A 72,089-nucleotide genomic window follows, 5' to 3' on the forward strand; every position below is an offset into this window, starting at 1 on the left:
GGAACACCATGAAGTCTTACGATCTCCCTGATGTATGTTCTGGTTAGTTTCTCCATCTTGTCAGTTTCTTTGATCGGTAGGAAGTGTGCGGACTTTGTTAACCGGTCTACGATCACGCAAATGGTATCGAGACCACCCGTTGTCTTGGGCAATTTGGTTATGAAGTCCATTGTGATCCGCTCCCACTTCCATTCAGGTATCTCCGGTTGCTGAAGTAAACCTGATGGTTTCTGGTATTCGACCTTAACCTTGGCGCAAGTAAGGCATTTACTCACGAAGGTAGCAATCTCTGCTTTCATGTTAGGCCACCAGTATAACTTTTTAAGATCCAGATACATCTTATCTGAACCTGGGTGGACGAAATATCGAGTGATGTGCGCTTTCGACATGACCAAGTCTCTGAGACCACCGTGTTTCGGTGTCCAGATCCGATCCCTGAGATATAAGGCTCCACCACCCTTGACCACCAAGTTCTTATCCATCCCTCTCAGGGATTCACCCGCCACATTTTCAGGTTTCAAAGCTTCGAGCTGAGCCTCCTTAATTTGTGTGGACAAGTGTGAATGGATAGTCATAGTCAATGATTTGACTCTACGACCAGAGTATTCTTTCCGACTCAGGGCGTCAGCTACTACGTTGGCTTTACCGGGATGATAACGAATTTCGCATTCGTAATCACTGAGTAGCTCAACCCACCGTCGTTGTCTCATGTTGAGCTCCTTCTGGTCGAATATGTGTTGTAGGCTTTTGTGGTCTGTAAAGATAGTGCTTTTTGTACCATACAGGTAGTGTCTCCAGATCTTCAGAGCAAACACTACTGCTCTTAACTCAAGATCATGTGTGGTGTAGTTGACCTCATGTATCTTCAGCTGCCTTGACGCATAGGCGATGACCTTACCTCGTTGCATCAGAACACAACCGAGCCCTTGATTAGACGCATCGTAATAGACTACAAAGTCTTCTATCCCTTCAGGGAGGGACAGTATCGGTGCGGTACATAAGGATCGCTTTAGCTTTTGGAATGCTTTTTCTTGCTTCTCTTCCCAGTCAAAGGCCACGCCCTTCTAAGTCAGTGTTGTAAGAGGTTTCGCAATCCGAGAGAACTTTTGAATGAACCTGCGATAGTAGCCAGCGAGGCCTAGAAATTGACGAATTTCTGTAGGCGTCTTCAGTGCTGACCAGTTCTCAATGGCTTTGATTTTGGAAGGGTCCACGTGTATTCCCTCCTCGCTAACCACGTGCCCTAAGAATTCGACTCTTCGGATCCAAAATTCGCATTTCGAGAACTTCGCATAAAGCTTCTCTGATATCAGCGTTTCTAAGACCTGACGCAGATGTTGACTATGCTCTTCTTTACTACGAGAGTAGATAAGTATGTCATCGATGAAGACGATGACGAACAGATCCAAGTAAGGACAGCACACCCGATTCATTAAGTCCATGAATACTGCGGGCGCATTGGTCAATCCGAACGGCATCACTACAAACTCGTAGTGTCCATAACGAGTTCGGAAGGCTGTCTTCGGAACATCCTCCCCAAGCACTCGTAACTGGTGATACCCGAACCTCAGGTCTATCTTTGAAAAGAAGTTCGCCCCTTGAAGTTGGTCAAACAAATCGTCAATGCGAGGCAGAGGGTAACGATTTTTGACGGTTATTTTGTTAAGTTCTCTGTAGTCGATGCACATACGGAACGATCCGTCTTTCTTCTTGACGAACAAGACCGGTGCTCCCCAGGGTGAGAAGCTTGGTCTAATAAAGCCCTTACTGAGCAGTTCGTTAAGTTGACTGGATAGTTCCTGCATCTCGGCTGGTGCTAGACGATAAGGCGATTTGGCTACGGGGGTAGCCCCTGGAACTAAGTCAATTCTGAACTCGACTTGACGTTGCGGAGGTAATCATGGGAGTTCTTCTGGAAAGATGTCGGGAAAATCGCATACCACAGGGATGTTCTTTATGTCTTTCGACTCTTGACTCACATCGACAACATGAGCAAGGAATGCGCAGCATTCCTTTCGTAAGAATTTCTGGGCTTGAATGCTCGAGATGATACGAAGGTTCGTGTCGGGTTTGTCGCCGTAGATAACTAGAGTTTCGCTAGAAGGCAGATTAAGGCGGACAACCTTTTCGTAACACATGATGTCGGCACGATGAGAACTCAACCAATCCATGCCGATTATGACGTCAAAACTTTTAATTGAGACCGGCATGAGGTCGATTGGAAATGAATGACTATCTAGTGTTAGTGTACATCCTATGTATATGCAGCTAGTGCTCTCTGTCTTTCCGTTAGCCATTTCTACAGTGAACGGTTCTTTAAGTGCATGTGATTTATGCTTATGCAAGTGAGCAAATTTCTGGTTCACGAAACTCCTCTCCGCTCCACTATCAAATAGTATGCATGCATAAGAGTTATCGAAGAGAAATGTACCAGTGACCACCGTAGGGTCGGCAACCACTTCCTCGTGGCCTATAGCCAAAACTCTTCCCACTCCGCCGGCATTCCCTGCCTTGGGGCAGTTCCTCTTGTAGTGGCCCACCTCGCCACAACCGTAGCAAGCCTGGACCACACCAGCGTCGGGGACTTGGGTAATTGGCTTTGTCGGAGCCTTGCAGAAACGGGCAGTGTGCCCTTTCCCGTTTCAATTAGAACACTGCATTTCCCGACAGGGTCCATTGTGGTGGAAGCTGCATTTGTTGCACTTCGGCAAGTTTCCAGAGTACTGTTTTACCGGAGCAGCAGTGGCAGGTGCTATCGCAGCATGAACTGCTACGACCTGCTGCTTTTTGGCAGCTTTCTACTTCTTCTTCTCATCCCAAAATTTCCGCTTGTTGTCAACGGCTTTGGAGGGTTCTGAGATGGCTAGGGTTGTTGTTGATGGGGTTCGGACCCCATGGTCAATGAGCCTTTGTGCCAATCGCTTGGCACTATCGAAGGTAGTGGGGTTGGAAGCTAGGATGTTCCCCTGAAATTGAGGCACCAGCCCCCAGATATACCTCTCCACCTTCTTTGCCTCAGAAGGGACCATTCCCGGACATAGCGCTACCAGATCGCTGAATCTGGCAGTGTAGGAGACTATGTCGGAGCCCTTCATGGTTAGGCTCCAGAGCTCCTGCTCTAACTTCTGAACTTCGCCCCTCGGGCAATATTCCTCGCTCATAAGCTCCTTAAGAGCTTCCCAGCCGATGACATTTGCCACTATAAGAGATAGTGACTTGACATGGCTGTTCCACCACGTCAGTGCTCGGTCCGCGAAGGTGCAAGCGGAAAATTTTACCTTGCTCCCTTCTCGTCAGTGCTCAGTCCGGACAGGAGCAGATCTCAAAGATCGACTCCGTCTTCTCGAACCATTGCGAGAGGGCAATGATTCCGCCAGTTCCATTGAAGGCCCTGGGTTTGCAGCTGGTGAAGTCTTTGTACGAGCACTCTCTAGAGCACACTGGAGCTTCGGAAACAGAGGGAGGCACATTAGTTCCACTCCCGCTAGTACCGGTAGTGGTGAATTGTGCCAGAGCTGTCGTAACAGCCGCATTCACAGCAACTTGGATAGCTGCTGGGTTGTATTGAGGAGGAGGAGGTGGTGTTTGATTATGAGCAGTGCGTCTCGTTACTCGACGTGGAGGCATCTTGTAGCTATAAGATCACAGAGATGAAGGTATTGGTAAGAATTCAATAGTGAGTATGATGAGAGTGAATCATGAACTAACTCTCCATAGTCCAACAACACAATGAGAGTATGATTGAATGTAGATGTAGTACTAGAAAGATGAAAGCATTTGGATAATAATTTCCGTGAGATTAAATATCTGCCAATAATACTGGTATTACAGATGTAATAAGTTCGGGAAAATGACCTAAGAGTAGGTCTTACATCAAACCAAGATAGGAAAATTTTGACAGAACTAAGATCTAACAAGACTTAACAAGTTCAAAGTCTTAACATAGATAGGAAACTAAAACTAGAGTTTTTACATAGGCCTAAGTTATATCCAAAAGAAAATGGATGAGCAGAGCATCCCCTACTGACGGCGGGAACCCCTTGGGCGAACCCTTAAATCATCCATCAGACGCTCCAACTCCAGAAGGCGTCACTCGTACACTCGCTGGCGCACGCGATGCTCTATGACCTCGGCCCTAGTCTTAGCTAGTGCTTGAAGTAGAGACTCCCGGTCTCTTTCGGATCTTTCACTAGCATCCTCCAGACGACGAATGCGAACAGTGTTGACCCCTGTATTGGCATCAAGTTCCATAATTCTTTGGAGGGTTGTCCTTCCCTGAATTTCGTTACGAGCAACTCTGCGGACCAGGATAGGAAGGACCCTGTCCGCTGAGCCTCCTTCGCTCACATTGTAGAAACTTCGGTCTCCATTGAACGGGATGGGTTGGCCCTGTTCCTGACTCCAGATCTCCAGACTCTCCACCCACAGAGGCGTCGGGCCTTGAAAAGCCGGACGTGGGTTTGGATTTGGGATTTGAGCCGCAGGGGGTTGATCATTGACTTCGGGCTCGGAGTCAGAATCCTCCGGGAAGTTCTCAGCAAAGTCATCATCCAAAGGAATTGGATGATTCTCTTCTGGCTCATCATCGATCCATCCTCTGTCATTTTGGTTGGGGAAGTATGGGTCTCTGGGGATATGAAATCCAACCATGTTATCTGTGCGAGAATGGGGGTAAAAAAATAATTAATAGACGTACTAATTAAGATAATTATAAGATGATCCTTACCAGTTACTCCAATACTTGCGTAGTGCATACCAGTCGTATGTAACCAAAACAGGATAGACCTTCAAATAGGTGGCCCTAACTCTAAATCCACAACCAAACAAGGAACAGGAAGTAAAGCAAAAGATCACAGATTCTAAGTCTATAACACCCTAGTCACATATAACTTTAGCGTATCCACTCAACAACTATTGACATACTAATAAAGACCTTTTTAGTTTGCACATAAGTAATTATAGTAACACAAAATACTCCTATAGTATTTTAAGTTTATGTTCTTGTTCTAATGTTTTCATTGTAGTAGTGTTGGTAAGTTTTTAGACTTGCTGCTCATCACAACCATTCCTAGGCACATGCAATCACTTATCGGAAAGATATAGTTGATCAGGCTATATCACTCCCAGATCTGATTATATGTCCCCAAGCCTATTTGTGATGTCCAACAATCGTAATACTTTTGTTCTGTCCTAGTGACACTGATTTTAGTATGAATGCAGGTATGTATACTTAGGTTAAATATTTTATTATTTAAAAGTATAAACTCTTGGTCAGAGTATTTTAATCCCGTTGTGTTTATAGTAGTATATCTTTTATGGGTTGATATACTCAATTCACTATAAATAGAGCTCTGATACCAATCTGTCACACCCCAAAACCTGAACGGCGGAAACGTTCGGGGGCGGAGGACGTCATGTACAGTATCACAACAATGCATAATAGTAAACAAGCAACAACATCATTCATTGCATTAATAGTAATAATTTTAATACAAGTGTGTTCTGAAGTTTATAAGACACCAAAATGTATAATCAAAATAAAAGATGAGTCTTAAATGTTCTCCATCTTCTCAAAACCTGGTCATCGGTACCTATCTACTGGCGACCTGAGAATACAAGTTATTTTGAAAGCGTAGATAAGCATTAAAGCTGGTGAGTTCATAAGTATTTTAGTGTCATTGTTTGTATAAGTTTGAAGAATTTACTTGTAAATGTTTGATGTAAAAGTTTGTAAGTATTTGATGTAAATGTTTGAAACCTTCCTAGAAAATCCTATATTTTCTACTAAAACAGTCTTCTACCAAGACCCAACTGTTCTCTATGTTTGTTCTTTTTTAAAAGTATGATTTTTCCCAAAGTATGACTATCATTACCAAAATAAAGTTTCTCATTACCGTTTATGTGAGAAGATCACAATGTGAATGAATTGGGAAAAATAAAGATGTACTGTAGTTTTATCTAGGTAACTACTAATGTACTAACTACCTTTAAACTTGTTAGTTAATTAAGGTAAAATGTGATATGATTGTAACCATACTCGATTGACCAGTATAATACGACGTTCTACACGTCGAAATGATATGACATTCGTCACCCGCAGACCTGCAGGTCCCATTGTAGCTAGCAACAAGGTGTAGGAGGGTCAGTCCCGTATAGATCTATACACAAATTCACGCTCTCCCTCCAGGAGACTCTGGGTACAAAACGTGACACAACAGTATATGCCGAGCCATGAAGTAGTATCTCACATTAATGTAATAGTATTCTTGTATTTGTATAGTATGTACTATTGTAGTGTATGTTATATCTGTCAGTATGTAGTATGTTCTCTAGTGTATAGTGTGTAGTATGTATTGTTTCTCGTTATAGTGTTCTCTGTCTGTTTCTCTTTATAGTGAGTATTGTTTCTCATTGTAGTATTCTCTATCTGTTTCTCTTTATAGTGAGTATTTTTTCTCGTTATAGTATGTATTGACTCCTGTATGAACTGACTCTTTGTATGTTTCGTTGTTCTAGTAATAGTATTAGTGACTTCCTAAACTATACCTATTATAGTTTACTAGCAATGTTGTTTGTATGTATGAACATGTTTGTACACCTTTACTACCCAAAGGTATTGAACTGAATGAAGGACTTTTATACCTATATACATACACATAATATATAACTAAGATTCAAACGACCTTCGGACAAACAAACGATACCCTAAGTCCACAACCAAACAAGGAACAGGAAGTAAGGCGAGCTATCAGTCCTAAGTCCTCTCAATCCTACTTATATAATTATATATATATCTATATAAGTGTTAGAAGTACCAAGGGTTGCATATAATGGGTGTATGGCCACAACTTGGAGTGTACGGCCAGAATGGTATGTTTCATGTGTGTGTACGGCCAGAGTGTACGGCCCAAGTGGGTGTGCAGTCGCACACTCATGGTGAAACATGCCATTGAGTGATTTAAAGTCTTAATAAGCATCTAGGAAGTGTGCTTTGACCAATGCTTAGCCTTAATAGAAGTTTGTTGCCATTTTGGGGCTTAAATAGGGTGTGTACGGCCACACAAGGAGTGTACGACCGTACACCCTTGATGATCATGCAAAAATGGTCAAAAGTGTATTCCAAGTCTCTATCTTGCATCCCCTAAGTGTTCTTGATCATGTGCTAGCATAAAACATGAGTTTGAATCCCAAAAGCACTAAACAAAGGGAGTGTACGGCCATATGAGTGTGTGCGGCCGCGCACTCCTGGAAGATCGAGTTCTGGACATTTTCCAAAGCTCAAATATAGCTAATAACATGCAGGAGTAGGGTACTTACGATGTAGAAGCCTTTAGGGGTGTTTGGAGCCCAAGAACTTAGTAGGTGTTCTTGGTGTTCTTGGAGAACACTTGAAGATCTAAACAAAAGGTGTAATTTCATGGATGAAATGATAGATCCTTACTAGATAGTGTAATGAATCATCAATATAAAGGAAGAAACACTTACAAATTTAAGATCTAGAAGAAAAATCGGATGATACTTGAGAGAAAAGTCGATTTCTTGGCTTAGGAGTGTGAAAAGAGGTAAATGGAGGCTAAGACTCTCATTTATACATGAGAGTGTACGGTTGGGATGGGTGTACGGCCGTACACCCATGTGTGCGGCCGCACAAACATCCTCAAGGGGTGTTTGGCTCATTTGAAAGGTGTTGAAATCAACTACACTCATCCCTAGCCTCATACCTTGGTTATACTAGACTTTGAACACTCAATTTGACTCTAAACGATGCTAGAAGATTGCAAAAACGAGTCTGACCTTGATTGATTTGTATATGTGTACAAGATAGAAATTTTGGGTTGTCACATACGCCATTTAAGATAAGTGATCATATAATCCTATGTTCTATATATCAGCCGGACAAATATATGAAACAATGTCTTACTTATTGTCCAGCAGTTTGTTTCCCGATTTCCGATTTGTTTGACATAGAACTTCATTGAACACATCAACTTAGTTCTGACCGGGCCCGGTACATGGGTCAAAACAAAATCATCGAGGGGCCCAAATATCGGTTCTAATCCAAGAAGGAACAGATTAACTTCGACTCATATGCTTGTTCTACTACTTGTTGAATCACACACAAAAGCACGTTTTATGACATCGAGTTACCAATGCGTTTTCGTACGATCAATGCATAACCAACTCACAGGAAACAAGTCATATCTCTAGGTTTGAAGACATATATGATATTACCGTCTTGCGATCACTCGAGATAAATTCCATGAAGTGATACCAGCGAGCGTGGGTTGAATCCAATACTCAGAACTTATGGGCACTCATGAGTGTTGTAGCCATGTCCAACATCTTAGACCTCTACAACCAACTCATGACAGTCTTGATTCATACCTACTTCCAACATATGACCGACTGTGGATACTTTGACTAATATGTAAAACACAACATAAATATTCTGGAAGTCAAAACATGCAAAAGAAATAATAGTAAACGATTGACAAAAGATAGCAACACTTTACTCATAAATAAACACAACTTTTATTCATCATCAAATGTCAATTACACTTTACAAATTTCAAAGCTATCTAACTACTAAAACTAATATCATCCTTCAGCCCTATGTGCCTTGCATGATGGAGATGCTTAGCCCTACTCAGTCTCTTCGTGAGGGGATCTGCTGGGTTCTCATCCGATGATACCCTCTTTGCCACGAGGAGTCCTTCTTCTATTCGATGTCTGATGAAATGGTATTTTCTGTCAATGTGTCTGGATCTCCCGTGATCCCTTGGTTCCTTCGCTAAGGCAACTGCACTTTCACTATCACAGAAAATTTCCATAGGCTCCTTTATAGTTGGTACAACTCCAAGGTCTCCAATGAAGTTCTTCAGCCATATTGCCTCCTTTGCTGCCTCGCTTGCCGCTATATACTCTGATTTGCAAGTTGAATAAGCCACTGTCTCCTGCTTGGAACTCTTCCAAGTAATTGCTCCTCCGTTACAGGTAAAGACCCAGCCTGACTGAGAGAAAAAATTATCCCTATCAGTCTGGAAGCTAGCATCACTATACCCTCCAACTCTCAAGTCATCACTCCCACCAAGGGTAAGGACCCAGTCCTTAGGCCTCCGCAGGTACTTGAGAATGTTCTTTACCGCAGTCCAGTGAGCCTTGTCAGGGTTCCCCTGATATCTGCTGACCATGCTCAAGGCAAAGGCCACATTAGGACGAGTACAAGTCATGGCATACATGATCGAGCCTACAGCAGAAGCATAAGGTACTCGACTCATTTCTGCTCTCTCATCCATGGTACTCGGGCTATGAGTCGTACTCAATCTGGCATTATTCTGGATGGGTAAATCTCCTTTCTTGGAATCTTGCATGCTGAACCTCTTCAGCACCTTATCCAAGTAGGTACTCTGACTAAGTCCAATTAGTCTTTTACTCCATTCTCTCAGAATCCTTATCCCTAGGATATAGGCAGCTTCTCCAAGGTCCTTCATAGCGAAACACTTCCCAAGCCAGGACTTCATTTCCTATGAGTAGTATGTCATTTCCTATGAGTAGTATGTCATCCACATATAGTACCAAAAAGCTAACTATACTCCCACTAGCCTTGACATATACACAAGATTCTTCTTCACTCCTCGAAAAGACAAACTCTTTGACTTTCTCACCGAAGCAAAGATTCCATCTGCGAGGTGCTTGTTTCAATCCATAGATGGATTTCTCAAGCTTACACACTCTATTAGGGTATTCTGTACTAACAAAACCCTCTAGCTGACACATGTAAACATCCTCAGCCAACTTTCCATTAAGGAAAGCGGTTTTGACATCCATTTGCCATATTTCATAATCATGAAATGCAACAATGGCTAACAGGACCCTAATAGACTTAATGTTTTCTACTGGTGAAAAGGTCTCATCATAATCAACTCCTGGAGTTTGAGAAAAGCCCTTTGCAACCAGTCGCGCCTTAAATGTGTGTACATTACCATCCATGTCGGTCTTCTTCTTGAAGATCCAGTTGCACCCAACTGTCTTACGACCTGGTACATTGTCAACCAAGTCCCAAACCTGGTTGTCATACATGGACTGTATCTCGCTGTCCATTGCCTCTTTCCATTTAGCAGACTCGGGGCCTGCCATGGCTTCCGCATAGCTGTTAGGTTCATCCAGACTTACCAGTGTCTCATCACTGATAAGTGTATCACCTCCGCAGTAATATGGAAACCATAGTAATGCTCAGGTGCATTCCTAACTCTCGTGGAACGCCTCAGAGGTACAGACTCGTCAATTGGATCAACAGGAGTTTCCTCCTCAAGTTGACTGTTAGCGTTTGAGGTTCCTTCACCACTTGAATCTTGAATTTCTTCAAGGTCAATTTGCCTCCCACTGTTTCCTTGGCTTATGAACTCTCTCTCTAGAAAGACACCCCTCCTTGCTACAAAGACCACATTCTCACTAGGTCTTTAGAAGAGGTAACCAAAGGATTTATGTGGGTAGCCGATGAAAATAGACCTCTCACTTCAAGGTTCGAGCTTGTCGTGAGTCTCGCGTCTCACGAAAGCTTCACAACCCCAAATCTTGATGTGGGCTAGATTAGGAACTTTTCCAGTCCACATCTCGTGGGGTGTTTTGGCAACCTTCTTTGTAGGGACCAGATTAAGGATATGAGCGACAGTCTCTAAGGCATACCCCCAGAATGGGATTGGTAGGAACCTCGACTCATCATGGAACGAACCATGTCCAACAAGGTTCAATTACGCCTCTCAGCTACACCATTCAACTGTGCTGTCTTGGGAGGTATCAATTGTGAGACAATCCCACATTCCCTAAGATAGTCGAGGAACTTTGTACTAAGATACTCACCACCTCGATCGGATCGAAGCATCTTAATGTTCCTGCCCAATTGATTCTCGACTTCCTGTTTAAACTCTTTAAACCTTTCGAAAGTCTGTGACTTATCCTTAATTAAGTAGACATATCCATATCTACTATAATCATCTGTAAAAGTCACATAATAACGATTAGCATCCCTTGTGGCAGTTTTGAAGGGTCCACACACGTCTGTGTGCACTAGATCCAACAAACCTTCACCCCTAGCACAAGAACCTGTGAAGGGTGACTTTGTCATTTTTCCAAGTAAGCATGATTCACAACTATCATCTGACTTTAGGTCAAATGACTCCAAGACTCCATCCTTTTGGAGTTGGCCTATGCGTTTCTTGCTTACATGTCCAAGACGACAATGCCATAATGATGCTTTATCCAAGTTATTATCATTAGTAGAATCAATACACAACACATTATTTCCTAAGTTATCTACAACAGACACAACTTCATACACACCATCACAATGTAATGCTTTAAAAAAAACACATTATTAAAGAAAGCATTTATTCCACCAACTTCATTATCAAAAGAAAAGGTAAAACCTTGTTTGTACAAAGCATGAAAGGAAATAATATTTCTTGCCATTTCAGGCGAATAACAACATTTATTCAAATCTAAAGTAAACCCACATCTTAGCAACAAAGTATAAACTCCAATCTTGGTGACAGGTCAAGCTTTCCTATTCCCCATGATCAAGTTTATCTTTCCATGCTCCACACTCTCACTTCTTCTTAGTCCCTGCAAATCAGAACAAATATGAATACCACAGCCGGTATCAAGGACCCAAGAGTTAGAATAGGGTGAGTTATTAGATAATATAGTGTAAATACGTGCATGGTTGGGTTTTACTTTCCCATCCTTCAAATATTGATGGTACTTTGGGCAGTTCCGCTTCCAGTGCGCCTTTTCATGGCAATAGAAGCATTTAACCTCTTTTGGGTGAGAAGAAGGAGTGACGAAACCTTTCTTGGTTCCACTTGAAGAGAAGCCATCAAGGGTCTTACCCTTGGTACCCTTCGAAGGGTTCTTCCTCTTTTTCCCTCTACCTTTCCCGATTGCCAGGACAGGTGCGGAGTTTGGAGTAGGAGTAGGAGTGGTAACAACCGACTTACCTTTAAGACCAGTTTCTGCGGTCTTTAGGAGTCCTTGAAGTTTGCTGAGGGTAACTTCCTCCTTGTTCATGTGGTATGTCATGCGGAATTGATCATAACACGAAGGTAAGGAGTGCAAAATGATATCTATTGCCAACTCCTCGGGGAAGTTCACATTCAGCTTCATCAAACGGTCCACATACCTTTGCATATTCTGCATGTGGCCCGTGATGGGTTCACCATCCTTCATCCGGATTGTTATCATGGAGTAGATGATTTCATATCGCTCTTGAAGAGCACTCTGATGGTAGCGGTCCATCAAATCCTGGTGCATCTCAAAAGGATAGTAGTCCTCATAGGACTTTTGGAGCTCGGCTGTCATAGTGGTCATCGTGATGCATGCCACTTTGGTAGCATCTCTTTCATGTGCCTCATATTCAGCAAGCTCCTCAAGAGTAGCAGTCGGCTCGGGTACCTTAAGCTCCTTGTCGAGAACATATTCTTTGTTCTCATACCGAGTGACCATCCTGATGTTCCTGATCCAATCTGTAAAGTTGGATCCATCAAAGATGACTCTCCCACAAAGGTTCATGAGAGAGAAGGAGTCGGTAGGGTTTGAGCCAGAAGCAGCATTGTTGGAAGACATCTGAAAAGAAGAAAAGACAAGTTTAGTTTAGATATAAAGATAGTCCTTAATAAAACACCCAAATGTAATATTAAGGCTAGGATCCAATCACAATATATGATAACTTAGAAGAGGGATGCCGTAATCTAAGCTAAAACATATTTGAAAGGTAGGTGAATGACGATTCACCAATTTCCACCATGAAAAACGAAATATATATATTATTAGGTTTTATTTGGTTTTAGAAACTCCTAGATTCTTTTGAGATTCATTGAACTTTTCAATGGCATGTTTCAATCTCAAGTGTGTCCTTCATGTTTTGTGACTGGGATACCGAGGATCACAAAACAAGGTGTGAAGTAACCATGCAAATTACTTGGTACCCTTAATGTTTTTCACTCAATCGATGTGCCGGTTAACCACACGCGCTCCACCTACCTATGAAAAACCTTAAGTCACCCTTTGCCTACCTTGCTAAGTCCAGGTTAGTGTGTCGGTTAACCACACACGCTCCACTAACGACTTAAGCAAAGTGCAAAGTGTAATTTCATGGGTTAGCACCTTATTCACATTTTCCTAAAGTAACTAAGATTAGGAATTTATAAAAATAACATTTAGTTACTTTATAATAATCATTATACTTTTAATGAAAATTTTAAGTCATTGTCCTGCCCGTTCGGCTAACGACCCTCCACCAGTCAAGGAAGCGGTGGGTGAGAGTGGACACCCATTAAGCTGCCATTTTATAGGCAACAACCTTATACCCCCCTTATAGATCGGCTTCGTGAAGGAGGCCTACTAAAGGTAAAACGACTTGATCTTATACATACATATATATATATATATATATATATATATATATATATATTATTAACTTGTAATATTATAAAGTATAAGGGTTGAATTTTAACTTTTAAAATTCTAGAGGTTGGAACTAAAGTTTATTAGATGACTTTACATGTTCCAAAATATGAGGACAAGTTTTGTAACTTTACAAAACCTTTCAATTCATAACTTATGAGTTATTAAAATGAAGACTCTTCATTTTTGTAACTTATGTGTTCTTTTAATGGTTTTAATAGAAAGTGACTTTTGGTTATCCATAACTTCAGGACAAGTTATGGACTCCATTAAAACACATAAAGATCATGAATTAAGCATTAAACAGGTAATTCCTATGATCTATCAAGAACTCATAAGAACATGAATAGTCATATCAAAATTTCAAGAACATATGAACACATATAATCATGTGATTTTGATATTAGTCATTGTAAATGGATTAGAACAACCATTACACCATCTAAAATAAGTTTTATAACACCGAAACAGTTTAGGGTAATGTTTCTAGTCCATTTCCAACAGCAAAAGTCGAAAATCTGCACTCTGACTGACCAACTCGTCGAGTGCATGAACTGACTCTCCGAGTTGGTTGAATTTATGCTTGGACTCGTCGAGTCCCCCCATGGACTCGGCGAGTCCCCTGTGCAGACAGCAAGAAATTCGACTTTTTTCACTATTTTGCATCTAGTATCAAACAAACAAGCCTAGGCTCTGATACCACTGAAGGGTTTTGAACATTCTAACACTCCTAAGGTGTACATGCAACCCTAGAAACCTTGGATCTATGTTTGTCTAAAATACATGCAAAATACTTTTTCCAAGGTTCATAATCCTATCTAGCATACATGGGGAACTTAAACATAAAAGATGGCTAGAGTTACATACCTTGTAGTTGATTTGATTCCTTGAAAAACCTTGTGAGCCTAGCACCCCAAGTGTGATGCCTCAAATGTTTCACACAACACCAAGTGCTTTGGAATGACTTTGAGAGAATGTAGAACACTTCTAAATTCGGCTTGCCCTCTCTATTCTTTCTAGTGGCCGACTTTGGTGGATGTCATGTTCTTTATATAGTGTGTTACACTTAGGGTTACACCATGTAAACCCTAATGTAACATGGATCTTCATTTCCATGACCCATGGGTTTAAACCTCCATGGAGCATCCATGGAGCATCCTATGGGTCTTAGCCCATCTTGATAATCCATGAAGCCTTTAGCCCACTATACAAGTTATGGATGATTTACATAATCAACCCATTTATTTAATTAGTCTTCTTTTGATCACTTAATTAATTCCAAATTAATTCTTGATCAATACTAATTAAATAATACTATTAATATATTAGAACTTATAATATATTAATAAACCACAAGTGTTATTTCTCTCATTTAGTCTATCCAAATGCATGGTGTCATGCAACCCAAATGGACCATGCCGGGTCGGGTCAAGTACATACCAGAAATAGTTATGGACTTAGACACCTTATCCAACACCAACTCATCTGGTCTCATCTGACCAATGGTCTCGGGCATTGCTGATCCGCCCTGACTGGCCTCTCCTGATCCCGATCCGGATCCGGTCACAAATCGCCTCGTAACCACCATGTTGAAAATATATCAGGAAGATATCAGACATTCCATATAATAATAGGGAACCAACTCCCAACAAAGCCCTAGGGGTTGTGACTTCCTTGCTACGCGTATGGGTCATGTGCTTTCAGTAGTACGGGCCCATACTACCTTCCACACCTACCCATATTTGTCTCAAGTATCATCGCAACACCTTAACCATATACATAAACATAGGTGAGCGCTCAATCCTCACTCCTAGAGGAAGGCTAAATATCTCATAACTGGCTGACTGACCCCACACAACCTATCCATGAAACTTCCACCAGCCCTGCAGCACTCGTGTATGCTAGCCATACATAACGTTGGACCCTATAGACATTCAAATATTTGATCCTACCCTAAGCCCTTCATCAGATATGAACAGGAAATAAGGCCAACCCAAACATTCTCAGGCTATAAGATCTTATTTATATACAATCGTGATGCATAAACTAAGAAACTACAGTAATGATGTCAATTTCATATAAGGAAACCCCTAGGCTACCAGGCATCATATAATCAGACAATTCTATCATGCAAATCCTGAAGATCCCTATCCTATCACTAGCATGCTATTCTACCATATCACAATATCAAATAACAGTATGGTATTTTGGAGTCTACTTACTGGCTCCGGCTGATCGTACACTTCGCATCCTCCTTTAATATTTTGAAAATCATTTTGAAAATCTTTTCCTTAGTTTGAGACTGGATTCACATGAGTGTTCCTCCAATTCACTCAAACCAAGGCTCTGATACCAACTTGTAACATCCATTAAATTCAAGCCAATTTAAAACTTTTTCAAGCATTCAAAAGCCATTAGTTATTACAAAATGTTTTCAAAATAGTTTAATATCAGAGAATCCCAAAAATCAAAATCATAAAATGTGAGGAGGTGCACGATCAAGCCTTCGCCTTCCCGCGATCATCTGAAGTACCTGAAACAAAATCTAAAACTGTAAGCCCGAAGCTTAGTGAGTTCCCCCAAAATACCAACGCCATACAAATCAGAACAATATCATAACAAAGCAAAGAGCATGCAAATAGAGTCTTCAGTATGACTGGACCGCCCTCATCGGGCCTTCAGTCTATCTGTCCGACTCTCAGAACCTTCAACATGTCTGGTCCGCCCTCCCGGGACTTCAGCCTGTCTGGACCGTTCTCCGCGCCTTCGGCCTGACTAGTATGCCCTGATGGGTCTGCAGTCTATTCAGGCCGCCCTGGGTATGTTGGCCTAGAGCACAAAGTAGGACCGCCTCAACCCACCCCCAATCACACAATAAACACATAAATATCATACGCAAGCTAGCATGTACATATCAATCATACAGATCTACTGATCACTAATCATAACATTATCCTATATACCAGGATACCGATCTAACAGATCTCTAAACATAGCATCATCCTATAACCAGGATATCGATCTAACAGATGACTAACATAACATCATCTTATAACCAGGATACAATCCAAAAAGGGTCGGCCTTGGTGCCTTAGACCCTGTTGATATAGTGAGAAGAACTCACCTCACAATGTTGAACTGAACTGAAAAGATCAAGCTCTCGAATCACGCTCCAAACTCAAACACCTACAACCACCATAGGACCAATTCCATCAAGACCCAAATTACCAAAATACCCTTAAAGTCAAACTTGGTCAAACATGGTCAAAGTCAACAGTCAACAGTCAAGGTCAACAATCCATGTTGACCCAAATCGTCAAGTGCAGCTAGCAACTCGTCGAATTCCTTAAGAACTCATGAAACCGGGAAAAACCCTAACTAACTCGTCGAGTTATCTTATCAACTCGCCGAGTTTATTTAGATTCCATAAAGCGGGAAAACCCGACCCAACTCGTCGAGTTGGCTAAGCAACTCGTCGAGTTCCATCAACCTTTTCATAATCAGTCCTTTCCAGTCGAATCCAAAACCCCAAATTACAAATCTATCTTCTTAGGACTGAGATACCACGTAAAGTTGCTAACTTTACGTGCATGCAAGGCATCTAAGGGATTAAAACATTAAAACTAGGCTTAATAAGAGGTTTAGGACATGGAGGATGGCCAAGACTAGATAAAGTCGACAACTTTATGTCCATGGGGATTGGGGCCTAAAAGAGTCCAGATCTGAGACCATGTCCTAATGACAAGCTCAAATCCAAGAGTAACTTCATTTTGCACTAGAAATGACCATATTCTTGCATAAGGGAAGATCTAAGAAATGGAAAGCCAAGGTAAAGACTTTTTACCTCCAAATGGTTGCTAACACATAGTAGATTTCGGATCTACTGCTTCTCCCTTTGCTCCAACCTCTTCAAGCTTCAACACCCTTCCAAAAGATCACAAAAATGACTTTCTAAGTCACACACACAACGAAGTAGTAAAGCACGGCTAGGTTTTCCTTCTCTAGGCAATGAGGTGATAAGGGAGGCCAAAGAATGCGGGTTAAGTCCTTTAAATAGGGAGCAAACCCTAAAAAGTAGGGTTTTCCCATTCAGCTCCTACTCGTCGAGTTGGGGTCCTCCAACTCGTCGAGTAGGTCCCATAAACCACGCGGCCTGATCGGTTTCTACACGACGAGTTGTGGTCTCCAACTCGTCGAGTAGGTCTTAAATGATGAATAAAAATTCTTGGAATTCATACCTGGGATTCGGGATTTTACAAAGAGTATTACACTAATTTGGCTTCAAGTGTTGCAATGATTGTGAAGCATTTTGGTAAGTTTGATGAGAAGAAGTTTAGTGGGCCAAGGAAGTCTCAGTCCAAAATCAGTCCATCAGTATCTAGAAAATTTGATGTTGGGAGCTCAAAGAAGTTTGTCGCTGAAAAGAAATATGAAGGAAAATGCTTCAACTGTGGAGGTGCTGATCACTTTTCTCATGGCTGTAAGGTAAAAAAGAATAACCCTAAAGAAGAATCCTACGAGATAAAATAAAAGAGGCTAGTGGATTCTCTAAAGATGCGGAATTTGGAATCCAAAGTCCTAATCATTGAAGAAGAAAAATGGGTTGAAGAAGAGGAGTCATCAAATGAAGAAGTGAAGAATGATGTATGTCTGATGGCATTACTGATGAGTCTTTCATTGATGAAGAAAGCAACAGTACGAGCACCTTTCATGTAGAACTTTCAGAAGATACCAGTGACTCTAAGGCTTAGAATTGAGTTCATCTTTCTATCAGGTTAAAAATTGAGTAGCCTACTCAAATAATGAAAAGACTACCATGTTTAAGTATTTGCGTCTTGACCTTTCAAAATCTAATCAGGAGATCAAAAATCATAAAAAGAAAATCGAATCTTTAACAAATGAACTTTCAAACATCGAGAAGTCTCTTTCCGTGACGAGTTCTAAATTTCAATATGTGTCTCTCACAAGTCATGAGCTCATCAGTGAAAAAGATTATGCTCAATGTGTTGCTCAAAATTGTCAAAGTATAATAAAGAACTGGACTAATTCTCATTTCAAAACATCTAAAATAATAAATGTCAAATTCCCCACCAATGTGAAAATATTATTGGTGGGAACATTGAACAAGTGGTTGAAATTTTTAAGCAAATAGAAATTGAACCAAGTTTTTCCAACTCCAATTGAGCTTCTTCATGAATACAAAACTAAGTTTATAATCAATGATTTTATAAATCGTCAAGACCTTATAGACAAACATTGTGTCACCAACTCTGATAGAGTCACTTCGTGTGTTACCTCTTTAACTACTTTAGAGCATTCAGTTAAACTCCCTGATCGTGACTATGTGAATCCTAACATTGCCACCTTAATCAAGTTTCCCATCTCTAATGGTGAAATTCACGTTGTTAAATATGTTCTGTGTGAATTTCCTAAATGTACAACCAGTGATTATGACACAAATTCTAGTTCAACGTCTTCTGACACTGATGACTCATAATGTTCATCATCAGGGTGTCACGTCACTGATTTTGCATCTCGTAGAACTGATTACTTACATGTTTCTAGAACAAAAAGGAGAATTTATGTGACATCCCCAATTTTTACGACCAGAAAAGACCGATTTGTTTATGTTTATTAAATCAGAGTATTCTTTTGAAAAGATTAATTATGCGGAGTTTGTCCCAAAAACATGATAACAATATTATCAAAGTATTTTTGAAGAAATGTGTTTATTTATAAAACTCGGGATGTCATCGTCAATACAAAAACATAAGCATAAATAGAGACTTAAAATGTCTCAAAATACTAATGGTATACATCTCCTTGAATCTCTCATACATCATTATCCAAGTATCATTATTTAATAACTTGTGATTCAAATAAACTGAGTGTGTCAGGTTGGGAAACCTGGTGAGTACATAGTGACGCCATACACCAAGTATGCACACTATGTTTGTCCAAACAATAGTTACGCCATACACCAAGTATGCACACTATGTTTGTCTATGATCCTTACTCTGTGGAATATATCAGTTGACCATAATTCCAATGATTCTCATTTCACAATCCCAAATCCTCATCGTAAATGTAAGAATTCCAAATTCCTGCCATTAATGAAATCTGTTAGATTCTAAACTTATATGCATTGATCCTCTCGTGATGACTATGCACAAAGTCACAAAGACTTGTCAACAGACATTACAGAGTATTCCAATGGAGATCATTCCATGGAAACGAAGTCTCACAATTAAAGTACAATGCTTTGAACATCCTTCTTGCATTAAGTTTCCTAATCTTACACAGATCTAATGAATAACTTCTACCTATAAGAACATTTCCACATTCCTATTTTGACTATCACTTCTGAACAAGAGTTGCCTCTTTTCAGAAAATGTCAATATGGTCCTCTACAAATATTTACACCAAACTTCCAACTGTCCCTGAGCAACCAATCTTTGGTAAACCTTAGATTGTCCTCGACAATTGCTTAATCACTTTAGTCATATCCAGTTCTAGTACTTCTTCCCTCTTAATGCCATAGGCATTTGGAAGAATTTAGAACAGATGAATATTATAGCACATGCAATTGATCCTATATCCGAAGCATATGGGACATGATTCATGATGTCTCACATAAAGACATGATACTAGACCAGTCTTTTGCTATAATATTTCTATTTCTATTTGCCATGTTCTCATAATTCAAATTATGAAAAGGGATGCCGTAATCACAATCGAATTTTAGAACGCAAATAATGTTCCCATATATAGAATTTCCTTATGTTGAACCATTCCAACATAACATTCATATATATACTTGACTAAATTTGATTAAAATCTCACGAGGTGAGCTTTTAGATTTGAAATGAAGTATAATTTCCTCTCCCTTAATTATAGCAAAACAACTTTTCCCAATTGAAACTTTTGTTTTCTATAATTAACATTGCTAACTTGCAACACTTATTATAATTATCATGCTCCCACTTGCATGATGATTATTAGCATACCACTTATGCTCCCACTAGCTTTGACATGTATTCAGAAATCAGTTGGACTTCTAGAAATCAATACTTTATTGACTTTCTTACCAAAGTTCAGATTTCTGATACGAGATGCTTTGATAAAACTTTATTAGAATCATACACCTTTCCTTAGATGGCTCACATGTGTGTCTAAACAAATTTAAAACTATGAAAAGGGATACCATAATCATAGTCTCAATTGTTTAGACCTTTACCATTTCTCACAAGTCCATGTTAGTGTGCCGGTTAACCACACATGCTCCACTAACGACTTTGAGAATGCAAATATCACAATTGCTATCTAATTAAAAACACTTAGTGAAAGCGTTTCCTCACCATCATTTTCATGAATCAGAGAGAAACCTTATGACACTTAGATTTTATGGTGTATGTGTTCCTATCCATGTGAATTTGTCAAAACCATAATCACAAGATAAGGTCAGTGACAAATCCAAACTCATATGGACTGAACTTGTGCAGTCTTAACTTCTTGCCTCCTGGCAGCACAAGGGCCTGCCATTGCTTCCAAGTTGTTATGCAATCAATTGAGAACTCTCAGAACTCATATGCAAAGCCAACTTTAACTGGAATGGGCACAGAAATAGGAATATGTCAACCTCAAGTTGTGTGCTAGTGATAAACTATAGGTTCTCTTCTTGATCTTGAAATTCTTTCAGGATCTTTTAGGCTCCCACTATCCTCTTGACATATAAGACTCTCTTGTCAAATATTCAAGAGATAGTGCAGATTCTTTATCAAGACAAACACTTCCCACAATTGGCCTTAGTTGGTCTTTGTTTTATCCAAAACATCACAACTTACCAATTTCAAATGTCCAAGAGCAGAACACATTTTACTCTTACATTTGACAAGTGTTATAAACCTTTCTTTAAGATATTTCACTCAAGTTACAATCTTGGAGTATGACTCTAAGAATTGTTTTGGAACAAAGTATGACTCATCTTCTTGATTTAACCACTTCAACAATTCAAGATTCCTCTTATTAGCCATAGGAATGCACTAAGATGTCCTTAGAGGACCAATTGTGATATGGTTTCTTAATCATTAAGATGATCACAAAACATGATACTAAAGTACTCTCCCATCTTTTAAGATTTGAGAAACTTTTATCTTTCTTCCTAATTTGATTCTTCTCATTCGTTCTGCCATACATCGAAACTTTTCCAATGTTTCAGAATTATACTCAAACTTGTAAGTATAACCATATTTACTAATCTTTAGTAAATCATGACGAATAGTCTTATCGATCTTTTGTGGTGGACTTGACCAGTGCACAAGAATGTGTACTCGATCCCTTAGTCCTTCACTTGACTCACATATACATGTGAACAAGGAATTAGTCTTAATTTTCCAAAGATGAAAATTTTCATTCATCATACGACTTGCATGATTCCAAGTTTCGGTCCAATTGAAACTTGGGTGATGAGAATCTTTCCTTATTTGGTAAATTTAGACACTACCACAAATGAAAGAATCAAATTCATATTTTCATTATTGCTAGAAACATACAAACATCAATTTTTCACAAATGCCATTGCAAGGAGATATAATAATAAAAAACAAAAATTTTATTTATTTATAAAATGCGGAAAAAACTTTTTCCTTACAATGAAACTTTAAATGAAAACTATGCTATTACATATTTTCTAGCAATCTATCATAACTCCTAAGTAATAGCTCTAGAATCCGATCTTCGAACCATGCGATTGAAATCCATCTTCGCGATCAGATTCAACATACTCTTCCTTTAAGTTTTCTTCCCTTTGCTTGATCCTGCCAAACATCAAAATGTAACCGAGTCACATTTTGTATTAAGAATCATCAATTAGGAACTTAACAGAGTTAGATAGTGGACTTACCTGAAGCAGAGTTAAACTTTTTGATTCTTCCTTCTCTCAGATCCTTCAGGTAGTTAGGGCAGCTTCGCTTCCAATGTCCCTTCTCTCGACAGTAAAGACATACAAACTTATCCTTTTTCTTTACCTTTTGGTCAACCGGGTTGACCAAGGCCGATCCCTTCCCATTGGGAAGAGAAAGCTTTTCCGGACTTCCAATGTTACCATTGTCAATGTCCATGGAAGTTTGAGAAATAGACCTTCCACCAATATTTGCTTGACCATTGCGCCAAATCATTGCTGATTCAGCAGCAACAAGCAAATAAGAAAGATCTATTAGGGTCATGTCGTGATCTATTACATAGTAGTCTTTAACAAACTCACTATATGACTCAGGAAGTGACTGAAGAACCCAGTCAATAGCCAACTTCCTTGGAACAACGACACCCAACATTCTCAACTTGTCAATGTGTGACTTCATTCCTAAGACATGAGTGCACACATGTCTTCCATATTTATGTTTCATTGCTAGTAGGGCTTGAGTGACCTTGAACTTTTCAAGTCTTCGAGCTTGTGGGTCAGAGTGAATAAATGGAGGAGGTGGAGGTAGAGAAGTATGATTTCCATGATATTTGGGAAGATCATAGTTGTCTAAACCAGACATCTACAATGGGAGAAATTCAAGTTAGTTGATTTAAGTCCTTAATATAACACCCAATATGAAATATTAAGGCTAGGACCCAACACAATATTTTATAACTTGGAAGAGGGATGTCGTAATCCAAGCTATAGAATATTTGAAGGTAGGCGAATGACGATTCACCAATTTCCACCATGAAAATTGAAATAATTTATTAGGTTTTAATTGGATTTGAAACTCCTAGATATTTTGAGATTCATTGAACTTTTTAATGGCATGTTTCAATCTCGATTGTGCCCTATCAAGTTTTGTGACTGGGATGCCGAGGATCACAAAACAAGGTGTGAATAACAATGCAAATATACTTGGTACCTTTAATATTTATCACTTAATCGATGTGTCGGTTAACCACACGCGCTCCACCGATTCCTATGATAAACATTAAGTTACCCTTTGCCTACCTTGTTAAATCCAGGTTAGTGTGCCGGTTAACCACACACGCTCCACTAACGATTTAAGCAAAGTGAAAAGTGTAATTTCATGGATTAGCACCAATTCACATTTTCCTAAAGTAACTAAGATTGGGAATTTATAAAAGGTTTAGTTACTTTATATTTATCATTATACTTATAATGAAGGGAAAATTATAGTCTTTGTCCTACCCGTTCGGCTAACGACCCTCCACCAGTCAAGGAAGCGGTAGGTGAGAGTGGACACCCATTAAACTGCCATTTTATAGGCAGTAACCTTATACCCCCCTTATAGACCGACTTCGTGAATGAGGCCTACTAACGGTAAGACTAACTTTGTTCTTATACATATATATATTATTAACTTATAATATTATAAAGTATAAGGGTTGAATTTTAACTTTTAAAATTCTAGAGGTTGGAACTAAAGTTTTTTTAAGGTGACTTTACATGTTCCAAAACTTGAGGGCAAGTTTTGTAACTTTCAAAACTTTTCATCTTTCATAACTTATGAGTTAATGGTTTATTAAAATGAAAGACTCTTCAATTTATGTAACCTATGTGTTAATTAATGGACTTTAAAAGGAAGACTTTTGGTAATCCATAACTTGAGGACAAATTATGGATTCCATTAAAACACATCAAAATTAAGAATTAAACTAACAAACTATTTGCAAATAATTCATATGATCTTCTAAACTCATAAGTGTATGAACATTCATATCAACAATTTCAAGAATCATAAATAACACATACAAAACTTGAAATTTTGATAATAGCCATTGTAAATGGATTAGCATAACCATTACACCATCTAAAACAAGTTTTATAAGACCAAAACAGTTTAGGGTAATGTTTCTAGTCCATTTCCAGCAGCAAAACTCGAAAATCTGCATTCAGGGCCTCCTACTCGTCGAGTGCAAGAACCAACTCGACGAGTAGGATGAAATAACACATGGACTCTTCGAGTCCGCCCATGGACTCGGCGAGTTCACTCAACAGGATGCACAACTCTTGAGTTTTTTCAACAATTTGCATCAAGTATCAAGAAAACAAGCCTAGGCTCTGATACCACTGAAGGGTTTTGAGCATTCTAACACTCCTAAGGTGTACATGCAACCCTAGAAACCTTGGATCTATGTTTTCTCTAAGATACATGCAAATAATAAATTTCCAAGGTTTACATCCTAACTAGCATGGCATGGGGAACTTGAATCATAAAATGCTAGAAGAATTACATACCTTTTAGTAGTGGTTGATTCCTTGGAGTTTGAGAGCCTAGCACCAATAATGTGGATGCCTCAAATGGAAGTCACAAATCACCACAAACTTTGAAAAACTATGAGAATATATGTGCACACTTTAGAATTTGGTTACCTCTTTTCTCACACACAACTAGTGCCAAATCAAGTGCCAAGGACTCCTTTATATAGTGTGGAGGATTAGGGTTACATTCCATGTAAACCCTAACACCCATGACTCTTCCTTTCCAAAGATCCATGGATTAAAAGCTCCATGGACTATCCATGGACTCCCATGCAAGCCTAGCCCATTCCAAATGAGTATTAGCCCACACTATATAAATACAAGAGCCCATATTTAATTAGTCACCTTTTTATCACCAAATTAATTCTAAATCAATTTAAGATTAATACTAATTAAATAATATGATTTCATATTAATATATTATAACTTATGATATATTAATAAATCATAAACATACAATTCTCAAAGGATTATCCATACAAATAGTTCGGGTGAAGTGCAACCCAAATGGACCATGCCGGGTCGGGTCAAGTATATACCAAATAAAGTTGTGGACTTAGACACCTTATCCAACAGATATGGTTATCTTGTAAGGGATTATTTACAGGTAGTGAAAGGATTTGCTCATCTACAGGTTGGGGAGACCTGCGAGGGTTGGTTTCGGTTGCCTTGGGGAAGGCAGGGGTATGCTCGAGGTTATGGTTGTGTTGCTCAGGTTGTTTGGCGTGACGGGAATGGTAAGGATTGATTTCGAGGACGAAATATAATTTAAGTGGGGGAGAGTTGTAATGCCCTGTTTCATATCGTTTCTATTTCAGGGTGGTGATCAAGGATTGGGTATTAGCATGCTTAGGATCCTTGAAGGAGTTAGTTTTGGGCTCATTTGGAGGTGGATGATGTATATTGGATGATCCGGGTATTCGGTTTGTGTTTTGAAGATAAAGGGTATTTCGGTAATTTGTCAACTCAGGATTCTATGGAAATTGGATGTTTGTTCGGGATATGGTAATACGGGTACGAGTTGTTTAAAGCATAGAGCTTCTCGTTACCTTTTCATGGATATATGGATCGTCGGAATCGGATGTATATTGAAGAAGTTATGACCTTCATAGAATATTAGGGTTAAGGGGTTAAGCAGTACGCGGGGCGTACATATATGTATGCATGGCGTACAAGTTCTAAATCCATTATGCAGGGTGTATAATGATGTATGCAGGGCGTACTGATGCGAAGCAGGATCGCGCCTTCGGGCACGTACGCGTGGCTTACAATGGTGTACACATGGCGTACTTGTATCTTAATGAAAACCCTAATTTCGATGATGTAGCCTATATAATATCATTAAGTCTTTTTGGTTAGTCCTTATACAAGCCTCCAAGTTCCCTAAACCCTAGAAATCGTCTCTAAGCCTTTATGATGGTATTTTGAGCTCATGGTGTCCATTTTTGGTGTGTTTGGTCCATTTCCAAGAAGATTGAGTTTGGTGCAAGGATGGGGATCAATAAAGAGCTTATGGATCTGGATTATGGGCTTCATTTCCAGCTTGTTTGAGTTCGGGGAATCGGTCAGCCAACAGCTAGAGATCGTCTGTGTGATTCGTCGGTGTGAGGAGAGTCTCATCACTAAGTTTAATGGGTCGAAGGCACCAATGTCGGCCCATGGTTTTATGTTAGGAAGCTAGATTTCTCTTCGACTCTTGTGTGTGTTATATGATGATATGTTTACCGGGCAAGGCCCGATGCCAGGTGAGGCCTGAGGAGGTTATCGTATGTTAATTATCAGTATGTGTCTTATGATTACCGGGCGGTGCTCGTTGATTGTATGGAATGCTATAGTCTTTGTGATTATTGCATGTGTTAGTAGGTTGTATGTTTATATGATTACATGGTTATATGATTATGTGAGTATCGGGCGAGGCCCAATGTCAGGCGGGGCTTGGAGAATGACAGATCTGTAATCCGAGCGGAGCTCGATGTCGGGCGGGGCCCGAGGTCGAGTGGGACTCAAGACCGGGCGAGGCCCGATGGAGGGCGGGGGCCCAGTATGTGATTTATGTATGTGGTATCTTGGGGAACTCACTAAGCTTTATGCTTACGGTTTTCAGTTTATGTTTCAGGTACTTCGGTTTTCAAAAAGGAAGGGCTCGGGTTGACTGCATGGCACACACACTTTATGCTCCGCATTTGACTTTGTTATGGGATTTATACTCTGATTGTAATGTATCGGTTTTGAAACAAGTAATTGATGATACTTCTTCTATAATTAAAATGAAATTTTATGTCAATATTTTTGGGATGTCTCAATGGTTCTTGGTGTTTGTTGAGGGTTTATAAGATGAAGCTTTACAAGTCTATGTACAAACAACGACTGCAAAGAATGATGTTGTGTACAGAAAATATTCAGCTAAAAATGGATTTTCTTGTAATATGAACCGATAAAGGTGTAAGAACTCATAAAACTTTCTTTCTTCCCCAACTTTCTGAATAAACCAAAATATAATGAAACTAATCTGAAAATGTCTTTGCAAGCTTCAGAAATGTTCAAACGAACAAAAACAGAACAAATTTAGAGATCTGAGCGAAAATAATGAAGTGGATCTTGAGATTTGGGCAAAAATGGAGCAAATCTAAAGATCTGAAAGAAAGAACGAAGCAGATCTAGAGATTTGAACGTTCGGGAAGCAGATCTGGACAGATCTTGGCGAGGGCCAAACGCATCTGAACAGATAATGGTAGAAATGAACAGATCTGGGTAAACCTGAGGCGAAGAACAACATATATGAACAGATCGATGGTGAAAATGAGGTTGAGACCAAGAGACGATAGCTATTTGCTCAAGGTCCCACAGATGGCGTCAAATGTTGTGATACGAGCTCAGGCCGCCGGGTCATGGAGTCTCGGATCTAGACCGGATATCTGGAAGTGGTGCCATTAGTGAGTTCCCGACAAGATACCTAGTTACCATCACAACAAAGTCGTTAAAGTTTCCCCAGGGATTGTACCCCGGGAGCAAGCTCCGACGATCACGTTAGATCAGTTGGTAGATATGAGATGGTTCTTCTTAGTCGGAGAGAACCATCTTGGTGTGTTGGGTGTGAGTTTTGCCATATAGGCTAAAGGTAGGGCTTAGAAGCTCTAGGTTAGAGAAGATGCCTCCTCAAGGAGGAGGACATATTCTATTTATATTTATAGGGGACAATTAGGTCAAGAGGAATTAGGTCAGGCCTTGGGCCAACCCAATTCAGGCCCAACTAGCAAAGAGTTGGGCAAGGTCGTCCACAGGCGCTAAGCACCGGAGTCCTATCGTGAGGGCACGAGGGCGAGCGCTAGGTTGGTTAGCGACCGTTAGCCAGATCGTCTTAAAGATAGTAGCTCTGTTATCTTTAACGCATTCCTAGAGGGATACGTTAACGATAAGGATTTTAAAGTTTCATTCCAACATACTTCCTTAAATTTCTTTTCTTTGTGTATTTTTTACAATTCATTCATATGTAAGAATACAAAGAACAATAGTCATATTTTCAATATAGATAAAGGTGATGATGTATTTTAACTGTATATAACAAGTCAAATTATAAAACTAATAAAATAAAAAAAATTCAAGCCACAAACTTGATAAGCAATAAGTTTGATCACGATTGCACAACCGGCCAATCCAAAATAAAATTAGTTTGCAAACATGGTAGGATATTATGTCATATCCAAATCATAGACACTATTTATGTAAGATTCATTCAAAATATATCATAGCGTAGTGTCTATATATAGTAACGTTATGAAATTCACCGCCCCTAGAAATGAATCAGAACCCTAAATACAACACAAAACACATACCATGTAGGCAAAATATATGAACGTACAATTATCGCAAAGATTAACATCGGAAAACCAACCACTTCTGCTAAATGTGATTTAATCTCAATGCACCAAAAATAGTAAATTCTTTTGCTAAATGTGATTTACTCTTAATTTAGAGAAAAAAAATTGGACACCAAGCTTACACCTAGACCCTATCCTTTTAAGATATGTTAATGTTGTCTATTAATTTTTTATCAAATGTTATGATTGGACTCTGATCATATTTTAAATGACATATAATTCTAATATTTTATCTATGTAATTAGTTTATATGCAACGCGTTTGGAATTCACCTGCTTTTTAATATAAATTAGAAAGATTAGACAACTCGATTTTGTTATTTAAGTGATCACCCCTTTGGTATTTTTGAGATAAATACTTTTAAGTTTTAACTGCTGCTAAGATCATGGAACATGCGTACAGGGGTGTGCAATAAACCGCACAAACCGCATAAACCGCCCGCACCGCACCAAACCGCACCGCATAATGCGGTTTAAGACACCCACGGTGCGGTTTGTATTTTTGTTAAACCGCATTATGCGGTGCGGTTTGCGGTTTACAATTACAAAATTGCGGTTTAAACCGCACCGCACTGATAAAATCAATTAATGATTATATATATATATATATATATATATATATATATATATATATATATATATATATATATATATATATATATATATATGAAAGGTCCTAAATTAGTGACATTATTTTAAGTTTTTGAAATGTAATCTTAATTAATCCAAAATTTAATGCAAAATTTAATGGAGTGACAATATTTTTTGTCTCAAATTCATTTTCAACTAAGATTCAGTGACCACTATTTTATGGTCACTATGTTTCTTAACTTATGTATATTCATAAGTAGTTAATGATCACAATTCTATGACCACCAAATTTCTTAATGACCACTTAGTGAGCTGTTAGTGACGACGATGATAGTATTGTCATTAAATTTAAAATAAATAATTACTCAAACCGCATAAACCGTCCGTACCAAACCGCACCGCATAATGCGGTTTTGAATGTTCGTGGTGCGGTTTGCGGTTTCTAAATAACTCAAACCACATGTGCGGTACGGTTTGCGGTTTTGGCTCTAAACCGCACCGCGCACACCCTACCTAAAACAGCTCCCAATTTTTATTATTTTTTACTTATTTTAATATCTACTTAGCGTTTCCATTTAAATTAGTTCACAACTTCACATACAAAATCAAAGAAGATTCGCAGCGAACGTGTGGAACGCCATGGATGTCTCCGGTGAAGCTCGGAGTAACAGCAACCTCCAGATTCCGTATTCTTCTCTTACCGTTGACCACACCCTTCCTGTTCCGGAGATGAAACCTAGTCTCGTGTATGCTCTTTTCGCTCTTTCAAATATCTCTGTTCTGTTGGTTGATCTATTTGACATGATTTGAGATTAGTTTGCTCATGAAACGGATGAATTAAATCGTCAAATCTTCTTCCTTTTTTTTGGATTCGTAAGGGGGATTCATTTTATCAATCAGAGTGATTTAATTTACTTGTATCACTGAATGATTTCTCCTGCTTGAGTTAATTGAAAACCTACGTTTCAAATTCGCAGGAACTAGTATGGTTTTATTACTACAAGGAGTATACTGGATCTAATGCTCGTTACTAAATCTGTTCTATCATACTTACAGTAGTCGTTTGTCGATTTAGTTGCAAAATTTTCTCACTTTTCAATGTTGAAATGAATCAGTGGCAACAAAATTATATCGATTCATCTCATGCCTCCTTAGGTCGACTAAATTGACACTTTAATGTCTAACCATTGCTTGCTAAATGTGTAATTAGTATGGGTTATTCTTACCAATCTATGGCCTCTGTGTAAGTAGTTCTACTGATTGCTTAAGGTACTCACACAATTTGTATCAAAACATATTGAATTTAACAGTGACATGTAGATCATTTGATCTCAAACCCTACTTACAACTCTTTTTATTGTTTAATTCTCTTGTTTTCATGAAAAAAAGTTGTTGTTTCTACTTCTTAATATGATTTCTTGAAATCATGTTGATCAACTTCCATATGTTTCATGATTTGATGATGACAGAAAGCTTTGTAAGGACCTGTTCAAAAAATGGTCAAATTTGGATGAATCACATTTCTCTGCCCAAAGAGTAGCTGGTGGCATCACAAATCTCTGTAGGTATCTTTTATTTATTTGTTTTAGTTGTTGATTTTACATCAACTAGACTTAAACCAATCAAAAACTACATTTTTTTGTTATACCTCAAAGACTAAAAGATAAAGACACATCAGTTTTTGTATTCTTTTTATATCATAACCTCTGGAATTTGCTGTTGTAGTGCTCAAAGTATCAGTAGAGGAACAAGATGGGAATATTGTGCATGTGACAGTTAGACTCTATGGTCCAAACACAGAGTATGTCATTGATAGGGAAAGAGAACTAAAGGTTAGAAAGAAAGATAATACATATTAGTTGCACAATCTTTTTGCTTGTGAATAATTTGTTATAGCTGATGATATGCTTGTTTTCACTTTGTATTTTGTTATCTTTTTGTATAGGCGATTCATTATCTCTCAGCTGCAGGATTTGGCGCCAAATTGCTAGGGGTATTTGGGAATGGAATGATGCAATCTTTTATACATGCACGAACATTAGAACCATTAGGTAAGTACCAAATTTGATAATAAAAAAAAATGAAACATTGTTGCATTAATTAGTAAAAAGGTGAAACATTGCTAGATTTGATATTCAATGTGATTGTTGATATTTAATAAGTTAATATTATATGTACTACAGACTTGAGAAAGCCAAAATTAGCAGCTGAAATTGCAAAGCAACTTAATAGGTTTCATCAAGTAGACATTCCCGGATCCAAGGAACCTCAGCTGTGGATTGACATCTCCAAATTTTTTGAAAGAGGTGATTTTTAAATTTTTACTTTTTTTTATTTATATAAAAAAAAACAGCTGAAAGTTTAAGTTCTGTTGATGGCAGCATCCAGTCTTACTTTTGATGATCATGAGAAGCAAAAGAGATACAATACAATTTCATTTAAGGAAGTCCATACAGAAATTATCAAACTCAAGGTAATTTTTTTTTTTTTAATAAAATAGGGTAGTTAATTTGTATGCTGAAGTCTTGAAAATTTGAAAGAAACATAGTTTATTTATGAGACAGGAATTGACAGGTCATCTTAATGCTCCTGTTGTGTTTTCCCATAATGACTTGCTTTCTGGAAATCTGATGCTGAATGAAGACGAAGGTATTTTTCTACCCAAATCTTTTTTACTTTTTAAACTTATTAATTTAAATCACAACATAAAACTCAACTAGACAAACTTAATGACGAGGGCATTCACGTCTTTTTCACAAACGAGATATCGAAAGCGAGTCCTTGTCCATCCTGTTCCACCTTTTTGTGCGTGACAAAAATAATTCAATTTTTATCTCACCGACATCAGTCTCAGTCTCAATCCAATGCATGACAAACACAGTACAAAACTGTCTTGTGTTGTGTAACAAGCGGGGCCCAAGGCCCCGTTTGTTACACAGGACAATACATCACAGACAAGTTGTACATAGTTTGACATGCACTGGATTGTGACTGAGACTGATGTCGGTGAGATAAAAATTGAATTATTTTTGTCCCGCTCAAAAAGGTGGAACAGGATGGACAAGGACTCGCTTTCGATATCTCGTTTGTGAAAAAGACGTGAATGCCCTTATTTATATATATCTAATGGGTGTTTTTTTTTTTAATATTGGAGCAGAGAAACTGTACATCATAGATTTTGAATATGGATCGTATAGTTATAGAGGGTTTGACATTGGGAATCACTTCAATGAATATGCGGGCTATGATTGTGACTACACTTTGTAAGCTTATATTGTTTTTACAAAAGCTTTAAATTTATAAATTTATTTAACATTTGTTATGATGATGATGATGATATAGGTACCCGAATAAGGATGAACAATATCATTTCTTCAGGCATTACTTACAATCTGAAAGACCTGATAAGGTAACCATGCAAACTATATCTGATAAACAGACTGGACTGGACAAACTTTCTAAGGCTATTTTATATGGTGGGTCTAGGCTGGCTCATCTGTCATTGTCACTGTCACTGTATACAGGTGTCAGAGAAGGATTTGGAGGTGCTTTATGTTGAAACGAGCTGTTACATGTTGGCTTCACATTTGTACTGGGCTCTATGGGCTCTCATCCAGGTACACACACAGACAAATATTTATTTATTATTTTTTTTTTTTGAAGAAAGAATGTGGGAATTCATTTTGTTGATGGGTTGGTTTATTGAAAAACAGGCAAAAATGTCGCCAATTGATTTCGATTATCTTGGTTATTTCTTTCTGAGATATAATGAATATAAGAAGCAGAAAGACACGTGCTTTTCTCTGGGTAGGTCTTACCTTTCTGAATCCAAGACTAGGTAATTTTTTTTTTTTTTTTTGATGTTGTAATTTGTGTTACTTGGATGAGTTAAGAGGAAGGCGTGAGGACAATTGATTGTTTTAGAACTTAGAAGAAAAGAGAAAGCAGGTGGACATTTGTAATTTATTATAGTTTAATTTTTCAAAATACCTCTTTAATTCTATTTTTTTTTCAAAGCTAAAATAAAAGCTTTAAACTTGTACTTTCAAGCAAAGTTTTTTCTTTAATTCTATTTTTTTTTCAAAGCTAAAAGCTCCTAAATTTTTTCATAAACTCGTTAACATGCCCATAATTTAAATGAAGAATTTTGGTTTGCATTTGATAAAACTGTTTGAACTAATAAACTACCTTAATTTGATAATTTCATAACAAATAATAGCATGAAAAATTCGAAAAATATTCAAACGTGATATAAGACTATAATAGTATCCCCATATATCCAACACATCTTAATTAAAAACAGCAACAATTTTTCTTTTAAGTTAAGAGTGTTAGACTATCAGTCTTCCAAGATCCTTATGGACTCATCTCTCTTTACATCTCACCTCTCATTAGATGCAAATCTAACATCAACTATCCAACTTTGAAATTGCCTCGCAACCTAACTAATTAATGTATTAAAAGTCATTTTATTATTTAGGTATGACATTTTTTACCTAATGTAGTGTAAATAAACTTAATTGCATATGTTATTATTTTATAGTTGAACAACCCAAATTAGGGGTGTTCGTTTGGATGGATCGGTTCGATCCGATCCAATTAAGTAAATCCAAATTGATTTCGGTTTTCAAAATATGGATCCGAATAATCCAAACTAAATTCAAATCCGATCCGATCCGATCCAATTACAATTCGGTTGGTTCGGTTTTTATAATTCGGTTTTCAAAAAGTAAAACATTTTAAAATGACATATAATTATAATATTATCCAATTTTTATAGAAGCAAAAAATATTAAGTTGTGATTTAAAATTTATAAACTATAAGGAATGTATATTATAGTTTAATATTTAATAGATAAGGAACTTTTAAGAGAAAATGCATATTAATGTTTTTTATTAGATTATACTTTTTAAACTTATTTGAAAAAATAAATTATAAAATTAATAAATAGTTATAGTTATATTAAAAATAAATAAATAATAAATTGTTATTCGGTTTTTTTTTTTGATTATTCAGTTCATATTTTATAAACCAAAACCAATCCGAAATCCAAAATAGTAATTCGGTTTTGTTGAAAACCAATCTAAAAATCCGAATATCCGAACCAAATAGTCCAATCCAATTGAACAATTCGGTTTTATCCAAATAATGAACATTCCTAACCCAAATGAAGCTTTTCCAAATAGTTCGTGATATACAACTTTTATTGTATGGAGTACAACCCATTATGTATATTTATATTTAGTTTGATAATTGTAACCTAGTAGATTAGTAGATCTAGTTACACATGACAAGACAAATCACGATAAAACTTGGATGACAAGGGTGTTTCCCTCTTTTTCCCATAGTTACAATAAACTTGGATGACAAGGGTGTTTCCCTCTTTTTCCCATAGTTACAATTTTATTCTATACCAAATCCAATGCATATCAAATACATTATAACATTGTTTAAATAGAGTATTAACATTGTTATGTCTCGAGTCTTGTGTATCCAATGTAAGTCAAATATTGAATAACATTGTTCTATCTTTTCATGTGAAGGAAACAAGGTCTAAATAGACAATCTTGATGAGCAAAAGAGGAAATATACTCCAAAATTTCGGTTAAAAAAAAACTAAAAACATTCAAGTGTGTATAATATATATATATATATATATATATATATATATATATATATAAGTTCTTGCACCCCAAAAAAAACATCTAAAACAACCTAATAGACCATCATATACCCGCCATTGTTGACCTTCAAACCTCACGCTTGAAGAACCTGACAATGAACAATATGACTCTTCAGGCGGTTCCTTCCGGCGAGACTAGACCACAGATTCGACACCAAAGTCTTAAACTGCCCTTTTCCGGCAAGTGTCTCCCACAAATGCTCAGCCTCCGCCGCCCCTCCGCCACCTCCACCTCCACCATCAACATCCACCAAAGATATACTCATATTATTCCTTATAATACAAAGTTTCCCATTAAGTGGCACCAATGCCGCCGCCTCTAAACCCTTTGAATTCCCCATATGCATCTTGCTATCAATATGTTTACTCCATGAATCCGTTTCCTCATCATAAACCCTAACTTTACACCCATCTTTACACCCCAACGCATAAAGCTTCCCCTTCAAACAAGTGCTAGGGTTCCGCCACCCCGCCACCATTCCGTCGTGAACATGTCTCCACACGTTAGTTTCCGGTTCATACATCTCCGATACCACCCGTTGGTGTGACCCAAGCCCTTTCAAGAACCACCTCCCGCCGTACACCACCCCGATGAAAGGAACCATCGCGGTGCTCATGTCCGCCACAAAACACCACCGGTTCTTGCTCGGATCATAAACCTCAACTGACCTTAACGACCGGTGGATACCTTCGTTTTCGCCGCCGGCGACGTATAAACAGTTGTTTATTACACAAGACCCGAAAAAATGTCGACGCCGGAGCATATCGGGAGCTCGATGCCATTTATTTGTCCGGGCACTGTAATAAACCACTCGTCTCATCGACCCTTTGATCGGATCTTTTCCGCCGAATAAATAAAGGTGGCATCCGCTCAAAACGCCGCAACCAAAACCTTCGGCTTCGGAGTATTCTTTGGGGACAGGTGGCAGCGGTTGCCAGAAGTGGTTCATGGGGTCGAATCCATGCCATGTCATCTTCCGATCTTTGTCTCTTTTCATAACGTAAACCCATTCTTCGGCGATTTCGAGGTTTTTCCGGAGAGAGTAGAAGAAGTTTCCGGCGAGAAGACGATACCATCTTTTGCAGACTAGGCGGAGCTTGCGGTGGTCGATTCTTGGAACGCGGATTAAACAGGCGATGGCGAGGTCGTCGGGCAGTCCGGGAAGGAGTGGGGATTGGTTGCGGGTTCTGTCGCGTGGTGGTTTTTGTCTGGTTGGGTGGATTGATGATTTGATGTCCGGCTGGAGACATAGCTTTGAACCGGGGACGAATCTTTTTGCTCCGGCGACGGTTTTCAGGCCGACGTCGACTCTACATAAACAAGCTGTTGTATCCACCTGTAAAAAACATGTTGAGCTTACTACATTGATTTTTTTTATTTAATCTTTAATTAATGAAAGATTATAGAAAAAGATCGTGAATTTGTTTTTTTAATCTGTAATTAATGGAAGATTATGGAAAAAGATGAAGAATTTACCAAAGGAGGCTGAATCCCTCTTTCCATTCTTGAAATTCCGGCGACTATATCAAGATTTCATGATTCATCATCGTCTCCAATGGTAAGCTTCAAAAGAAAGTATCGATCCTACCACATTTTCAGATGAACCCAGATTCAAGATTCAGTTTTTGAAGATTTTAGTTAATTTCAATAACATTAACCTAAATCTTTGCGTTGATAACATAGATTGGACCCTGTTGAGATTAGGGTTCCTTCAACTTAAAGATTCAAATCAAGATTATGATTCAAGAAGCGAAGCACCCACAATTTGAATTTGAAACCCGATTGAAGGTAAAGAAAAGAGCAATACATTCAAAAGGCATAAACTTTTAAAAACAGTCAATAAAGTTGATAAAAAAGCATTAACTCAAACTCAGATCTCCACATACAAAATCGAAAACCCAGAAATTCTAGAGAGAAAAAATCGAAACCCCATGAATAAAGACCTAAGAAATTATGAAGAAACTCAAAGAACGATAATTTTGACCTAAAACCCCCAAAATGCAAGACAGCAAGAAATGGTGGAAAAAAGAAAAGCAAAATGGAGACTCCTTTTTACTGTTTTCTCACCATTAAAGTCTTGAGTGGAGAAGAGGGCCCATTGAAGAGCTTGAATACAAGCAGAAGAGTGTTGTGTTCTAGATGAACCCAAAAAGAGTGCGTCAAAAACAAACCTAAACCATTATGCGAAAGAGATAGATTTGTGAGTGTGCATATGGAAGAAGAAGATGATGATGATAGTAATCGTAATGGTGGCCTCTCAAATTAACTTAAAATAAAGGGAATCAGTCAGCATTTGTTAGAAAGTTGCAGCCTTGTTTTGGTGTTTTTCATTTAGTGTTTAGTATAGAGAGAGATTTGTAGGGTTGTGTTGGAGAGAGAGAGAGAGAAAGAGAGAGGAGTGTTTTTTAAGCTTATTTAATCTATTTTTTAATGTATTGGAAGTACAAAGTGTGAATAAATGTTTTTTACATTAGTTTAGTAACTTTTAATACTCTTCAAACATTTTATGTCAAAAAGGTAAGTTATGATTTTATGATGGGAAAATAATTTATGAGGGTAATCAATTTTAGTTTTTATTTATTTTTAGTTATTTTTATATATTATTTACTATTTAACTTGTCTTTGTTTATAAAATATCATTATAACATGTTATTTAAGGTTTCTAGTGATTATCTTTGCCGACAACTCTCTGATTATCTTATCCGACGAGTATCTGGTCAAACATAAATATATCGACTAGTTCTTGTCAAATATTGAAAAATTCTTGAACATTACCAAATCAGATGTGTGTTAGAATACATACAAGAAATCCAGAACGCATACAACAAATCCAGAATACATTCAATTTTAGATTTCTCGCACACAAATCGATTTCCATGATTATTACCTCTGTATCGCGACGATATGAAGAGGTTCCCACCGGTTTTCGATTTCTCACATATAAATCGATTTCCATAACATCCCTTATAAACGAAATCAGGAAACTCATTTGGATTTAGGGTTTAAATTTCCAATTATGATTTTGATTCAGATTTAGGGTTTTGTTGGATGATAGACACGATGAAGATGAACATAGTTTATGTGTTTGTTAGATGATGAACATGATGAAGATGCTCAACATATTTGGGTTTCTCAGATTTGCCACACACATGCACTTTCTTATTTTTCAGATTCAATTTCAGAGACACGTCTTCTTGTCCTTCAATTTGATTTCATACCCACCTGCTTGTTTTTCATATTTGATTTCACTCCATGGATGAAATCGATTTGGAGTGTTCGTGTCTTTCAAGACTCAGATATCTGAAAAATGGATGAACTTCGATTTTTGGGTTTAAAGTTGCATCCATGGTAGATTTTTAACCACCGAGAAATCACTGAAAAACTCATCTTGATCGGAGACTTGCCGGAGACGCCAAAATTGTCGAAAGCCTACAATAATAGGTCACATGGTATCTTGTGAACACCTGCAACAAGTTAAATAGTAAATGATATATAAAAAAAATACTAAATGTTAACAAGAACAAAAGTTCATTACCTTCCTAAGTTATATTCCTTTTTATTGTATATTATTTATTATGTTTAAAATTAAAAAGAAAACATTTAATGTGTTAAAACAAACAATTTTTTTGATCATAACTGTGATCTAGAGAACATAGTTCACTATGATATTATATAAAATTATTTACTGCACGACCGTAACAAGTTAGTCATATGTTTTATAAAACTCATTTTTATCCATAATTTAAGAAATTGACCATTATATCCCCACAAAATTAGTGTGAATAAAAAAAGTGACGATACCAACCGAGCCAATACCATATAGGTTTTCGGGTTGGTATTCGGTTTTCCTAATTCATGATTTTTATTTTTGAGACTGTCGGGTCCGACACCATTCGATTCGAGTAAAAATTGGAATCGTATTGTAATTTATGTTTATATTTTACTGCATTTCCTTTACTTTTAATAACCACAACTCTGTCATATGAACTTGGATTTAGCGGATTCTTTGTACATACATTTTTTTCTCTATTTTGACTATATGTTAGGCTTAAGATATAAACTAATTTGGATAAGTATGGCCTAAGTTACATAGCCTTAAGCATCGGTACTTGAAAACTTAAATTTGCCAGACTTAAAAGACATTTTCTTTTTCTTACCGGATATATGCATACTTTTTTCTCAATTTTAAACACTCACAACAATCTCATATGACTCGGAGTAGCCCGATTCTTCTTCCCATATCTTCTTCTTCGTCTGGGCTACATGTTAGACTCAAAAATCTACTAATTTGGATAAGTACATAGGTACTTTAAAACTTAAAGTTTTTCTGTAACGACCGGTTCCCGGTATGTATTTTATTATAAGTATTTGCATTTTTACTCAGGGACTCGACGAGTTGGAGGCCCAACTCGTCGAGTAGATGCGAAGGATTGGACGCGGATGGAAGAGTCTACTCGCTGAGTCGGAAGCCCCGACTCGACGAGTAGACCTGTCTGGATGAAACACTAAATTTGAGGGTTTGCACCCTATTTAAACACTTTAACTGGCCTCCATTCCAGCCTCCATCACCCTCAAACCCCATTCTCGAAACCCTAATCAGTTGTGAGTGTCCTTAAGCTATTTTGGTGCCATTTTGTGATTTGAAGCTTGGAGAAGGAAGGAAAGGATTGGAGGTTCAAGAAGAAGGCAGTGGATCTAGAGTATTGGTTACATTTCCAGCTTGTTTGAGGTAAAAAGCTTCAACATTGACTTCCCATTTGTTAGATCTTCTTTAGGGCTTGAATCTTGTCATTTTTGGGGCATTTCTAAGTCACAATCGAGTGTAGAGCATATAGTAGAGTGATGACTTCATATCTTGAACCTTGGAGGGTTCTCATGGCATAAAGGTGCCAACTTTATGGCCATGAGAGCCCCATGCATCTTGTAGACTTCATTTTCGGGTCTTTTGAGCTTGAAGATGATGGGTTTTGAGCATTCTAACACTCCTAAGTGTACACGCAACCCTAGAAAACCTTGGATCTATGTTTGTCTAAAATACATGCAAGATACTTTTTCCAAGGTTCATAATCCTATCTAGCATACATGGGGAACTTTAAACATAAAAGATGGCTAGAATTACATACCTTGTAGTTAATTTGATTCCTTGAAAACCTTGAGAGCCTAGCACCCCAAGTGTGATACCTCAAATGTTTCACACAACACCAAATGCTCTTGGAATAAACTTTGAGAGGATTGTATAACACTTGAAATCAACCTTGCCCTCTTGTCTCACTAGTGTAGCCGATTTTGGTTGCTATAAGTATGCTTATATAGTATGTTGCATTAGGGTTACACCATGTAAACCCTAATGTAACATGGCTCTTCATTTCCATGACCCATGGGTTTGTAACTCCAATGGAGCATCCTATGGACCTTAGCCCAACTTGATAATCCATGGAGCATCTTGCCCACTATACAAGTATGGATGATTTACACAATCAACCCATATATTTAATTAGTCTCATTTTGATCACTTAATTAATTCTAGATTAATTCTTGATCAATACTAATTAAATAATATTATTAATATATTAGAACTTATAATATATTAATAAACCACAAGTGTTATTTCTCTCATTTATTCTATCCAAAAGCATGATGCCATGCAACTCAAATGGACCATGTCGGGTCGGGTCAAGTACATATCAGAAATAGTTATGGACTTAGACACCTTATCCAACAGTCTCCCACTTGGATAAGTCTAATAACTATAACTGCAAGTATGACTTCAGAAACCGATCAGTAATCGTAGCTCTTTTCAAGGTCTCTCGGAACTGAGAAGATGATGATACGCCATTTAAGATAAGTGATCATATAATCCTCTGTTCTAGATATCAGCCGGACAAATACATGGAACAATGTCTTACTTGTTGTCCAGCAGTTTGTTTCTCGATTTCCGATTTATTTGACATGGAACTTAATTGAACACATCAACTTAGTTATGACCGGGCCCGATACATAGGTCAAAACAAAATCATCGAGGGGCCCAGATAGCGCTTCTAATCCAAGAAGGAACATATAAACTTCGACTCATATGCTTGCTCTACTACTTGTTGAGTCACACACAAAGACACGTTTTATAACATCGAGTTACCAATGCGGTTTCGTGCAATCAATGCATGACCAATTCATAGGCATCAAGTCATATCTCTAGGTTTGAAGACTTATATGATATTACCGTCTCACGATCACTCGAGATAAATTCCATGAAGTGATACCAGTGAGCGTGGGTTGGATCCAGTACTCAGAACTTATGATCACTCATGAGTGTTGTAGCATCTCTTGCTATGTCTAACCACATAGCCCTCTACAAGTCAACTTCATGACAGTCTTAATTCATATCTACTTCCAACATATGACCGACTGTGGATAATTTGAATAATATGTAAAATATAACATAAAAATTCTGGAAGTCAAAACATGCAAAAGAAATAATAGTAAACGATCGACACAAGATAGCAACACTTTACTCATAAATAAACACACCTTTTATTCATCATCAAATGTCAATTACACTTTACAAATTTCAAAATTATCTAACTACTAAATCTAATATCATCCTTCAGCCCTATGCGCCTTGCATGCTGGAGATGCTTAGCCCTACTCAGTCCCTTCCTGAGGGGATCTGCTGGGTTCTCATCCGATGATACCCTCTTTGCCACGAGGAGTCCTTCTTCTATTCGATGTCTGATGAAATGGTATTTTCTGTCAATGTGTCTGGATCTCCCGTGATCCCTTGGTTCCTTGGCTAAGGCAACTGCACTTTCACTATCACAGAAAATTCCCATAGGCTCCTTTATAGCTGGTACTACTCCAAGGTCTCCAATGAAGTTCTTCAGCCATATTTCCTCTTTTACTGCCTCGCTTGCCGCTATATACTCTGATTCGCAAGTTTAATCAGCCACTGTCTCCTGCTTGGAACTTTTCCAAGTAATTGCTCCTCCGTTTAAGGTAAAGACCCAGCCCAACTGAGAGCGGAAATTATCCCTATCAGTATGGAAGCTAGCATCACTATACCCTACAACTCTCAAGTCATCACTCCCACCAAGGGTAAGGACCCAGTCCTTAGTCCTCCGCAGGTACTTGAGAATGTTCTTTACCATAGTACAGTGAGCCTTGCCAGGGTTCCCCTGATATCTTCTAACCATGCTCAAGGAAAAGGCCACATCAGGACGAGTACAAGTCATAGCATACATGATCGTTCCTACAACGGAAGCATAAGGTACTCGACTCATTTCTGCTATCTCAGCCTCGGTACTTGGGCTCTGAGTCTTACTCAATCTGGCGTTACACTGGATAGGCAACTCTCCCTTTTTGGAATCCTGCATGCTGAACCTCTTCAGCACCTTATCCAAGTAGGTACTCTGACTAAGTCCAATTAGTATTTTACTCCGGTCTCTCAGAATCCTTATCCCTAGAATATAGGCAGCTTCTCCTAGGTCTTTCATAGCGAAACACTTCTCAAGCCACGACTTCACTTCCTGCAGGGTTGGGATGTCATTTCCTATGAGTAGTATGTCAACCACATACAATACCAAAAAACTAACTATACTCCCACTAGCCTTGACATATACACAAGATTCATCTTCACTCCTCGAAAAGCCAAACTCTTTGACTTTCTCATCGAAACAAAGATTCCATCTGTGAGGTGCTTGTTTCAATCCATAGATGGATTTCTCAAGCTTACACACTCTATTAGGGTACTATGTACTGACAAAACCCTCTGGCCGACACATGTAAACATCCTCAGCCAACTTTCCATTAAGGAAAGCGGTTTTGACATCCATTTGCCATATTTCATAGTCATGAAATGCAGCAATGGCTAACAATACCCTAATAAACTTAATCTTGGCTACTGGTGAAAAGGTCTCATCATAATCAACTCCTGGAGTTTGAGAAAAACCCTTTGCAACTAGTCGTGCCTTATAAGTGTGTACATTACCATCCATGTCGGTCTTCTTCTTGAAGATCCATTTGCACCCAACTGTCTTACGACCTGGTACATTGTCAACCAAGTTCCAAACTTGATTGTCATATATGGACTGTATCTCGCTGTCTATTGCCTCTTTCCATTTAGTAGACTCGGGGCCTGCCACGGCTTCCGCAAAGTTGTTAGGTTCATCCAGACTTACCAGTGTTTCATCACTGATAAGTGTCTCACCTTCCGCAGTAATATGGAAACCATAGTAGTGCTCATGTGCATTCCTAACCCTTGTGGAACGCCTCAGAGGTACAGACTCGTCAATTGGATCAACAGGATTTTCCTCCTCAAGTTGACTGCTAGGGTTTGAGGTTCCTTCACCACTTGACTCTTGAATTTATTGAAGGTCAATTTGCCTCCCACTGTTTCCTTGGCTTATGAACTCTCTCTCTCTCTCTCTCGAAAGACACCCCTCCTTGCTATAAAGACCACATTCTCACTAGGTCTGTAGAAGAGGTAACCAAAGGATTTATGTGGGTAGCCGATGAAAATACACCTCTCACTTCGAGGTTCGAGCTTATCGTGAGTCTCGCGTCTCATGAAAGCTTCGCAACCCCAAATCTTGATGTGGGCTAGATTAGGAAATTTTACAGTCCACATCTCGTGAGGTGTTTTGGCAACCTTCTTTGTAGGGACCAGATTAAGGATATGGGCGTCAGTCTCTAAGGCATACCCCCAGAATGAGATTGGTAGCGAAGCTCGACTCATCATGGAACGAACCATGTCCAACAAGGTTCGGTTACGCCTCTCAGCTACACCATTCAACTGTGGTGTCCTGGGAGGTGTCAATTGTGAGACAACCCCACATTCCTTAAGATAGTCGAGGAACTCTGTACTAAGATACTCACCACCACGATCGGATCGAAGCATCTTAATGTTCCTGCCCAATTGAATCTCTACTTCCTGTTTAAACTCTTTAAACCTATCGAAAGTCTCTAACTTATGCTTAATTAAGTAGACATATCCATATCTACTATAATCATCTGTAAAAGTCACATAATAACGATTAGCATCCCTTGTGGAAGTTTTGAAGGGTCCACACACATCTGTGTGTACCAGATCCAACAAACCTTCACCCCTAGCACAAGAACCTGTGAAGGGTGACTTTGTCATTTTTCCAAGTAAGCATGATTCACAACTATCATCTGACTTTAGGTCAAATGACTCCAAGACTCCATCCTTTTGGAGTTGACCTATGCGTTTCTTGCTTACATGTCCAAGACGACAATGCCATAATGATGCTTTATCCAAGTTATTATCATTAGTAGAATCAATACACAACACATTATTTCCTAAGTTATCTACAACAGACACACTTCATACACACCATCACAAGGTAATGCTTTAAAATAAAACACATTATTAAAGAAAGCATTTATTCCACCAACTTTATCAAAAGAAAAGGTAAACCCTTGTTTATACAGAGCATGAAAGGAAATAATATTTCTTTTCATTTCAGGCGAGTAACAACATTTATTCAAATCTAAAGTAAACCCACTACTTAGCAACAAAGTATAAACTCCAATCTTGGTGACATGTGAAGCTTTCCTATTCCCCATGATCAAGTTTATCTTTCCATGCTCCACATTCTCACTTCTTCTTAGTCCCTGCAAATCAGAACAAATATGAATACCACAGCTGGTATCAAGGACCCAAGAGTTAGAACATGGTGAGTTATTAGATAATATAGTGTAAATACCTGCATGGTTGGGTTTTACTTTCCCATCCTACAAATCTTGCTGGTACTTTGGGCAGTTCCGCTTCCAGTGCGCCTTTTCATGGAAATAGAAGCATTCATCCTCTTTTGGATCAGAAGAAGGAGTGACGAAACCTTTCTTGGTTCCGCTTGTAGAGGAGCCATCAAGGGTCTTACCCTTGGTACCCTTCGAAGGGTTCTTCTCTTTTTCCCTCTACCTTTCCCGATTGCCAGGACAGGTGCGGAGTTTGGAGTACGAGTAGGAGTGGTAACAACCGACTTACCTTTAAGACCTGATTCTGCGGTCTTTAGGAGTCCTTGAAGTTTGCTGAGGGTAACTTCCTCCTTGTTCATGTGGTATGTCATGCGGAATTGATCATAACATGAGGGTAAGGAGTGCAAAATGATATCTATTGCCAACTCCTCGAGGAAGTTCACATTAAGTTTCAGCAAACGGTCCACATACCTTTTCATTTTCTGCATGTGGCCCGTGATGGGTTCACCATCCTTCATCCTGGTCGTTATCATGGAGGAGATGATTTCATATCGCTCTTAACGAGCACTCTGATGGTAGCGGTCCATCAAATCCTGGTGCATCTCAAAAGGATAGTAGTCCTCATAGGACTTTTGGAGCTCGGCTGTCATAGTGGCCATCATGATGCATGCCACTTTGGTAGCATCTCTTTCATGTGCCTCATATTCAGCAAGCTCCTCAGGAGTAGCAGTCGGCTCGGGTACCTTAAGCTCCTTGTCGAGAACATATTCTTTGTTCTCATACCGAGTGACCATCCTGATGTTCCTGATCCAATCTGTAAAGTTGGATCCATCAAAGATGACTCTCCCACAAAGGTTCATGAGAGAGAAGGAGCCGGTATGGTTTGAGCCAGAAGCAGCATTGTTGGAAGACATCTGAAAAAGAAGAAAAAGACAAGTTTAGTTTAGATATAAAGATAGTCCTTAATAAAACACCCAAATGTAATATTAAGGCTAGGATCCAATCACAATATATTATAACTTAGAAGAGGGATGTCGTAATCTAAGCTAAAACATATTTGAAAGGTAGGTGAATGACGATTCACCAATTTCCACCATGAAAAACGAAATATATAAATTATTAGGTTTTATTTGGTTTTAGAAACTCCTAGATTCTTTTGAGATTCATTGAACTTTTCAATGGCATGTTTCACTCTCGAGTGTGCCCTTCATGTTTTGTGACTGGGATACCGAGGATCACAAAACAAGGTGTGAAGTAACTATGCAAATTACTTGGTACCCTTAATGTTTTTCACTTAATCGATGTGCCGGTTAACCACACGCGCTCCACCGACCTATGAAAAACCTTAAGCCACCCTTTTCCTACCTTGTTAAGTCCAAGTTAGTGTGCCGGTTAACCACACACACTCCACTAACGACTTAATCAAACTGCAAAGTGTAATTTCATGGGTTAGCACCTTATTCACATTTTCTTAAAGTAACTAAGATTGGGAATTTATAAAAAACATTTAGTTACTTTATAATAATCATTATACTTTTAATGAAAATTTTAAGTCATTGTCCTACCCGTTCGGCTAACGACCCTCCACCAGTCAAGGAAGCGGTGGGTGAGAGTGGACACCCATTAAGCTGCCATTTTATAGGCAACAACCTTATACCCCCCTTATAGACCGGCTTCGTGAATGAGGCCTACTAACGGTAAAACGACTTTGATCTTATATATATATATATATATATATATATATATATATATATATATATATAATATATATATATATATATATATATATATATATATATATATTATTAACTTATAATATTATAAAGTATAAGGGTTGAATTTTAACTTTTAAAATTATAGGGGTTGGAACTAAAGTTTACTAGATGACTTTACATGTTCCAAAACTTGAGGGCAAGTTTTGTAACTTTACAAATCCTTTCAATTGATAACTTATGAGTTATTAAAATGAAGACTCTTCATTTTTGTAACTTATGTGTTCTTTTAATGGCTTTAATACAAAGAGACTTTTGGTTATCCATAACTTGAGGACAAGTTATGGACTCCATTAAAACACATAAAAATCATGAATTCAACATCAAACAAGTAATTCCTATGATCTATCAAGAACTCATAAGAACATGAATAATCATATCAAAATTTCAAGAACATATGAACACATATAATCATGTAATTTTGATATTAGCCATTATAAATGGATTAGAACAAACATTAAACCATCTAAAACAAGTTTTAAAACACCAAAACAGTTTAGGGTAATGTTTCTAGTCCATTTCCAGCAGCAAAACTCGAAAAACTGCACTCAGGGGCTCCTACTCGTCGAGTGCAAGAACCTACTCGATGAGTAGGATGAGTTTACTCATGGACTCGGCGAGTTCATGCTTCAGAATGCATAAAAACGAGTTTTTTCACAATTTTGCATCAAGTATCAAACAAACAAGCCTAGGCTCTGATACCACTGATGGGTTTTGAGCATTCTAACACTCCTAAGTGTACATACGACCCTAGAAAACATTGGATCTATGTTTGTCTAAAATACATGCAAGATACTTTTTCCAAGGTTCATAATCCTATATAGCATATATGGGGAACTTTAAACATAAAAGATGGCTAGAATTACATACATTGTAGTTAATTTGATTCCTTGAAAACCTTGAGAGCCTAGAACCCCAAGTGTGATGCCTCAAATGTTTCACACAACACCAAATGCTCTTGGAATAAACTTTGAGAGAATTGTATAACACTTGAAATCAGCATTGCCCTCTTGTCTCACTAGTGTAACCGATTTTGGTTGCTATAAGTATGCTTATATAGTATGTTGCATTAGGGTTACACCATGTAAACCCTAATGTAACATGGCTCTTCATTTCCATGACCCATGGGTTTGTAACTCCCATGGAGCATCCTATGGACCTTAACCCAACTTGATAATCCATGAAGCATCTAGCCCACTATACAAGTATGGATGATTTACACAATCAACCCATATATTTAATTAGTCTCCTTTTGATTACTTAGTTAATTCTAGATTAGTTCTTGATCAATACTAATTAAATAATATTATTAATATATTAGAACTTATAATATATTAATAAACCACAAGTGTTATTTCTCTCATTTAGTCTATCCAAAAGCATGATGTCATGCAACCCAAATGGACCATGCCGGGTCGGGTCAAGTACATACCAGAAATAGTTATGGACTTAGACACCTTATCCAACAGAAGACCCATGCATGGACGTAAATTTCGTGACTTTACGTGTTATATCGACCCTAGGAGGTCAGATCTACCCTTTGGATGCAATGAGCTCAACTGAAATTGACTTGGTAGACTTAGACCTTGGGGGACTCGGCAAGTTGCTCATAGGACTCGGCGAGTCGGAGTATGGTTCCCCAACCTTTTCTGTTTCTGGTCGATTGGGTCAAGTATAGAAGAGGAATTAACAAGATGGATTGGAATATGGACTTGGAGATCGAAGGACTCGACGAGTTCAAGGATGAACTCGGCGAGTTCAAGGAAATGTACCAATTTATATGAAGAAGAACTCGACGAGTTCAAGGAAGAATTTTTGGAGCATCAAAGTCAAATATGAAATTAGAAGATCAAAAATTCCAAGAAATTCAAAAAGTTGAAGATACCAAAAACCAAACAACAAAGTGGTGAATTCAAAGAGATCAAAGATCAAATGCCAAAGAAATGAAGAATTCCAAAGAGCTCCAATGTGGTATCATACATTGTAATTATCTAGATTATGTATGCTTGGGTTACTCAACCAAAAACACCTTGAGGTTAAGAGGTTTTCTGAGGATGGATTCGGAGGGATGCATAAAATGAGCATAGTTCGGGGTGAGTGGGCGAATGTTTATGAGGATTGTGAGTATTTAGAGTATGGGGGGTTATTAGGAAAATTTTAGACACAAATGTGCGCGTTGCGGTCTTGGCATAATGGCTGGGTTTGACTGGAGTTGTCCTATGTGATTCTAATGTGTTAAAATTCAGTTTTGCTTGGGGGCAAGCAAAAGTCAAGTGTGGGGTATTTTGATATGTGCATAATTAATCATATGTTTAACATATATTTCTATTCATTTTTGGCTAATTATATGCATAATATGGACAAAAGGTACTTAATAATGCTTATATTGTGTTTTCAGTCCAAAAGACATGCTTGGAAGCAGAAAGGAAAAAAGGAGAAGCAATTAGAGACCAAAGAATGAAGAAAAAGGGAAAACTACACACCTACTCGGCGAGTCCACACATGTACTCGGCGAGTTCATTAGAATGTTCCCGAAAGAAAAGTCAAGATTCCTTACCGAACACGGATTTCACACTAGTACTCGGCGAGTCCACGACTTACTCGCCGAGTAGCCCCTGTTTTGTGATAATTATAAATAGCGGGTCTTAATCCGATTAAAGGACTTCTGGAACCTTTGGGGAGAAGCAAGCTGCGATTGAAGAGCCAGAAGAACCCTAGAGAACGAAGATACAACCTAGAATCCAATTCCGAAGAAGATTTGAGGCACATTCTCATCATTCTACTTAATCTATTGTTTCTCAATTATGGTTAGACAATTAGAATTCGTTTTATTGCTGTTAATTACCTCAATCATGAGCTAAAACTCTTAAACTTCTGTTTGGGGATACAAAATTGATATTATGGTTTGATTAATGGTAGGATTAATTAAATATTGGTGATTTTGTTAATTTTAGCTTGTTAAAGAACCTTGTGTGTGAATGATAACTAATTTTCTGTTAATAGGAAGATAATTAAATAGTATGAACATCTTTTAATTATCAACCCCATATGTTTATGTGACCACTTTATCATATGTCTAGGACTAACGAACGTGAAACTAGAATTAATAAGAAAAATTAGGTAAATTCATGTGTGAGCTTGTTTGATGACCATCAGCAAGAGGTTAACTAAAGGACCAATTTAGTTAGCTATTATAAGTCTAAATTAACCCGAATAAATAATCTAGTGAATTAAATTAAATTAGACAACTGATCACTGTTTGAGTTAGTTTGTTTTCTAAGGATTATCGTAGCGAACGCAAGGCTAATCACTTGAATCGGTAGCCAATAGAAGAATTAATCCATTGCACTATTACCATAATATCAACCATAGGATCAATTGAGTTGAACTAAACAGAAGTCCCTTTTATTATTAAATTCAGTTAAATCTTTGTTTTTCTAGTTCTTAGCCTAAGTAGTATTAGTAAGTTTCTAGTCTTGTAAAACTAGAGAAAACCCATATTTACTATTTAATTTAGATAAAATTAGTCTTTAGTTTTAATTTACCGTTCCCTGAGTTCGACACTCTACTTACCCAACTATACCACTAAAAGACAGGTTCACTGCCTTTGTGTGCTTAATTTATAACTCAAAAGTAGGATTAAAACCAGTGCATTTCACACACATCAAGTTTTTGGCGCCGTTGCAGGGGAACGGTTCTAAATTAACACTAATTTCTATTTTTATCGATCCTTTGTGAGGGATTTATCTTACACAAAGTTAATTCTTAGGTAATTTAGTAGTTAGTATAGGTTTTGATCAATCTCTGTTTTAATAAATGAAGTAGAAAATTTTTCTGTTTTTACCTTGAACTCGCCGAGTGCACTCGACGAAACTCGGCGAGTCCATCACTGTTCACAGTTTTAGCTTTTATTTTATTTTTGTTCTTTTTACGCGTTTTTCTTGCTTTATTTGCAGTTGTTTCATGACCCGAGGATCTGATACACCTTTGATCCCTCCTCTAGACGACCCAGAATCCGCCCTAAGGAAGAACAAAGGAAAATTCGTTGGAGAATCCGCTTCTTCAAGGAATTCGCCATTAAAGAACCTAAAGTCCGTTTTCAGCAAGAAGAAGAGCAGCAAATCAGGAGCATCCAGCGCCTCTTTGACAATCGAAGACCCAATTAAAGAAGTGCCTGAGTACGAGACCGAGGAAGAAGAAGACCCTACATTCGGTCACGTTTCCGATTCCGACGACGAATTAGCTATTCTCATGGCTAACATTGATGAAGTCCCCATGGGGGAATGGAAGAAGAGGATACGCGATGATACCGGACCGGGACTTGTGCAACCCGCAATTCCCGCTACTGCTACTTTTGAGCTCAAGGGTCACATCCTGGCTCTACTTAAGGAGATCCCCTTCACAGGCAAAGACCATGAAGACGCTTACAAACACTTGGACGAAGTCAATGATGTAGCTGATTATTTCAATGTTCCAAATGTGCCTCGGGAAACTCAGCTACTTCGCATGCTTCCGGTTACTTTGAAGGGTGCTGCCAAGGATTGGCTCAAGTCATTGCCCCCAGGATCTATCACTACATGGGCCCAAATGAAAGAAGAGTTCATTGATCAATTCTGCCCGCCATCCAAGATATCCAAGCTAAAGAAAGCCATAGCTAACTTTGAACAACAAGCTGGAGAATCACTATATGAAGCTTGGGAGAGGGACAAGAGCCTGCTAAGGAATTGCCCACATCATGACCTCAATAGTCAACAAGAAGTCTCCATCTTCTATGATGGAGTAAATGTTACCACTAGGCAATTACTTGACTCGCAAGGTCCACTCACGAAGAAGGCACCCCCAGTGATAAAGCAACTAATTGAAGAATTCTCTAAGCATTCTAGAGAATACCACAATCCAAGAAATGATGTGACGAGGGGGGCCGCTTATGCAGCTTCAGAAGACTTGTCAGCAGTTATGGCTATGCTAAAAACCATGGATAGGAGGATGGATAAAATGGACCAAACGATACATGCTATTCGGGTGGGTTGCAAAAATTGCAATGGGCCTCACCTTACTAGAGACTGCGACTTGGATGAGAATGGCAACAAAAAGGTGCAAGTTTGTTACTCAAGTGGGGACCGATATGATGAAGATTGGCGTAGACCAAAGAAAGAGTGGCTCCCTTATGACGAGTACAAGAAGGCTAAGGAGGAGAAGTTCAAGCAAAAGGGAAGGGGTTTTTACCAAAAGGAGGAGCCATCACAAGAAAGAAAACCAAGTTTGGAAGAAATGCTTTCCAAATTTGTAGCTGCTTCAGAAAAGAGACATAGTGATCATGATGCTGCAATTCAAGAAACAAGGACCATGCTTAGAAACCAGCAAGCATCTATCCACAACATAGAAACGCAGCTAGGGCAACTTGCTCAACAAATAAACCAAAGATCACCGGGCGAACTTCCTAGCAAAACCGAAAACAACCCACGAGGCGCGCACATAAACATAGTCACAACAAGAAGTGGGAAAATAATCACTCCTCTGGCCCCTATTCAGAATGAAGCACCCAAAGAATCACAGAAGGAGGAAACAGAAAATCAAAATCTTCAATCTGACAGCTCTACTCGCCGAGTACAGAATATGGACTCGGCGAGTCCACTGCCAAATCCGAACAATCAGACCCCTGAAAAGTTTTACCAGCCGCCATTGCCATACCCAGGCCGAGCTAAGAAAGTGAAGCAGGAAGAGGAGTACCAGAAGTTTCTAGATCATATAAAGGCTCTTCAAATCAACATACCCTTCATCGAAGCTGTCGCATAAATGCCCAAATATGCAAAGTTCCTTAAGGAACTTCTCACTAATAGAAGGAAGATGGAGGAAGTGAAGAAGGTAGTCCTCAATGAGAATTGCTCAGCCGCCATGCTCAACAAACTACCAAAGAAGAAGGGTGACTCGGGGAGCTTAACTTTACCTTGCCAATTTGGCAATTTGGCTACCACTCATGCCTTGGCTGATTTAGGAACAAGTGTAAATTTAATGCCTTATTCATTCTTCAAGAAGCTGGATCTCCCGGAACCAAGACCAATTCGTATGGTGATTCATTTAGCTAACAAGACAATCACTTTCCCAAGAGGAATATGTGAAGACTTAGTGGTCAAAGTGGACAAGTTTGTATTTCCCGCTGATTTCATAATTCTAGACATGGAGGCGGATCCTCAAGTCCCAATCATCCTTGGAAGACCCTTCCTCAACACGGCAAGTGCTATAGTAGACATGAGGGACTCGAAGCTCACTTTGCGGGTAGGAGAAGATTCAGTCACATTTGGGGTTGATCAACCTATGAAGTATGCACGGAATAGTGACGACACGGCATTCTCACTTGACATGCTTGATGAATTATTGGAGGAATGCATAAGTGAAGATTCCAGCAAGTTCACAATTTTTGATGAAGAATTTGATGCAGAAAAAGACTTAATGGACATCGAGAGGCTGCTGGAAGAAGCTGAGTTTGAAGAATTGGTGAGGCAATCTGACACTTCAACTCGCCGAGTAGGGCCGATCTACTCGCCGAGTCCAAGCGAAAAAAAAACAGAATTCGTAAATTCAGCTACCAACTCGCCGAGTACAACAAACAGAACCCAAAAACTGAGCTCAAAAAGTTACCAGAACATTTGGAGTATGCCTTCCTTGAAGATGGCCATCAAAAGCCAGTCATTATAGCCTCTGACCTTTCCAACTCTGAAAAGGAAGAACTAGTGCAAGTTTTGAAGAAGCGAAAACGGGCCATAGCATGGAGCATTACCGACATCAAGGGAATAAGTCCCTCCTATTGTTCACACAAGATTAACCTGGAAGAAGGAGCAAAGCCGGTTGTGCAGCACCAAAGAAGACTAAACCCAAATATGCAAGAGGTGGTCAAGAAAGAAGTGGTCAAGCTTTTAGATGCGGGGATTATATATTCCATTTCCGACAGCCCGTGGGTGAGTCCGGTTCAAGAGGTGCCCAAGAAATGAGGGATGACGGTCATAACCAACGAAAAGAATGAGCTTATTCCGACACAAACGGTAACCGGTTGGAGAGTGTGCATCGATTATCGAAAACTAAACGATGCCACTCGTAAAGACCATTTTCCCTTACCCTTTATTGATCAAATGTTAGAAAGATTATCGGGCCATAGTTATTATTGCTTCCTAGACGGATTTTCGGGTTATTTCCAAATACCCATAGACCCATTGGACCAAGAAAAGACCACATTCACTTGCCCAAGTGGGACTTTTGCTTATCGACGCATGCCCTTTGGGCTATGCAATGCACCCGTGACATTTCAAAGGTGCATGACAGCCATATTCCACGACATGGTGGAAAAATTCATGGAAGTCTTTATGGACGATTTTTCTGTTTTTGGATCTTCCTTCCATGATTGTCTCACAAATCTTGACCTAATGCTTGCTAGGTGTGAAAAGACCGACTTAGTCCTTAATTGGGAAAAATGTCACTTTATGGTTAAGGAGGGTATAGTTTTGGGCCACAAGTTTCCAAATCGGGAATTGAAGTGGATCGGGCAAAGATTGACACCATTGCCAAATTACCTCCACCAACTAATGTGAAGGGTATTAGAAGTTTTCTAGGACACGCGGGTTTTTACAGGCGTTTTATCAAAGATTTTTCTAAAATAACTAGACCTCTAACACAATTACTCCTAAAAGATGCACCATTTAATTTTACTAAAGAGTGTTTAGGGGCATTTGAATTTTTAAAGGAAAAATTGACTAATGCCCCGATCATTGTTGCACCAAATTGGAATTTACCATTTGAAATAATGTGTGATGCTAGTGATTTTGCATTAGGAGCTGTCCTTGGTCAAAGGGTTGATAAGCACTTCTGACCCATATATTATGCTAGCAAGACTTTAAATCCAGCCCAAGAAAACTACACCACCACGGAAAAGGAATTATTAGCTGTGGTGTACGCTTTTGATAAATTCCGCCCTTATTTAGTTTTATCTAAAACAACTGTTTTTACTGACCACTCCGCTATCAAGTATTTGTTTGCCAAACAGGATGCCAAGCCAAGATTGATACGATGGGTTCTACTTCTTCAAGAGTTTGACATAGAGATACGCGACAAAAAGGGAATGGAGAATGTAGCAGCTGACCACTTGTCAAGGCTTGAAAACCCGCGATTGCAAGAAGATAGAGTTGGAGATGATTTTCCGGACGAGTATATTATGGTGACTGTGGGAGAAGAACCATGGTTTGCAAATATAGCTAATTACTTAGCTAGCAATTACATCCCAAAAGATCTCACAAGTCAACAAAAGAAGAAATTCTTTTCCGAGATAAAGTATTACTTTTGGGATGAACCATATCTTTTCCGAAGCTGCGCGGATGGAATCATACGAAGATGCGTGTTCGGGAATGAAAGCTGGAAAATATTGGAGCAATGTCATAGCGGGCCCACGGGTGGACATCATGGAGCACATTACACTGCTAAGAAGATCTTTGACATTGGGTTTTACTGGCCCACGATTTTTAAAGATGCAACCCAATTTGTCAAAGAATGTGATGCATGTCAAAGAGCGGGAAACATTTCATCTCGAAATGAAATGCCACAACATAGTATCCAAGTGTGCGAAGTATTTGATGTGTGGGGGATCGATTTCATGGGACCATTTCCCATATCCAAAGGCAACAAATACATATTGGTGGCGGTGGATTATGTATCCAAGTGGGCGGAGGCACAAGCTTTGCTAACTAATGACGGTCGGGTAGTGGTGAGGTTTTTAAAGAAGTTATTTTCAAGATTTGTGGTCCCGAAAGCTCTCATAAGTGACCGAGGCACTCATTTTGCCAATGATCAACTAGAGAAGGTGCTAAGTAAATATGGGGTAACCCATAAATTTTCAACATCCTACCATCCACAAACTAGTGGACAAACCGAAGTGACAAATCGAGCTTTAAAGAGAATCTTGGAGAAATCGGTGGGGAGCAATCGAAAAGAATGGTTGGATAAGCTAGACGATGCACTTTGGGCCTTCCGTACAGCTTTCAAAACCCCTATTGGTACTACACCATATAGGTTAGTTTATGGAAAGCAATGTCATTTACCGGTGGAGATAGAGCATAAAGCTTTTTGGGCTTTAAAGATGTGCAACTTCAACATGGAGGAGCTCAAGAACAACCGGTTAATGCAAATGAATGCTCTTGAGGAACTTAGAAATGATGCATACACTAGTTCTTTGATCTATAAAGAGAAAACTAAGAATTGGCATGATAGGAGGATCAAGGAAAATAAAGAATTTCATGAAGGGCAAAAGGTGTTGCTCTTTAATTCAAGGTTAAAACTCTTCTCGGGCAAACTCAAGTCAAGATGGGATGGTCCTTTTCTGGTAAAGAAGGTGTTTCCACATGGTGCTATAGAGCTATTGTCAAAAGATGGCACCCCGTTCAAGGTCAATGGACATAGAGTCAAAAAGTATGAAGAAGGAGTTCCAAGGAATGAAGGCATGGAAGAGTTGATGTTGTTGGAAGGGATTGCAGCCACGTAGAATGGGAGGAGTCCAGCTAATGACTCCTTAAAAAGAAGCGCTTCCGGGAGGCAACCCGAGTTTAGAGTTTGCATTTCTTTTTCCTTTACTTTCTTTTTAATTTCTTAGGATCTTTTTAATTTATCTTCTTCTGGAAATATGTTCTAAATGATTGCTTGAGGGCAAGCAATGCCTAGAGTGTGGGGTGGTGGGTTAAAAATTTTAAAATTTTTTTTTAAAAAAAAAAATTCAATTTTTGTCAAACTGCAAGCTTTACTCGCCGAGTAGGTACGAGTACTCGGCGAGTGCTTGTCTAAATAACCAAAAAACAGCGTAAAAGCATTTGTACTCGGCGAGTAGATCTTTTCTACTCGGCGAATAGCCAACTTACACTGACGGTATAAAAATCTGAGAAATAAGGGTTTTTACCCATTTTACCCACACACTCGCCGTGCACAGCCTTCTTCAAGCGATTTCTGTGATTTTTGGCTTAATCCTCGACTTTCAAGGGAAAAGGTATGATCTTTACACTTAAAAACTCATCAAAGGTTCAAGCTTTGTCACTGAATTACCCTAATCCAGCACTTCCGTCGAAAGGAAAACTCAGCGCCTACTCGCCGAGTGCACATATCCTACTCGGCGAGTGCATGGACAATTACACGACTTCTCTGCAAGTTAGCAACATACTCGCCGAGTACACGACTTACTCGCCGAGTCCATCATCATTTTTCGGATTCCAGAGTTGTTTTGGGCACGTTTGTTGGAGTTTTATCCAACTCTTTCATAGAGAATCATTGCTGGAGGTTTCTAGGAGCTGTATCCTACATATTTGAGTCATTTGCAAGTCTACCACACGCGACATGACACCCAATAGATGGATGAGCTGTTCCCATGTTTAAAGTCATTCAAAGATGGAGCTAAATTGAAGATGATCAGCCTCGCCACTGCTATCCCAGGGGAGTTTGTTCCAATTCCCTCTATACTTTAGTATTTTTCTTTATCATGCATAGCATGCAATGGGGACATTGCATGAAATAAGTGTGGGGTAGGGGGTTGGTTGAACCTTAGCAAATTTAGAATCCTAATATCATAATTTAGGTCTATTTTTAAAATTTTTTTTTTTGCACTATTGCATACCAAAAATGTTACTTAGGATTTAATTTAGAAAATTTTGGTAAAAAGTAATTAGGATTCCATGTTAGAATTGTGTGGATGATTGTATGAAGACCAAAATGTTTAGTTGAGCCTATATACGTTATAGTGCATTTGTGGCCCCCTTATTCTAGTGAAATCATGGGACAAAAACACAGCCTCGCTTAGCCCGAAGGATGCAATATGTTTAGCATCGTGTACTTGAAATGTATCCAGGAAAATTGTTATCATTAATCAATAAAGGTTGAAGTTGAGCGCCCCTGCTTAAGCATGTAGGTACTGAGTGAAAAAAAAAGTGAGTTACATGAAAAAAAAGAGAGAATTACAAAAGAAAAGTTTGAAGAATTTTTGGAGCATCAAAGTCAAATATGAAATTAGAAGATCAAAAATTCCAAGAAATTCAAAAAGTTGAAGATACCAAAAACCAAACAACAAAGTGGTGAATTCAAAGAGATCAAAGATCAAATGCCAAAGAAATGAAGAATTCCAAAGAGCTCCAATGTGGTATCATACATTGTAATTATCTAGATTATGTATGCTTGGGTTACTCAACCAAAAACACCTTGAGGTTAAGAGGTTTTCTGAGGATGGATTCGGAGGGATGCATAAAATGAGCATAGTTCGGGGTGAGTGGGCGAATGTTTATGAGGATTGTGAGTATTTAGAGTATGGGGGGTTATTAGGAAAATTTTAGACACAAATGTGCGCGTTGCGGTCTTGGCATAATGGCTGGGTTTGACTGGAGTTGTCCTATGTGATTCTAATGTGTTAAAATTCAGTTTTGCTTGGGGGCAAGCAAAAGTCAAGTGTGGGGTATTTTGATATGTGCATAATTAATCATATGTTTAACATATATTTCTATTCATTTTTGGCTAATTATATGCATAATATGGACAAAAGGTACTTAATAATGCTTATATTGTGTTTTCAGTCCAAAAGACATGCTTGGAAGCAGAAAGGAAAAAAGGAGAAGCAATTAGAGACCAAAGAATGAAGAAAAAGGGAAAACTACACACCTACTCGGCGAGTCCACACATGTACTCGGCGAGTTCATTAGAATGTTCCCGAAAGAAAAGTCAAGATTCCTTACCGAACACGGATTTCACACTAGTACTCGGCGAGTCCACGACTTACTCGCCGAGTAGCCCCTGTTTTGTGATAATTATAAATAGCGGGTCTTAATCCGATTAAAGGACTTCTGGAACCTTTGGGGAGAAGCAAGCTGCGATTGAAGAGCCAGAAGAACCCTAGAGAACGAAGATACAACCTAGAATCCAATTCCGAAGAAGATTTGAGGCACATTCTCATCATTCTACTTAATCTATTGTTTCTCAATTATGGTTAGACAATTAGAATTCGTTTTATTGCTGTTAATTACCTCAATCATGAGCTAAAACTCTTAAACTTCTGTTTGGGGATACAAAATTGATATTATGGTTTGATTAATGGTAGGATTAATTAAATATTGGTGATTTTGTTAATTTTAGCTTGTTAAAGAACCTTGTGTGTGAATGATAACTAATTTTCTGTTAATAGGAAGATAATTAAATAGTATGAACATCTTTTAATTATCAACCCCATATGTTTATGTGACCACTTTATCATATGTCTAGGACTAACGAACGTGAAACTAGAATTAATAAGAAAAATTAGGTAAATTCATGTGTGAGCTTGTTTGATGACCATCAGCAAGAGGTTAACTAAAGGACCAATTTAGTTAGCTATTATAAGTCTAAATTAACCCGAATAAATAATCTAGTGAATTAAATTAAATTAGACAACTGATCACTGTTTGAGTTAGTTTGTTTTCTAAGGATTATCGTAGCGAACGCAAGGCTAATCACTTGAATCGGTAGCCAATAGAAGAATTAATCCATTGCACTATTACCATAATATCAACCATAGGATCAATTGAGTTGAACTAAACAGAAGTCCCTTTTATTATTAAATTCAGTTAAATCTTTGTTTTTCTAGTTCTTAGCCTAAGTAGTATTAGTAAGTTTCTAGTCTTGTAAAACTAGAGAAAACCCATATTTACTATTTAATTTAGATAAAATTAGTCTTTAGTTTTAATTTACCGTTCCCTGAGTTCGACACTCTACTTACCCAACTATACCACTAAAAGACAGGTTCACTGCCTTTGTGTGCTTAATTTATAACTCAAAAGTAGGATTAAAACCAGTGCATTTCACACACATCAGTATGAGATAGTAATTAAGGAAGAATGTCATGTGTAGGAGTTTGTGAGGAGTTTGACCCCGGCAGCGAGGACAGTTCAATTTCGGCACGAAATTTAGGTGAGTTACCTTCCAGTAGCGGTGGGTCTACGACCACAATGCCGACCTACTAGTAGGAGTTGTTTGTTTAGATGATTTTCTTTGTGATAATTATCTAGGTTTTCTACTACTTGATATGTTTTATGTGTTAGCATGATATGATGATATGTGATAGTAGTAGTAGGGGGAAAGTCCCCGTGTCACGGTCGTTAGGATCGAAGGGTAGGTCGGGCACCCCAGAATTGCCTGACAGTATGTTTATGCTATGTTATTATATGGTAGTAGTAGTAGGGGGTGAAATAGTCCCCGTAGCTGGTTCAGATGAACCGATGGGTAAGTCAACCACCCCAGAATGGCTTGACCTGGGTAAGTCAAGCACCCCAGAATGGCTTGACCTGGGTAAGTCAAGCACCCAGAATGGATTGACATGGGTAGGTCAGGCACCCCAGAATTTCCTGGCAATATGTATGTTGTATGGTATGTGGTATGATGGGGGAACTCACTAAGCTTCGTGCTTACTGTTTCAGTTTTGTTTCAAGTACCTCTTCAGCAAAGGGGAAGGAGTCGGCACGGTAGCAGCGCATCGCACACACATGATTTCCGCATTTTGAGATCCACGAGATTGTACTCTGACATTATTACTATTTTGATGATATGGTTGAGACATATGACTATGGTTTTATGATTTGATGTGATTCGATGATGTTTTTCAGTAAACAATTTTGTAAGTTAATTAAAAATGAAATTTTTGGCCTTGAAAATTGGGATGTTACAAGTTGGTATCAGAGCCTTCGTTTGAGGGATTCGGATACACCATCGGGGGTGTCTGGACTCAAATCTAGGGTTTGAAAGATTTTTACAACGAAATAATTTTCAAAAATTTAAAATAAGGAGTTTTGAGAAAGAACAAGGTGTGTGATGTGTGCGACCGGCCGAGCTCAAGTAAGTTTTCCCCAAGATACCCATACATGTTATGTTACGATATGATATGCTTATGAGAACTGCATGCTAGATTAGGGCTAAGGATCTAGGAATGATGCCTTATATGCCTATTGTCTGTATATGAGAATTGCATACTAGATTAGGGCTAAGGATCTAGGAAGATGCCTTATGTGCCTGCTATATATGCTTATTGAGGTACATGCTAGAACTGATTAGTCAGTAAAATGATGGCCTGAATAGGATATGCTTGGTATGGTTACTCAATGCTCGAATGCTGCTTGCTTTGTACTTTAGGGATTCTAGTTATCTTTAACTAACTAGTAAACGAATACGTTAAGTTACATATTGCAAGGACTAAATCATTTCAGAAGGTTAGGTCTAGCCCTATTGTACAGCTCTTGTTTGAGTCCAACCGTTGTAGGGCAGGATCTCTCATTCGAAGAATTATCTGGTCTTAGTGATATGTGATGGTATTCGCAAGCTAGTTAGGTAAGGGTGGCAGGAATTCCTTATGCAGCTGATGGCGGAGAGTAGGTCAGAGAGTTACCCTATGGTAAGCCTAGGATGAGATTAGTGTAGAGCGCAGTAGCAGTAGAAGGGACTTGGTAAATTATCTACAACCACAATGTCGGCCCACTAGTAGGAGTTGTTTGTTTAGATGATTGTCTTTGTGATAATATCTAGGTTTGCTACTACTTGATATGTTTTATGTGTTAGCATGATATGATGATATGTGATAGTAGTAGTAGGGGGAAAGTCCCCGTGTCACGGTCGTAAGGACCGAAGGGTAGGTCGGGCACCCCATAATTGCCTGGTAGTATGTTTATGCTATGTTATTATATGGTAGTAGTAGTAGGGGTGAAATAGTCCACGTATCCGGTTCAGATGAACCGATGGGTAAGTCAACCACCCCAGAATGGCTTGACCTTGGTAAGTCAAGCACCCCAGAATGGCTTGACCTGGGTAAGTCAAGCACCCCATAATGGATTGACATGGGTAGGTCAGGCACCCCAGAATTGCTTAGCAGTATGTATGTTGTATGGTATGTGGTATGATGGAGGAACTCACTAAGCTTCGTGCTTACAGTTTCAGTTTTGTTTCAGGTACCTCTTCAGCGAAGGGGAAGGAGCCGACACGGTAGCAACGCATCGCACTGTAACGACCCAAAAATCAAGGGTAAAATTTTTATTTTTAATATAGCTAAAACATTTATACCATTTATTCCAAACATTTCAATTCATCATTAAGTAAAACATTTATCAGAGTTTATCCCAAAATCATTCATTGCGGAAATCATAGGTGTGTGCAATGCGATCAATCCGAGCTCTTCATTTCCAAATCAATGACACCTACAAAAGCTTGCAAAGTTGATGAAGGTTCTGGATCTAGAAGTTTGACTCCAACCATAGCTTGATCACTAAGTTCCTTCTTCTTCAAGGTCCAACATAACAAATCATAACCCAACTAGATCTACATGAGAAAGCCACCAAGATCCAAACTTTATACTTTCTGAAGTTAGATCAATATGATTAGGGCTTGGATCCACAAGCTTCAAGCCAAGCAATGCTTCCTCAAGGAACTCCTTCTTCCACAATAAGCACCCAAAAACCCACTAAATCACCAAAAAGCTCAAGAATCATTCAAATGGAGGCTAAGGGTCGATTTATAGTGTTTAGAGGGATGGAGGCTAAAGATATTAGGGTTAGGTTATGAGATAAGGAGCTTAAATAGGGTCCAAGACCCTAAAATAGGGTTCTGATCTGACTGGAGTACGGACAGTGTACATATGGTACGCCCAACGTACTCCTGGGAACCTTCGCGACTATCCTGGTCAGTACGCCCAGCGTACTGCCTTCTTCACTACTACGCCCAGCGTACGCTTTGTGTACACCCAGTGTACTCCGCTAAGCTTGAAAACCACGAAACTTCCGAAGGCCATAACTTCTTCGTTACAGCCCGATTCCGGCGATCCTTATATCCACGGAAAGGTGACGAGAAGCCCTACACTTCTAACAACTCAAACCTTTCTTAAGACCTTCCGAACAAAAATCCATTTTCCACAAAAGCCCGAACAGCCACTTTACTGAAATACCCCTAGGCTCCAAAACACGAACCGAACACCCGGATCACTTTTAATACATCACCCGCACCCAAAAGGGCCTAGATCTTACCTTACCAAGAGTCATAATCCTTATAATGACTGACCTTCAAGCCACAGCCTCAGACTAGGAGTCAATTCGGAACAGAGCGTTACAACTCTCCCCCACTTAAATTAGATTTCGTCCTCGAAATCATGCATTAATATCCCCGTCATACCAGACAACCTGAGCAATACCGCCACAAACCCGAGAATCCACAACCTTCCCAAGGCAACTAAAATCAACCCTCGCAGGGTTCTAGAACCCAAAGATGAACGAATTCCTTGTAACCCGATCACATCTATTTCATCCAAACTCTGAAGTTCGAGATGGTCTGTCTCCCTGCCAGACTGCCCACATCGAACTGATTTCATAATAAACCAGCCTAGGTAGAATACTTCCCACTCGTAATACCTTGAGGCTTCCTAAAGAGCAAAATCACCGATCAACTGCGTCTACCGAATAACAAGCAATTCCACACACAGACCCCAAATGACTGAAGTCGCTCCTACTCCTCTTGCTGCCACATGGCTGCTTTCCTGGAGAACACTCGGGGACCTCTCTGGTCCCAACCTGTCTGCCATCTGTCTGGAACACCGGACGCCTTCCCGATTGTTAAACCGACTAGCAACCACACACTCGCCCCGCGCGACCTCTGAAGCGACCTCGTCTAGCCGTAGTTGCCCTACCGCCACTCCCGACTCTGTCAATTCTTCTGACACATCCAATCATCGTACCCTGACAACCCGTCGCCACTGAATCCAATACAATAGTGCGCGCTACCTGAATACGGTAGTCTTTCTTCATTCCCAGTCTCCCATGTCCTGCCATTTCCTGATCCCATCGTGTCGTGGCCCCATTGCTGATGAAACCAGCCCGAGACATATCATGATGGCTTAAGCGACCATCGAACCAAACCCATTCATTACCATGGTATCCTGCATTTGATGCCCTTAGCATCCTGATGCTCCCAAATCTCATCTCACTGAAATAAAATCATGTACTGAATATGTGCAAACCCCGATTCAGAATCCTTTCTTGATTGATAAATAGATACCCTTAGCCGATTTCCCGAGACTATCAGTCCCGTACCCGGTCCAACCATCAGGTTCCCGAGAGATCAAATATCAGGACTACCCAGCCGTAGCCCTCCTGCGTCACGTACCACTTATCCACGAGATCCTGCGACTCAACAGCCTCTACCAGTTCCGTCCTAAATTCCCCTAACCGTCCGGGCTCGCCCCCAGATAACTGATCGGTCAATCACCTCTGGCCCTTATCCTAACTAAGTTGTGGCTCCCCCACAATCCTGCGAAGTAACTTGCCCTAGACCAAATCACCTGGAAGAATTCGTGAACGCTACGGCACCCCCGCAGTCTTACAACACTCTCTACTGCTAGTGAATGCTACGACTCCCCCGCAGTCTTACAACACTTCCCACACTATCTGACCAATAGTGAATGCTATGGTTCCCCCGTAGTCTTACAACACTTTCCACACTATCCGACTGCTACTGAATGCTACGGCTCCCCTGTAGTCTTACAACACTTTCACCCTCACATGACCACTGACCATAGCCCTCTCGCTAATCTATTAATCCAAACACATCTCAACGTTGAGCGCCCACGTGGTCTATCCTCCTAACTGAACTCAAACACTGACTGGAACCCTACCTGGTTCCCTCCCCCAAAGCCTGCTATATGACGTCAAAGGACACGATCCAAATGTTTGGGAGTTTCCCAAACTCTCATCCACGATATCCTATATTCAGTCAGCCCCTAAGGCCGACTTTCCTCCCCCAAAGGGGAATGTGAGACACATCCTTGTCTTACACTCGCTTCTATCCTGGATATCTGAATAATTCTCCCCCACTTAGATTCAACTAAGTCCGCTCAACCTATGAGAATTGAAGGATTCCCAAACTCTCTCTCGTTCCAATGATCAATCTGCTGACGCCAGTGCTTAACAAAGCTTTAACACCATGAATAAGCCTTCCAAAACAACACGATTCCCGAAAACCAGCTAACACTTCTTGAATCCCAACAATGCCAATGACTATAGTTGTTCAACCTGATATCACACTCAGGTCTCGGAGTCCAACGAACGGATAGTCTAACCAGACCTCAGCAAAACTCTCTCTTCCCTAGGCAATCCCGATGGCTCTTCCAAACATAAATACTAAGTCTACTGAAACTAGTCATAACTCCCTCGCTCAAGCCCTTGAACCAACCCCAAAAATAACTGGAGCAGGTGCACTCACTGCTCCTCCCTGATCGTCAGACAGTCGATTTCCTTGTCGTCCACCTGAACACAACGAAAATATAACAGGCTTGCTCCCTATGAGCAATCCCTGAAGAAGTGGCCAAACCTGCTACACCAGTAGCAACCTAACCCCTGGAGCGACAAACCCCATCGTACGGTTCCCCGCACGTACTGCGTTAACTCCGGCCCTGCTGGCCTCTTAAATGTTGTCCCACATCTTGGGTCTCTTCCCAAGACCTTCCACTAAATGCACATGCCCGAACCTTCCTGCTCGAGGTACTCCAAAACGATCTGCTGCCTTCGGGCTCTGGGACCCATATCATTCAGTGTCTCACACCCTGACCCACTCACTAGCTCAATCGTCACGGCTACACTGCAATAGTTGGAGCAATCTTTGCTCTAAACTGGGTTACAAACTATCCCTGAGACTTGTTCTCCAATCCCGAATGTGCAATAGATCACACAATCCTTGCCGCCTAATCCAAGGCGAACTCAAAATTCTGACAGTCCTTCCACTATCTGGCTTACCACCGGAGCTGGGACCAAACCTTGGTCCTACCCATACGTGCTCATCCTCATTCTGCAAAGCAACTATTCTCACGATCAAGGCATAACCAAGAATTCTCCTTCCCATAAGCTTCTCGGATTCTCTAAGACTCTTACCGATTCGAGTATGGATCCTGTGCTTTCAGTAGTACGGGCCCAATACTACCTTCCACACCTATCCATACTTTCCTCAGCAATCCTCTCGAATACTCTAAGTCACTTACTCCATCGGTATACTAAATGTTTGCTAAACAGCAAGACGATCTCTACCGTAGCACCTCCTAGGCTCCCCCCAGGTTCCCAACTTCATCGAACCGCCCCACTAAGCTCACTGGAGCATATCCTAGGCTTTCCTAGGTTCCCAACCTCATCCTTCCCTCAGCTGCTGAAAGATTCCCATTAATGTCAACTAGCTACCTTATGAATATAGCCACATGTAGTCGAGATCAGATAATCCTTCAAGTAAAAGACTCATCCCTAGAACAGTTGGACTCATACAAGAGCTGCGCAATAGGGTCAATTCCATCACTCTGAGATTATCCATTATGTGCTACATGTGACGTAGCATACTCACTTAATAGCTAACTCATATTAATAAAAGTCCTACAAAGCACAAAGCAAGCAACATTCAGGTAATCGGTAAATCTAACCAGAATACACTAGACAAGTCAGTCTATCCACACATACAATCCCCAAGCAGGTAACACCTGTCACTAATCTCATCCTAGGCTTACCCTAGGGTAGTCTCCGTCCCATGAACTATTATCAAACATTCGGCTCACATACCACCACTCATGCTCTCCACATCCATCCATACTCGTTGCCGACTGCCTTATGCATGCAAATTATACACAGAACAGGATCTAATAGACTGTCGAATAATAGACTCTACTCTAAGACCACAGGAAATAAGGTCAAATAAGATATTCTAAGGCTATAAGATCCTAACCGTATATAATTTTCAAAACATACACATTGCAGTTACAAATACCAATTATCATTCTCATTCCAGCATGACATCCAATATCCTCATGGCTACAAGCACCACATATCAGGCCAACCTATTGCTGACTACTCAGCACTAGCATGCAAGTCTACCCGCTCATACAACATATACAGGCATCTCCCCTAGCCCTAACTAGCATGCGATTCACAAATTCATAATCAAATCATAACAGATAACAAATGTGGGTATTCTAGGGAAACTTACTCCAGCTCGGCTGATTACATGCACCACACCCTTTCTTGTCTTAAAAATTCTTTACTTAAAACATCTTTCCTTTTGAAAACTTAACAGATCCTTAGTTTGAGTTCAGACACACCCGAAAGTATGTCCGAATCCCTCAAACCAAGGCTCTGATACCAACTTGTAACGACCCAAAAATCAAGGGTAAAAATTTCATTTTTAATATAGCTAAAACATTTATACCATTTATTACAAACATTTCAATTCATCATTAAGTAAAACATTTATCAGAGTTTATCCCAAAATCATTCATTGCGGAAATCATAGGTGTGTGCAATGCGATCAATCTGAGCTCTTCATTTCCAAATCAATGATACCTCAAAAAGCTTGCAAAGTTGATGAAGGTTCTGGATCTAGAAGCTTGACTCCAACCATAGCTTGATCATTAAGTTCCTTCTTCTTCAAGGTCCAACATAACAAATCATAACCCAACTAGATCCACATGAGAAAGCCACCAAGATCCAAACTTTATACTTTCTAGAGTTAGATCAATATGATTAGGGCTTGGATCCACAAGCTTCAAGCCAAGCAATGCTTCCTCAAGGAACTCCTTCTTCCACAATAAGCACCCAAAAACCCACTAAATCACCAAAAAGCTCAAGAATCACTCAAATGGAGGCTAAGGATCAATTTCTAGGGTTTAGAGGGATGGAGGCTGAAGATATTAGGGTTAGGTTATGAGATAAGGAGCTTAAATAGGGTCCAAGACCCTAAAATAGGGTTCTGATCTGACTGGAGTACGGCCAACGTACATATGGTACGCCCAGCGTACTCCTGGGAACCTTCACGACCATCCTGGTCAGTACGCCCAGCGTACTGCCTTCTTCACTAGTACGCCCAGCGTACGCTTTGTGTATGCCCCGTGTACTCCGCTAAGCCTGAAAACCACGAAACTTCCGAAGGCCATAACTTCTTCGTTACAAGCCCGATTCCGGCGATCCTTATATCCACGGAAAGGTGACGAGAAGCCCTACACTTCTAACAACTCAAACCTTTCTTAATACCTTCCGAACAAAAATCCATTTTCCACAAAAGCCCGAACTGCCACTTTATCGAAATACCCCTAGGCTCCAAAACACGAAACGAACACCCGGATCACTTCTAATACATCACCCGCACCCAAAAGGGCCTAGATCTTACCTTCCCAAGAGTCATAATCCTTATAATGACCAACCTTCGATCCACATCCTCAGACTAGGAGTCAATTCGGATCAGAGCGTTACACGCACACACATGATTTCTGCATTTTGAGTTCCACATGATTGTACTATGACATTATTACTATTTTGATGATATGGTTGAGACATATGACTATGGTTTTATGATTTGATGTCATTCGATGATGTTTTTTAGTAAACAATTTTATAAGTTACTTAATTAAAAATGAAATTTTTGGCCTTGAAAATTGGGATGTTACATTTTCAGACTTAGTCATCTTTTTCTTACCATACGTGTGTGGATTTTTCCTTCAAATTTGAATACTCATAACGTTATCATATGAACTAAAATTGGGCTTATTCTTTTTTTTTCTATGTGTTCTTTTCTTTCTTACCTTCATCTCATAATCAAGAACGTATTGTTTTATTGTACTTAAGCTCGAGTTATGTAGCCTTAAACATGAACTTTTGCACATGAAAACTAGTTTTAGAATGTGATTGGCACCAAAGTACCAGCACCTGTACCGAAACTGAACCGTAAAACCCAAAGTACGCAAACAATCACCGATCAACCAAACTTTTTTCCATTCCAAACATAATACTTTGAATGTCGAAGTAGTACATGAACAATCAAATATTCAGAGTACCCAAAAACTCATCATAAATGGAAATAAACGAACTATCCTCACTTCAACCTTCTTGCGAAGCTCCAAAAAATTGCCACCCAAATGGCCCACGTCCTCACACAAAATAATATACACCTTTACTCTTTTACAAACTTCCCTTATTGAGCTCCCACATAATTTGAAAGCTCAAGAATTTTCCATTTTCTCTGCGACTCATAGCCGCCCAATCCATGTTTAGCATACAAGCCTTGACTACTACCGCTATCGATGGAATCATCACTAATAAACACATCTACATCTTCAAGTCTATAACGAGGATGCCAATATTCACATTAGATAGTGCAATGGTCTTACCAGGATAAATGTAACACCCAATTTTTTTTCATACTAAGTACATCCCAAAACTTATTTATTTACAACTTTATTAAACACTTTGGTGTACATTAGCATACTGGAATACAACGAGTTATCATCAGAAATCGTATCGGCATCAAGTACACGATCTGAGTCGGTCGCTACAACAACCTAACCCGCAACAAAAGAACAACATAATATTGTAAGTCAAAAGTTTAGTGAATAACAACTACAATAACATAACATCATATATCATCATATATAAAGCAAATTATCTGTCACACCCCCGAACCAGACGGCGGAAACGTCCGGGGGCTTGTGCATGACTTCATCTTGAAATATCATTACAATGAATATAAATGAAACATAACATCATCATCACCATGCATAATTTAATACAACTGCCATTGTTTACACCAAGTACAATCTTTTAAATTACATGACCAAAACATTCACTGAATGATGTTTAACAGTACACAAAACAAAATCCCATATTCTTGATGATTCTTCTGCCTAACGAGTCCCTGATAATACAAGTTATTTTGAAAACGTCAACATATATTATGTTGGTGAGTTCATAAGCATGTTTGATTGAAAAGTTTTGTATGGTTCGTAAAGCACCAGAAAATCTGATATTTTCTGTAAAGTGGTTTGAAAATAATGTGTCAAAATCAAGTATTATTGCATGTGTGTTTACTGCTTTTGAAATGTATAAATAAACAAAAATGTAATCCAGATAGAAACCTTGCATTTTTCTGTTGTAAGTGGAAGGTAATGTATAAATGTATTTATCCCAGAAAATCCGATATTTTCTGCATATAAAAGTATCATAATCATAAAATCCCATGACCGAGTATCGATGTATGTATGTTTTTAGAATCGTCTAGATTTGTATAAATATATCGAAATCTTTGATGAAGTTAGTATCTAAGTGAGTCGTTACAACCATGCTTGATAATGACTAATTTGCCTGTCTTGACGTTTTCAGGCGCCGGTTTTGATGTAGGTAAGGTTTGTCGCCCTAGACTGGCCTAGTCTAGCTGTAGCGAACAACTAAGGCGTGGGGGTCACCCCGTATAGATCTATACACAAACTCCCACTCTCCCTCGAGGAAACTCTGGTTATAACTACAGGCTACGATTGTACACTCAAAGGTGCCAACCGACAAGTCTCACTAGATTCTCAACCTTTCATACCATGTTTAATGTTTACGTGTATGTTGTATGTTATCAAATCCAAAGGTACATGTATAAGTATACGAAGTTCAATAATTATGTAAAGATATAGTTACGATCTACTAAGCATGTGAATTTTAGTCCAAGCCCAATTAGCATGTAAATGGACCACAAAGGCCTAATAACATGTAAGAGGGAAATTTGGGCCCAATAGGCATGTAATTGGACCACCAAGGCCCAACAAGCATGTGACCCATAACTCAGGCCCAAATTAACATGTAAATGGGTCGCAAGGCCCAATAAACATGTTATGGAAAATATTGGGCTCAATATACACTTGGATGGGCCCTTAAGGCCCATTGGCCATGTAACGTGAATATTAGGCCCAATAAAATTGTTATTTATGTATTTCGTCCATTCGTTATTGTTTCGTTGTTTATTTTAGCTCGAGGTTTACCAAATTGATTATAAAAAAAAGTCTTCTTTTTGTAAAAGCGACATTTTTGGTCAATAAGCCTCAAATTTTCAATTAAGGCGCAAAGTTTTGTAAAAATAACACTTCAGTCCATAAATTATAAAAATTTGTAATTTCGTCCCAAATGTTTAGAAATTCACGGATTTAGTCCAAAAAATTATATTTTGACATTTATGGCCCAGTTTTGCGGAAAAGTGCATTTTCAGCCCCTTATTTGTAAAGTTTGACACTTTCGGCCTAATTTTGATGAAAGTTACATTTTTGGTCCCATTTAGAAATGATTGTTATTTTCACCCCTAAATTTGGTTTGGTTACATTTTTTACTCAAACTTCGGCCAAATAACATTTTTAATCCCAAAACTTCATTTTTTTCGTAAATTTGGGCCCAAAACCGTGAGGCCCAAATGTTTGGCCCATTAAGCTCAAATTTACATTTTTGGCCCTTTGGAAAGTGTGTTTAACATAAAAATCCCTTTTTATACATGTAGGACCTGTTTGGTCCCTATAAAAACATAAATGTTGCTTTTTACCCTTATCTTTTGTTTTTTAGACAATTTTGACCCTTAACAAGATTTTTACCTTAAATGTTTGTATCTTGAACATATAACACTTTTAACTTGATAATATGATGTATAAGGTGTATTAGTTCATGGATCTTAACCCAATGTTTCTTAGGATGTCGAATATTGCTAAGATCTAACATATTTTTACAAAATAAACTAAGAAATCACACAAGACATGCATATAACACATAGATCTACACATTTTACTTGTATTCTCCCCCAAAAATCATGTAAAAACCGAAAACAGGGGGGGTATGAACTCGCCTTTTCTTTGATGTTTCGGTTTTAAAGAAGAGATGAAGAAGTTTTCGGCCTTGATCCAACCTTCATTGAGTGGTTTTCAAAATCTATGAAAGAAGGAGGTATAATCCATGGAATATTATGGTTTAAGAAGAGATCCTTAAAGGAAATCAAGAAGTTAAGCCATGAATCCCAATGAAAACTTACCAAGATGATGATGTAGATGGAATACCCCTTGATGATCCACCCAAAGTCTTGAAAATATGGATGAAAGAGAGGTGTTCTTGAGAGGATTCTTGAGATAATTTTTGAAAAGAAATGAAGGTGGTGAGATGTTGGTGTTGGCCGAGGATAATAAAGAGAGGAAGGAAGAAGGATTTTTGCATAGAGGGTAATAAGCCTTATGGATGTTTGTGATCTCCTAGATATTTGTTGTATAATTGTGAGTTGTCAAGTACTTAATCCATGCATCCTCCCATTAATCTTTTTTTTTACATTCATGGGCCGAGAACTTTGGGCTAGGAGAAGGGGTGGAATAGTTTGGGCCTTTACTTGTCTTTACTCGAAATTATGAGACCCAAATAATTACTTTTCGCCCCAATGGGCCCATTAGATGGTTCACGGCCCATTTTGAAAGAAGAAAGGGAGTTTATGGCCCATTAGGGCAAATTAATTCATTAATGGCCCAAGAAGGCCCATTAAGGGTAAACCAATTTATTTTTGGACCCAAAATGGCCCAAAATGCTAAGTTTTATGGAACTGGTTCCAATTAGAGCCTATTTAAGGGTCCTAAGCTCAAAATAGTCAAATTGGAAGCTTATTGGTCCATTAGGCCCAATAAGGAAACCCTAGCCATAATGGACTTAAACCGGAATTCTTAGGGTTTTCAGCCCTTAATTGAACACATGAGATGTATTTGAATGAGCATAGAGTATGATATTCTCTTAGAGTACAAGCTATTACACTAGGTGAATGATTACATGAGAGTAGAATTTCCTAGCAAAAATGCTAGTTGTGACATTATCACAACAACATATACTACATAAAATATACTAATTAAATTACACTAACTGGTTGTTGTCTC

General features: G+C 38.9%; 2 protein-coding genes and 1 non-coding gene across 5 annotated transcripts; 1 reads left to right on the forward strand and 2 right to left on the reverse strand.

The window, feature by feature from the left end:
- The first annotated feature begins 29,777 nt into the window (after positions 1-29,777).
- Positions 29,778-33,186, forward strand: EMB1187 (Protein kinase superfamily protein). Of its 2 annotated transcripts, none has more exons than XM_079063580.1 (11): positions 29,778-29,929; positions 30,653-30,744; positions 30,909-31,015; positions 31,129-31,234; positions 31,367-31,489; positions 31,565-31,656; positions 31,748-31,832; positions 32,341-32,446; positions 32,526-32,592; positions 32,670-32,800; positions 32,897-33,186. In XM_079063580.1, exons 1-11 carry the CDS (start codon positions 29,823-29,825, stop codon positions 32,943-32,945), a joined length of 1,065 nt encoding a protein of 354 aa, XP_078919706.1. In that variant the 5' UTR covers positions 29,778-29,822; the 3' UTR covers positions 32,946-33,186. The 2 variants fall into 2 exon arrangements, with proteins under 2 accessions (XP_078919706.1, XP_078919705.1); XM_079063579.1 differs by having other exon boundaries at positions 32,708-32,800.
- Positions 33,187-34,694: 1,508 nt separating this feature from the next.
- On the reverse strand, positions 34,695-37,230 carry LOC145132355 (F-box/kelch-repeat protein At1g55270-like). Of its 2 annotated transcripts, none has more exons than XM_079067107.1 (3): positions 36,936-37,230; positions 36,345-36,452; positions 34,695-36,204 (listed from the first exon to the last, which is right to left on the reverse strand). In XM_079067107.1, the coding sequence occupies exons 2-3, from the start codon at positions 36,369-36,371 to the stop codon at positions 34,942-34,944; spliced, it is 1,290 nt and encodes a 429-aa protein (XP_078923233.1). In that variant the 5' UTR covers positions 36,372-36,452; positions 36,936-37,230; the 3' UTR covers positions 34,695-34,941. The 2 variants fall into 2 exon arrangements, with proteins under 2 accessions (XP_078923233.1, XP_078923234.1); XM_079067108.1 differs by lacking the exon at positions 36,936-37,230 and adding an exon at positions 36,527-36,929.
- Positions 37,231-50,986: 13,756 nt separating this feature from the next.
- Positions 50,987-51,093, reverse strand: LOC145134969 (small nucleolar RNA R71). Its single transcript, XR_013719450.1, has one exon. It is a non-coding gene; the product is annotated as a small nucleolar RNA R71 (small nucleolar RNA).
- Positions 51,094-72,089: the final 20,996 nt, after the last annotated feature.

The sequence above is a fragment of the Lactuca virosa genome, chromosome 8, assembly GCF_052849685.1.
Source record: "Lactuca virosa cultivar CGN04683 chromosome 8, Lactuca_virosa_CGN04683_v6, whole genome shotgun sequence".
Classification (NCBI taxonomy): domain Eukaryota; kingdom Viridiplantae; phylum Streptophyta; class Magnoliopsida; order Asterales; family Asteraceae; genus Lactuca; species Lactuca virosa.

Bases quoted from the DNA above. Each gene is read 5' to 3' on its own strand.
- LOC145132355 (XM_079067107.1), bottom strand. From the start codon at position 36,371: ATGGAAAGAGGGATTCAGCCTCCTTTG. The intron at 36,205-36,344 runs GTAAATTCTTCA...TGTTTTTTACAG, and splicing joins GAGGGATTCAGCCTCCTTTG to GTGGATACAACAGCTTGTTT.
- EMB1187 (XM_079063579.1), top strand. From the start codon at position 29,823: ATGGATGTCTCCGGTGAAGCTCGGAGTAACAGCAACCTCCAGATTCCG. The intron at 31,235-31,366 runs GTAAGTACCAAA...TATGTACTACAG, and splicing joins ACGAACATTAGAACCATTAG to ACTTGAGAAAGCCAAAATTA. The intron at 32,447-32,525 runs GTAAGCTTATAT...ATGATGATATAG, and splicing joins TATGATTGTGACTACACTTT to GTACCCGAATAAGGATGAAC.